At 36.9% G+C, this 60,948-nt stretch overlaps 1 protein-coding gene across 2 annotated transcripts; it reads right to left on the minus strand.

Annotated features, from left to right (window-relative positions):
* Positions 1-4,868: 4,868 nt before the first annotated feature.
* SMIM14 (small integral membrane protein 14) lies at positions 4,869-60,748 on the minus strand. Of its 2 annotated transcripts, XM_057727929.1 has the most exons (5): positions 60,468-60,748; positions 38,552-38,661; positions 19,771-19,819; positions 11,842-11,984; positions 4,869-8,148 (listed from the first exon to the last, which is right to left on the minus strand). In XM_057727929.1, the coding sequence occupies exons 2-5, from the start codon at positions 38,624-38,626 to the stop codon at positions 8,116-8,118; spliced, it is 300 nt and encodes a 99-aa protein (XP_057583912.1). In that variant the 5' UTR covers positions 38,627-38,661; positions 60,468-60,748; the 3' UTR covers positions 4,869-8,115. The 2 variants fall into 2 exon arrangements, 1 of the variants encoding a protein (XP_057583912.1); XR_009052701.1 differs by lacking the exons at positions 4,869-8,148; positions 11,842-11,984; positions 19,771-19,819 and adding an exon at positions 21,082-21,327.
* Between the last annotated feature and the right edge of the window lie 200 nt (positions 60,749-60,948).

A 60,948-nucleotide genomic window follows, 5' to 3' on the forward strand; every position in this document is an offset into this window, starting at 1 on the left:
TCTTGATGCACACAGCTCATCAGCCAGAGTGAGAGTATAAGTCATAAATCAGATCATGTATCCCCCACCCCTTGCCCTAGTGGCTTTTATACTCATATTAAAATCCAAAGTCCTCATTTTGTTTTTTGGGTGTTTTTTTTTTGGCCGCGCCACACAGCTTGTGCAATCCCAGTTCCCTGCTCAGGGACTGAACCCAGGCCCCAGCAATGAAAGCAAGGAATCCTAACCACTGGATTGCCAGGGAATTCCCCAAAGTCCTCATTTTGGATTCCAAGATCCTGCAAGATGTAGACCTAATTTCTGATCTCATGTTGTATTTGTCATTTGGCCTTATTCTGGTCCCTTGAAAATGTCACGTCTGTTTCAGTCTCAGGGTGTTTGTACTTCTTGGTGTTTCTCTTGGAAAACTGCCCAGATCTTTGCATAGCTGCATCATTCAAGTCTCAACTCAAATATCATCTCTTCAGGAAGCTCTTTCACTATGATTGTATTTTAACTTCCCTTTAGCAATTAGCAGTCCCTGAAATAGTCTCGTTAGCTTTTGTATTTGTCTGCTCCCTGTAAATAGAATATAAGCTTCTTGAGGACAGGGACTAAAAACAAATGACCTTACCACCATGAGAATTCATTTTTTCTGAAGACCACAAAGTCTAGTTATGTGAAGGATGAATTATCTACCCTAGTAACATAATTTTGACCCAATTCCTTGCAAAGTAATAATCCCACCTTTATTCCTTATGATGAAAGTGGTGTTTTTGTTTCCATGGCCTTTTTAAAACAAAAAAACACAGAATCTTCACATTTACTGAACAGGCTCTGTTAGGGCCATCCATGAAGGATGACATCTCCCTTCATCACCCCCATGAAAAAAAGACATTGACAAAATAAAAAAGCATTATTTTTAGGCATCAGGAAAAAACTGTTAAATATCACTATAAAATACAATTCTACTGCAGTAGAATTCAGGGTTTAGGTGAATTCTCTGCCCATACATAGAAATCAATTAGTATGAAGGAAATGATTAATTTTCACTTTTGTTTTTCATCTCTAGAACTAAACACAAGGTTTAACATTCTTTATGGTCAGTGGTTCTCACCTAGCTGCCATTAGAATCACCTGTAGATGCTTAGGCAAAACTTCATACTAATTAGAATCTCTGAGGTGTGGGAACAAGGCATCAGTGCTTTTAACACTCTGCTGGTGAACGCGGTGTGCAGCCAAAGTTGAGAACTATCGTTCCGTTTGCTCTTTAGCTTTTCGCGCAATGGATTTTTTCACTTATTAGTCAAAATTTATTTGCTTTCCAGTTTACCATCCAAGGATTTTAAACTACTGATTGGAAACTGTGATATTCTATTTAATTTTTTTTCTATTTAATATTTTAATATTTAATGTTTAATAATGTTTTTCACATGCCATATTCCTAAAGATGTCATTATTTAGTCCTAGTAGGGTGAATTCCTTCCAATGGAAATTCAATGGAAGTGTCTGAAACCCAAAGTTTCCATACAAAGCTTTTAAAAAGGAAGAGGGGTGTGTGTGTGTGTGTGTGTGTGTGTGTGTGTGTGTGTGTGTGTTGGGATGGTGAAAGCCCTTACATAACAATATTGAAGGCTTTACAAAGCATTTTTACACACATTTCATTTCTCACTTCAGCCTGGTGTAAAGCACTATCATATCTGATAAATAAACAAGGAAAGTGATGCTCTGAATTAAGTAGGCTGCCCAAGGGCCACATAGCTTGTGTTCCTTAGTCAAGGCATAGGCTGCTTAAAAAGCCATTAGTCTTTCAGTTGCTAAAAACTAACATATATAGTTTCATAAGAAGGCAATTTATTGCAACAGATTGAATGCAGAAGTAGAAATGATAACCCAGCTTTCTTCTATTAAGCCAGTCATTAAAGAGATTTGCAAAATTGTAAAACAGCACCTCTCTTTTCTTTAAATTTTCACTGAAGAAAATGGTTATTTTCATCAACAATATTTTAACATGTATTGGGTGTACTGTTGTTTTAAAATACTTAATAATTTTAAGTGTTCTCAGTTTTAATTTTGGACATAGTATGTACTGAATAGATAGAACCTATATAAACAAAACCTCATTGGGGCCCCCAAACCAGAAAGTTTGAGGATCTGTACAAGCTATCGCTATACACTTTGGCTTCTGGCATATTTTTTCAGTTGTGAGAAAAACTAAAAAATCTGAATAAGTTGTTTACCATGCCTGGCTCACACCAAGCTAGCTTACTTAGCATTTTCCCCCAAGTCTAAACACTATCGACAATACTAAATATTTTTATGGTACATGAGATTGCTACAATGAAAATAGAAGTTTGAGAACAATGAAAATATGTGATAAAGAAGATAAATGTTAGGTGTCTTTCTTCAACAGAAACACCCTCTGAATATCACTGATGCTTTCAGAGACTGGCATCAGAAACTATTAATATAAGAGGGCACAAGTTATTCAACCTTCACTGTTGCCAATTTATGTCTATCTATGTGACTCCAAGTTCTCAAAATATTGTGACATAATGAATAAATTCCTTACATGTTGTGGAGGGAGAAAATTATTAAGCCCCAGTCATTCTTTAATGGAGAAACTGTAATTTTCAATATTACTTTATTTAGCCCAGAGATTTCTTTAAGCCCTCTATTTTCTGATTTAGTTCTGGTTAACAGAATCACGTTTGAAGCTTGACACTTCCAACTCTCAACAGGCATTTTGTTAGTGAAATTCTGGGAAGGTAAGAGGATGTTGACAAAGCTGCAATGTGAGATAAAAAAGAGTAAAATCTAGTCTTTAAGAAAAGGTTGTTAGATACAAATGAAGTCTAAGAACATTTACAAGGACATAAATCTTAATCCATTTGTTAGGGTGGCTCTGGTGTCAGGTTTACATCTGTTCTGTATGGTTTTTTTTTTTTTTAAGGTTTTTGATGTGGACAATTTTTGAAATCTTTACTGAATTTGTTACAACATTGCTTGTTTTATTTTGGTTGTTTGGCCCTAAAGCATGTGGGATCCTAGCTCTCTGACCAGGGATGGAACCCGCACCCCCTGCACTGGAAGGGGAAGTCTTAACCACCAGGAAAGTCCCTGTTCTGTATGTTTTAACCACAAAATTGTACTTGCTGGATTAATTGTAAGGAATCCCCTTTAAGAGATCCAGACTTCCAAAATTTGTTTACATACTAATTAGTTTACTAATTAGTTTACTAATTTGTTTACATACTAATTAGTTTACTAATTAGTTTACTAATTTGTCAGGGAAAGCTGCATTCAGTCTAGGGTCTGTAATGCCTTTTGTATGTATTAATAAAAGCATCTCTTCCTTTGGCACTGAATTAATGACTATATAATAGATACATTTCTTTAAAAACAACAGGTATTTTCCCACAGTGCTGAGTCGGCTATGTGATATTTATGTTCTTTAATTCTGCTCAGTTTTTCAAAGTGAATAGAAACAATGCAATTTAAATCCTTTAATTATCAAGACACAGCCTGCATGTATAAGCTTATGAGTAGTGTAGGGTGTAGAACCATATATTTAAGAGGTCAGACCTCTGACACTGCAGGGATTGTACATAATTCTTTTCTCATTTCTAAATTTCCTAGAAATAAGCAGAATTTTGTATAAAGGAATGTCTTACTTGATAATGAAAATCACTTTATTCTTAAAACTACACATACTGTTCTGCACCCCTACATACTCCCTGCCTCCAGACATCTCCGTCCAGCCTATCAACAAACATCTCAATTGAGTATCTGATAGTTTAAAGTGGCTTCTACAATCGAGTCCTGAATAACACCCATTTTAAAGCATAAACAGTTAAGCAGTAAATATAAACACTTGTTGAAATGTTTATTGAACAAATGTAATCAATTTGAGGAAAGATCACATTGATAACTCGTTTTTAAAAATCTAAGCACAGGAGATAATCATGGTTGGTGTTTATGGACCATTTGGTGCTGGGGGGGGGAACCAATTCTATAAATTGAGATTGAGTTGAGAAAACTATCAGGTGAAATGGCAGGGATCAAAAAATTTTTATTAGAATTCCATTTTCTGGGAGGAAAACTAGTATTGCAGAGCCATTTAATGAAAACAGTTTTGCTGGGGACTCAGATATCCACTGACATATAGTGACAAACTTTAGACTGAAATCACTAACTATCTCCAGGAAGTTATATATTCCACAAATTTTGCTATTTTAACAATTAAGTATCACACAGACACTGACATAATGATGTCAGAAAAACTCTACCATTTTTATCTGTATGGTTATTAATTATCTTTTAAAAAATATTTATTTTGGTTGCACCGGGTCTTAATTGCAGCACGTGGGATCTTCGTTGAGGCATGTTTAGTTGCGACATGCAGGCTTGTTAGTTGTGGCTTGCAAACTCTTAGTTGTGGCACACATGTGGGATCTAGTTCCCTGACCAGAGATCAAACCCGGGCCCCCCACATTGGGAGGCTGGTGTCTTATCCACTGGATCACCAGGGAAGCCCCTGATCTTTAGTATCTGGATGCATTCTAGGTCATAGAGCAAAAGTAAACTTTCACTTTTGTATGTTTTCAGTACAGTTACAAGTCTAGTTCCTTTTGGGTAACATGTCTGATCAAATAATTAACACTACTGGATATTATACCCTCAAAGCAAATGTCCATCGAACATTTTTATAGGAAGAAATAAAAAAAAATAACAAAAGAAATGTAATTGCAACCTAATTTCCTAGAGATACTTAGAATCCTTACTTCTGAATACTGGCCCCATACTGCTATTACATAAATATTCTTCTTGTAACTCAGAGTTTGCTCTTAGGAATATTTAGTTAGGGGTAAAAAAATCTTACAAAGAAACTGTTTAATAAAGGATGTTATTAACATTTTAGTAAGCAAAAGATGCTCGCTTCTCTTCCCACAAAAGCCAAACAGAAAACACTGAGTGTTACTAACGTTTTCTATTTATTCATTAATAAAAAGTGCATAGTACAAGCCCTTTATCCCAATCCAAGTACTCAGTAAAAGATTACAATAAACCCTGGATGGCACAGACATGATTTGTTTGGCATGATTTAAACATTTAAAAACAGCAATTAACATTTGGTACATAACATGACCACTTTTGCTTTTAAGAAAGTAATCATCAGACATGGTAACAAATACATATTACTTTTCATTTAGAAATATTATAATGTTAATAAGACTAAACCTACTACTGCAATAACAAAATTTAACCCATTAATTTAAACTCTCTCTCCATTTCTCCTTCAAGTTGCTGTTTTGTGTCTTAAATTGAGCTGGTCAAATTTTAGCACATATTCATTTAGAGTGACAGACTTTGATTCAGGGTGAGAAACTTCTGAGGTTCCTTTGAAAATGTAAGATATAGATAATTCTACAAACACTATAACATCGCATACCACAAAGACACTAAAAGTAACCATGGAAGAGCTGTATTCAATAGTTACTTCTGAAACTTTCTCCAAGTAGTTTAAAATATGACTTACTGACCATGGACTAGTGCTTGGGATAGATACATGATAAAATCTTTTATTATACACAGTTCCAATGTTAACTTTTTCCATGTGGAAAGCAAAAAAAAATTACTTTGCATAAAAGACATTAAATAACTCTAAAACAAAATAAACTCTTAATGGCATTTGTGGAATGTTTAAGAGCCAAAAGTGATTCAAATGGGAAGCTTTTTCTTTTTTCCAGATTATTTAAAAATGATTGCAGCCACAGTTCAGGTGAATGTTTGCAAGCCAAGTAATGAGTAAGCGTGTGCTCAATAAAAAGGCCACATGTAGAAGCTTTAGGAATTAAAGAATAATATAAATTACTAGTTAGGTTAATAGAAATACTTTATGTGCTACTGCATACTGTCTTTGTCAGGAGTGCAGAGAAATTTTACAAGCAAAAAAACAAGACTAAATACTTCACTAAGAACTTTTGTTACTAATTAAACAGACGGTCCATACAGGAAAAGGTTAGTATTCTAATGTAATGTCAATTAACTATATGTGACAGAAATGAAGAACGAGGAATAAGAACCCAGATTTACAGGTCTCTAGCTAACAACAGACATCCTGTTTCCACGTCATAGCCTCTTCTTCAACCAAAGTCAATTCTTAATGATTTGTGAGCCACAGATTCAGTGAACATATCAGTATCTCATCCAGAGACCAGCTTTCTACCAGCTTAGAGAGCAGACTATTAGGATATATGTGCTAGCCTTCAAAGTTCAGGGGTAAGGGCAGAAAAAGAATGCTTATAGGGATTTAACTCCATCTTAGGCCATTCCTGCCTCTTTCTGCTTTAAATGTTTTGAGAGCTGTAGCTGGGAAGGATTCCATTAGGCCACACTGAGAGAAAAACCCTTAAATCTATGGTGTTCATTTATCCAGGATATGACTTACCTATGTTATGATACCCCTCAATTAACACAAGTAATTAAAAGTAGGTTATATTATTTCAAGAAGTTGAGCACAAAGCTAAGATGTATAGGAGGAATGCAAGCAGTCAATATCAGATCATATAATGAAATGGAGCCCTTACAGTGTTTATGGCCTAGAATATAATCATAATAAAGGGGAAGAAATACCTACGAGTGTCACATAATTGCATCAGAGACTCTATTAAACAGTACAATGATATAGAGAAGTTTATTCAATTCATACAAGTAATTTCTCAGATCTATACCGTGAAAAGCTAAACTGACCTAGGGGGAAAATCTTACATTGATAGCAAAATATCTTCTAGCCCCCATAAATCATCTGCAAATACTTGCTAGGAAAAAATTCCATAACCACACAGGTCATGCAGACTTTTTTTTATGCCATTTGTATTCATTTTCTATCAAACTGAAAAAAAAAAAAAACCAACAATGCAATCCTTTACATTTTTATACATTTCAAAATTTTACTGATATTAATGCTCCTCCCCACCCCAATCCATCCTATTACCAAACAAGAATGAAACAGGAGTTGTGGAAAAGATCCTGATTGTTTCTCATTTTCCTCCTTTTCCCTTGGAGTAAATCAAGAATTCATTAAATATTTTTTAAAGTTAGAAAGATAAGACTCAAAATTTTTTCTTCAAAAATAGAGTAAGTAAATAGCATTCAAATGTCCCAAACAGGCCCCCAATACAGCTTTAAGACAGTTTCACTTAGGGAAGTTTTACAACAGAAAAGCAGCTTCCTGAGAGGCACCCATTTTAAAAATAAATTATAGCTTAAATTATTAATGTATAGAGTATACAAAGGCAGAAAGAATTAAATTTTTTCCTCCTTTCATGAACTGTGTAAGGCTAGTGTACAGTGGCTTACAAATTTCATAGAATGGACTGCAAATCATCTACCGTACTTAAATCATGTTCAAGTTTTCTTAATATTAGACTTGTTTTTTTTTTTTATTATTTTTTTGGGGGTACACCAAGTTCAATCATCTTATTAGACTTGTTTTATGGGAATGAAAACTTAGTAAACAATTACTTCTTTTCTGCTTTCCTCCTTTTTTCTTAGCCACATAAACCAGTTGTAGTGGATGATACAGATTTCAGCTGTAACTTGTAAAATATTCCAAAGGCTGTCACAGTCCCAAGAACTATAGAAAACTGCCACCCACAAATAAACTACCAAGGTAAGTGTAAATACAGTGTGGTTCTAATTTTCTTTCATACAATCTCAGATAACCCCAAATAACTTTATAAATACCTTATAAAATGTTTTTAAACCCATCAAAACTATTTAAAATATTTAAATGTAGAGATCTCAAATTTCCTTCAGTCAGGCCAGGAATTATCACAAAAATTATGATCACAATTACAAACAGAATGAATGGAATGTTTAAGTTTAGGATAACCAAAAAAAGTCCCATGTAACTTTTTAATTTATCATTTACTCAAATATAAGAAAGGTGATAACACAGGAAGCAAAAATAAGCTTGCAAGTGAAGTTTTTAGAAGCTCATGAAAACAATACCATCCCATATTGCAGAGGCAAAAGAAAAAACACTTCTAATGGGGTTAAGAGTACTCTGGTCATCTTCGTTCATTTGGTCGTGCAAGGTGTTAACTATTTTCACTTCCCATGTCCACAAAGTTAGTCCACAGGTGGGGCTGGTGGATCCTGTCCCTGGCATTAGAGAGAGAGATTATGAAATTGACTTCTTAAATCCCCCAGTACAACCAATCTAACACATACAGTAAGAATTGAGCAGCAAATGCCCCTCACCTTCCCATCTCAAATCATACTTATTTAGGCTTCTCATATGTTTTTTGCACAAGGGGGCACTAGATTAACACTGTGATTCACCCAGTGTTTGTCTCTTTCTTCCCTGTAGTATGGAAGAAAGGAAAATTTCCTAACAGTGATATTGACATAGGTGAAAGTGCTCTCCCTGAAAGCTCCAGAGGTGATATTTAAACCAGTCAAGGTAGTCTCATCCCTCTTGCTAAGGTGACTGAGTACAGCTCAATCACAGTGAACTACAGAACCGTCAACCAGTGAGGAAGTATGCGGCACCAGTTGCTACTGGCAACCGCACTACAAGGACCAGAAAGGGATCCACTTTGGAATAAAGCTAATGGTCTGAGGAAAGAAACTGGGTCTTTGATGACACTGTTAAACCTTCTAAACACTGACCCTACCTCTGGATTTTTTACCAATAAAGCCAATTACTTAAACCAGGCTGAACTGATTTTTGTTACTTGTAATAGAAAGCATCTGAACTGTAAAACAAAGAGCAGAGCTTTCAGGAATCTTCAGGAAGATTCAATTTATTTACTCTGACATGCTATATGAGGATAATCAATTTTGCCACTTGGAATTAGTCAATGGGTTTTCTTGCTTATTCCTAGAGCTGTGGGACTAGTATTCCTAGAACTGCTGGTCTACAATGAACTAAGGTTCAGGGGACTGTAATCTTGCATTTCTGTCACTTTTAAATGGCTTCTAATTAAGTTGGGTTTCTTTAGTTCCAAATGTTGAGGCTGTTCCTCTTTGATATGAAAGTAATTAAAACTGTACACAGAAAGTAAGAAAAAAGGCTAAGGGGAAAGCACATTATCAAGACAATATACAAGCTGTTTTATGGATACCCTTCTCTCCAAGAAAACCCCAAAACAAATTTAAGGCATTTTATACAGTGCTAATGACGTCTTCTTTCTTAACTACAGTCAGCATGCTACATACATAAATGTTCTAATTCTAGAAAAACCCAAAGCACTGACCAATTAACATTGCACACTTGCCTTCTCCTATATAAGCAATTGGTCTATAACCGAACTTCTTTTTAGGGACTTACTTAGCCTGTGTGCTCTGGAGCCTGCACTGCAAGGAAGACACAAGCACAGCCAAAACAAAAAAACAAAAACAAACCCCCCCCCCCAAACCAAACTTGTTTTTAATAATAACAACACAGGATTGGAGGAAAGAAGCAATTATTTTAGGTTGGAGAAGGGAATTAGTGGGATAATTTGGTGTTCAACAAGTGAATCCATCATGGACATATTTTTAAAGAGATAATATCCAAATCAAACGGGAAAGAAAAAAATATAAACAATGGTTCTGAAAATGATTAAAGGAATCCTTTAATGGAAGCTCTATTAAAGACAGTATCAAAAACTCCCAGATGGGTCACATTATCATATTTTTCATTTAGGCTCCAAAAATAGCTGTAATCATGACTATCAAGATTTATATAAATATGAATGATTCCTACCTCTCCTTTTGCCAGCTCAGTTGACCTACTGTGATGCAGAACTGGAAGAATGAATTTGAGAGAAATAGGATGGGAAAACAGGTTTAGCCAGATAGGCTCAGTGTTTCAAGTTGTATTTGACAGCTAGGACAGAAGGGGAGAAAATGAAGAATGTGTGTGTAGGCAGAACTAGAACAAGAAATTTTACGATTTGTATGGAAATGCAAAAGACCCCAACTAGCCAAAGCGATCTTGAGAAGAAAACACAGGGTTGGTGGAATCAGGCTTCCTGACTTCAGGCTATACTACAAGGCTACAGTGATCAAGACAGCATGGTACTGGCACAGAAACAGAAATATAGATCAATGGAACAGGATAGAAAGCCCAGAGATAAACTACGGTCAACTAATCTATGACAAAGGAGGCAAGCATATACCATGGAGAAAAGGCAGCCTCTTCAATAAGCAGTGCTGGGAAAACTGGACAGCTACATGGAAAAGAATGAGATTAGAACACCCCCGAACACCATACACAAAAATAAACTTAAAATGGATTAAAGACCTAAATGTAAGGCCAGACACTATAAAACTCCTAGAGGAAAACATAGGAAGAACACTCTTCGACAGAAATCACAGCAATATCTTTTTTGATCCACCCCTAGAGTAATGGAAATAAAAACAAAAATAAGTAAGTGGGACCTCATGAAACTTCAAAGCTTCTGCACAGCAAAGGAAACTATAAGTGAGACGAAAAGACAACTCTCAGAATGGGAGAAAATATTTGCAAACGAATCAACAGACAAAGGATTAATCTCCAAAATATATAAACAGTTCATGCAGCTCAATATCAAAAAAACAAACAACCCAATCACAAAACGGGCAGAAGACCTAAACAGGCATTTCTCCAAAGAAGACATACGGATGGCCAAGAGGCACATGAAAAGCTGCTCAACATCACTAATTATAAGAGAAATGCAAATCAAAACTACAGTGAGATATCACCTCACACTGGTGAGAATGGGCATCATCAGAAAAATCAACAAACAGTAAATGCTGGAGAGGGTGTGGAGAAAAGGGAACCCTCTAGCACCGCCGATGGGAATGTAAATTGATACAGCCAGTATGGAGAACAGAATGGAGGTTCCTCGAAAAACTAAAAATAGAGTCACCATATGATCCAGCAATCCCACTCCTGGGCATATACCCAGAGAACACCATAATTCAAAAAGACACATGCACTCCAATGTTCATTGCAGCACTATTTACAATAGGCAGGACATGGAAGCAACCGAAATGTCCATCAACAGATGAATGGATAAAGAAGATGTGGTACATATATACAATGGAATATTACTCAGCTGTAAAAAGCAATGAAACTGGGACATTTGTAGAGACATGGATGGACCTAGAGACTGTCATACAGAGTGAAGTGAGTCAGAGAAAAACAAGTATCGTATATTAACACATATACGTGGACTATAGAAAAATGGTACAGATCAACCAGTTTGCAGGGTGGAAATAGAGACACAGATGTAGAGAACAAAAATATGGACACCAAGTGGGGAAAGCCAGGAGGGTTGGTGGGGAATGAACTGGGAGATTGGGATACCAAAGAGTACACTGTAAATATATGCAGTTTATTGTATGTTAACTATATCTCAATAAAAGCTCTTAAAAAAAAAAGAATGTGTGTAGGGACATTTGAACTGTAGCTAATAAGAGAATTTAGGGAGCTGGAAGCATGAGAGGCAAGGGATCAACAGTGAGGGGGAAAGAACTGGGTATTGGAGGACTGAGATTTGAGAAATACTGCTGTGGATTACTACAAACTGGATCATTTTTCACAAACTGGATCATTTTTTATGTTTCTCATGTGAGTAAAGATTGGAATTTATTTTAACATGATTTGGGGGCTACTGGTCTGTACTTCTCTCTATTTGTAACTCCACAAAGACTAAGCCGTTTGGGGTTTCAGGATTTACTAGGACTACATAGGAAGAACTTACTCCGTGAGCTAAATCTTCCTTTTGCTAATTCAGATATTTAATTCAAAACGAACTCCTCCCCTTTCCTAGGCCACACCCATTGTCCCATCCCACCCCCCCATTTCTAATCCACAACACTTACATTATGAGGACTGGTTGGTTTTCCAGTTAGGTTGGATCCTCTTAGATTAGGAGGTCTCAATAAAAACAAGATCACTGCAATAATCATCCAGGCCATCAAGATCATGGTAATACTGATGCCATTATCACTAGAGGGTCCTGGTACTAAAGACAAACAGAAAATGTATTTGCAACAAAAACTGCAGAATAATTATAATATTGTCAGATACATGTAAAAACAAATTCTAATATTTAAATAACTTCAAAATTATATTAATATAAAAATTTTATTAGTAATTTTAAGATTATTAAATATTATAGCTTCAATTTCCCTTTCCTCCTGTGAGAAAATCTAAATAGTAAATGGTATAAAACAGTCATAAGCCAGAGCCTATTAAATAAAGATTTTTAATAGTATAGTAGTTCTTAATATTTTGGGGCAATAGAATCCTTTGAGAATGTGATAAAAAGCACTCTTTCCACTATAAGAATCCATGTATACACATTCAACATTTCTGCATATAACTGCAGAAGATTCATGGACCCCCAAAGCCACCAATCCACAGATATACTGAGATCTGCAGAACCCAGGTTAAAACCACCTGATATACAGTGAAGACACTCTAGCGGGGAGTGGATTATGTGTTTTAATTGCAGAAGTAGCATGAAAAAATAATACAGCTTAAGAAAAGGGGGACATCCAGGTATAATATATGAATTAATATCCCTTTATGACATTCTCAAACAAATAGATATTAATTTGGCCTTCTTGTCTGCAAAAAGAATTTGGATTCAGATCTAGATATTATAAAATCTATGCATTTATCAAGAGAAAAAAGTCAGGTATCTGCATAGGTATCAGTCTTTCCAGCTCCTCAAAGGAGCCATATCTTAAATATTTATTTGAGAATAACAAGTACGTAGCACAGTGCCTGGTTCATGGTACAAACTTAGCAAATTTCTAATAAATGAAATGTACATTAGAAAACTCAAAGTGTGAAAAATGAAAATTCTAGAAGATTAGATTTAAATATCCTGTCTGGTTTTGGTCTCACTGCCTCAAGAAAAAGTAAAAGAAATCCAGATAAGATTCTGAAACTAAGCAGATGCATAATGCATTACACTGAGGTCCATGGGTCCAGGGCCCAGGTGGCATTGCTGAGGCCAACGAGGACAAAGTCAAGCAAAGAACTGAGCTATTCCAAGAGTAGACTGGACAGGAACCTAGTCCCTGTTCCAACCCAATCACTTCCCCAGAAACAAGTAACATCGTACTTGGGGGTCACCAATTTGCAATGCTTATCACACAGTGAATCAGTATTTTCCCCCCTCTATATCCATATCCATTTCTTTCCTGGTTCCCTCCTATTATACATGCCTCCCTTCATAACTAAAACCCGATTTCTCCACTTAGGCTTTGGATCCCATCATTCTTGGAGAAATCTATCCATTATCCTCTCTCTTGTGTATTCAACACCCTCTTCTCCATTGCAGCCATCCCATAATCACTTAAACACGAACACGTTTCTCTCATATTTAAAAAAAAAATGTCCCTCTCTCAACCTCCTTCTCTGTCCACTTATCAAAGCTAACCTCTTGCAAGTGGTCTATATTTTCATCTACACTTCACTACCTCCCATTCACTTCTCAGGTTGGCATCCACCCCCATCAATATTCAAACAACTCTTCAAAAGGTCACCAGTGACAGCTCCAGGCTACTAAGCCTAATGGGTAATTCTAGTCCTCATTTTCCAAGACCATGCTCTCCTTAAAACACTTTCTTCCTTCGTCTTCTGTGCCATTACCACTGCCAGATTTTCTTCTTAACATTTAGCCACTCCTTTACATGCTCATTTTCCTCTTCCTGGCTTTTACATTTTGTAATTCCTCATGGTCAGTTTTAGGTTCCTTTCTCTACACACTATCATCCTCACCTGTGGCTTCACTTACCTTCTGTATACAGACCACACTTAAGTTTATATTCAACTCCCCTGAATTTCAAACCCAGTATCCAACTATCTATCTACATCAGTAGTTCTCTATTTTTTTAAAATCTTCACATCAACAGTGCCTAAACTGTGGTGAACATTAGAGTCACTGCTTCTGAAAAATGTACCTGAATCCCACCTTGTACTTAACATACTCAATATCCCAAACTAAACCATGAACCTCTCCCCTGCGCCATCCTCATGCCCTTCCAAATTAGGTTTCCATCCATCCAGCTGCCTAGGCCAGAAATCTACAAAAACACCTTTTGTTCTCTCAATGACCCTCTAACCCATCATGAAGTTTCTGTAAAGTGATATTTACTTCCTAAATATCACTCAAATCTCTCCGCTTTTAGCTCCACACCCACACTTGCTCAAGCTACCATCATTTCTTATCTGGTCTCTCGCAATGGCCCCTTTACTGACCTCCCCATACCTCTTGCCTCCTCTAATTCTGTCCTTTAAGCTGCCCCAAGAGTGATTTTTTTTTTAAAAAAGAAAATATTATCTATTATTTTTATTACTAAATAACAGCTAAAAGTTGAGTGGTTGCTTTGAACCTGGCATTATCTCTCTTAATCCCTTTTAACAGTCTTTTTCCTCCCTTTGGTCTCACCTGGAGGCTTGTGGGATCTTGATTCCTGACAAAGGATTGAACCCCGGCCACTGCAGTGAAAGTGCTGAGTCCTAACCATTGGACAACCAGGGATTTCCTTAACAATCTTATCTTATGGTAGGTACTATCATATCTTCATTTTATAATGAGGAAACTGGGAAAAAGTGGGGGTCAAGTCCCAATGTCATATAGTTGGCATGTGGCAAAGCTGGAATTTAAATACAGTGGTCTCATTCCAAAGACTGTGCTCTTAACCTCTTTGCTATGTCATAATCTCTGACAGACCCTGAAAATTATTACTCCTCTGGGTAGTAAAATTGGAAAATACCGATTTTAAAAGGATTTTTGACAAACTTATAACTAGCTGTTAGGTAAAACTAATTACTTAAAGGTAGTCAAAGAAAGATAACTGTGCCTTCTATACATGATCACTTCTTATAGTGCCCTCTCAGAAGTAGAAAGGTAGATTAAGTGTATAGAACAGAAGTGTAAGCCCAATGCCAATTCTTAGGTTATTCAATTTGGAAAATGGGTCCCTTGCTTTTGGATACTCTTCACAAGTAAGATGATGAAGCTTTGGAAAGTTAAACCTCAGATCACAAATTTACTAATGCCTATTTCTAGACAAAGCAACCTTAACAAAATGCCCCCTCTGTTTTAAGACTCTTATAGTGGCAATATGACTCCCAGTTCCTCATAACTGTCTCCTAGGTTGGTTCCTATTGCAGCCTTTCCTTCCTGCATACTGCTGCCAAAAAAGTCTGCTTAAAACACCATTCTTAACACATCTCGGCTGACTAACCCAGGGACTCACTCTCCACTGGCTTCCACTTCAACTCTGAACGCTTCAGCCTGGCCCTACTCATCAACATCACCTCTTACCATTTCTCAGAAAAGGCATCCTCTGCTCTAGTCAACCCATACCTTCTTCCTTCTTTAGCCAGTGGTTCCCTGGCCTACCTGCCCATCAGAATAGCCTGTGTCGATAACAACACCACAGTTTCTTAAGGCCCCGCCTCACATCATCTAATTCAGGAGCAGCTCAGGGGTGGGGTCAGGAACCAACAATATTTTTAAAGCTTTCCAAATGAATCTGATGCAATAGTTCAATGCTTGTTTGGCTGACAGCACTTGCCAACTGTGCAAACTCAGTCCTTCTGATATTACAACTAATCTCATTTAACTATATCCTACAACCCTCTCTCGTCTGTAAAAAAAAAAATCTCCATTTTTCTGTCCACTCTTTCTTCTCTAGACTAGTGTAGCATTTCCAGTTTGAAGGAATGGTTTCCTCCTTCTCCTAATTAGGTCATTAACTTTTTAAGAACTGAGACCATCTCATAGCTGTTTGACTCCACCTCTTAGATATATGATCTCTGTGCCTCGATTTCTTTATTTGTGAAATGGAAATAGTACCATCACCTCAGAGAGTAGCTGTGAAGACAGCAACGGTCAGTACATGAAAAGCAGCACAGTGCCTGGTACACAGTAGGTATGTGATAAACAGCAGCCATTATCAACCTGTGCTCTAGTTAATCAGTATTAGGAGTGCAGAAAATTCCTGGTGTGAATAGCAGGCTGGATAAGACGGTGAAGTGAGAATGAAAAAGGGTCAGACACAAATGGTAACAGGATGAAAGAAGCACTTGGTGACTGCCTGGACTGGTTACGGTAGGAGGAGGAAGAAAAAGTTAAGGGTGCCTCTAAATTTCTGCAGGGCAGTAGTATGCAGAAGAATTCTCCACTTAAAAGGCCAAATAGATACAGTTTTCCTGACCTCCTAGGTTTAAAAAGAGCATTTCTCTCTTATTCTCCAAAAACTTAAGGGCCAGCTCAGAATAAAGGACAATAACTGAACCAATTATAGCCAAACCTCTTGATCACAATGTTTTTCTGTTTACAGCAGTAGCACAGACTTTAGACTGGCTCTAGAATGTATTTTCACACGGACATACTGTGCAAGGTTATTAACAAAAAACTGGAAACAGACCAAAACATCTGCCAAGAGTGTCTGATTAAGAAATTATGGTACATCTGTAAAATAATACTATGAAGCTATAAAACACTGTTGAGGGAAGTCTCCATGAGATATACTGTTTTTTGATAGAAGAAGAAAAAAGCAGGTAAAAAACAGTGTGCAGTTAAAAGGGGGGGCAAATAATATATATTTTGCCTGTACATGCATAAAGAGATTCTGGAAAGATACATAGAAGGCCAATGAAACCTAGAGATAGGACCTGGGTAGATGGGAGAATATGAGTAGGAAGATACCTTTTCACTATGCACTAATTAACTTCTTGATTTTTGAACCACATATAAAAAAATTAAATTGAATTAAGCAAAAATAGTAACCCTAAAATGTTTTGGGATTGGAGATACTGAGTATCTGAACTGAGTAGACTTCCTGAAATATCCAGGAATAGGGATGAATGGGGTCACTACAGGTTTTCTGTGATTATACACAGTCCCCTATAACAAGATCTACCTCTTTGTGAAGTCTCGGAACATGTATGCTACTCAAACTCCTGACACTGCATGCAGCCAATACAAACAAACATCAGAAGCAGCGATTTTAAAGTCAACACAGAGAAGTGAAAGGGCCTTTAAATGATTTGGTCACTATGGTTTTTACTGTGATAACTGTTTGGCACTAAATATTCTAAATATTAATCTAGTGCTAAGTAATCTAAATATTAAGAAGCACAATCACAGATATAAAATCTGTTCTCCCCTCACTGCCTAGGAATTATTTGCCTTAAGAGGGTAAATACTTTTCACTCTATGGTCTAGAAAAATGTCGAATCATAAAAATGTAAAAGGACTTTGTACATCAAAATACAAAAGTGTTCCATTTTGCTCAACAGTTAAGTCTTTGGTTACAAGAAAAAGTTAATATTACAAATACGATGTCAAATGGAATATTCACAATGAAGCTATCAACTTAGCTGGACACCAGGAAGATGAAAGAGAGGGAGGCTCTAAGAGCTGGCAGATCCTGAGGGGTTGTTCCTATAAACTTATATAGGTTTCCAGTGGGAAAAGCAAAAACAGAACAGCAGTGAAAGTGCACAATGCCCTAGTAGGCTTTAACCCTGCAATTTTCGAGCTGTATACAGTAATTACAATATCCTCAGAACATCTACTCATCTTTTGATTTACTGCAAAATAAAATTAGCAATAGAGCTGGTTTTCATACAACTCTTCATCTGAACCTCCATAAAAACTCTAAACAACAGGGTTCACAGAGCTTCTCAGCTGGTGAACACATGGAGGAGCTGGGAGGGTGGTGCACCCAGAGAAGACAGGGAAGCTCTGTACCCCTTTCCCTCACACCCTGCCCTATGCACCTCTTCCATCTGGCTGTTCCCGAGTTGCATCTTTTATAATAAACTGGTAATAGTAATTAAACTGTTTTCCTGTAAGCCACCCTCACAAATTATTGAAACAGAAGAGGGGGTTGTGGCAACCCCCGATTAATATATATTTTATGAAAACAGCATAAGCTCATTGTGAAAATTTAGAATACACAGAAAAGTAATTATATCACTCAGAGGAAGCAACTGCTTAAACCATTTAAAGACATGGCTGTTAGAAAGGATTTCCACCAAATGCTACAAGACCTGGGGTGGGGGGGTGGGGAGACGACTGGCTAAGATAACTAAATTAATTTTCAAGCTCTAGAGTTTTGCCTTTATATTTGAATTAAAGAAGTGAAATTTCACTCATAGAAATAAGAGTATATTTGGCTTACAGGTGGGGCTGGCTCAAGGGTCACAAACACCACAAATATAATAAACACTTGTTTTCCCATAAGGAGTTCAATAAGATTATTTTCAACTAGAAGAACAGGTTTTAGCTTTACTGCTGAGGCAAAAATTTAAGCTGCTTATCAAAGGGCACACTGCAGATTAGTGAACACTACTGAAGAGGCAACAAAGAGAAATCTGGAGTGGGGGAACCACCACCCATCATTCCCAAAACCTAACACAACCTCTGCCCATTATTTTCTTGCCCAGAGGCATCTTAATTATTACCCTGTTGCACCAAAGGACTACATTCTGACAAAGTTTCTACTTTGGGCCAGGCACTGTACTAGCTCCTATTTCTCTAAGTTGTTACATTTACAGAATTTGATGGGATGCCCAGTTCACAAAGCAATGACAGTAATTAATAATGTAATAACAAGCTCCTTTATAATGATACCTTACTGTGTTTTGTTTTAGTTTCACATATATAATAAAGTGACACTCAGCTTCAGAGATGTGAAGTGTAAGCAAACAGCCTATTAATAAATGCAATTTGGCAGTATGTTAAAAGCCTTAAAATGTGCATAAAGATGGTTGTTCAAGTATTATTTATAACAGCAAAAGTATATTCTCAACCTAAGATTCCAACAAAAGGGAATTATCTGAACACTGGTGCATCCCCATAATGAATTACTATTTAGTCAGTAAATATTTTTAAGGTAAAAACATGCTGATATATTCACAATACAGTAGTGAAAAACAGTACATACAAAGTGATCCCATTTTTGTAAGTATATATGAAATCAATTGTGCCAGGCTTCACCATCCTGTGAATGTCATACTTCCATTCTTATAGTTAAATTATTATGGTACAAGGCTGGATTTCCCCTCAAAGTATCCCTCAAGTTATTTCTGTCCTAAAAATAAGGTGCCTCATGTTATGGGCACCAAGTCTGTCAGCTACATTCACCACGTGGGATCCATCTTCCTGCACTGGTTCTCACTTTACTATCCCCACCGCCCATAAAGCCACGGAGAAACCTCCCTACTGCCCCTACCCTCTTGAGAATGCTAATGTCAGAGCCAAAGGAACGATTTCAATGGTTCCCAAAGCTCCCAAACCTTGGGGAAAAAAATGGCCTCCCCTTCCTTCACTCACAAATTCTCAAAGTTGACAATGGATGCAAATAGATGCTAAGACAAGAGTGAGGGGTTTGTGCTGGCAGCCTCGGTGTTCAGTTCAATGAGCCAGAAGTGCCCTGTTCCACATGTATTTGCCCAAAAAAAGGCCTGGAAGCGTTTACACCAAGTTGTTAACAATGGTCACCTTTTATTATTCTGGAAGGTTTTTCTTTCTTTTTTTTCTTATCTGTGATTTTATAATTTTATTCAATGAACAGGTTTTGTTTTTGTGACAGGACCAAAAAACATACAATTTTTTAAGTTAAAAAATAAAATATTTAAGTAGGAAATACATTACTTAGACCCATTTCCTTAAAGGGCAAACTGTAAGAATAATTCATGGCAAATATATTCAGTCATATTCTGGTCTCTAATTCTGCCCCCAATGCCAAGCCTCCTCCTGTCCCATCATTACTTACATTCCTGAAGACATTCTGTGTCTGTGCAGTAGGACTGGGACTGCCTCAACTACAATGAATGAGAAGAAAGGAAAGTTAGCCACTGGATTTAACCAAAAATGGATACTATTTATTAGAAAGATCATGTTTTGTTTTTTAATGAATGGCTCTATAGTATATATCATACCTTCAAAATCAGATTAAAACACAGAATATATTGAGGGGCTGTTCAGTTTGGGGGGATTTTTTTCTCAACATAATATTCAAATATTCTGTGATCTAGTGCAATTCACCTACTTAAATTAGGAATTTTAAAAAGTCACCTGTGACAGAAACTCCTTCTGCCATACGTTATTAGACTTCTCAAAGGAAAAGCACTTAACTGTAGAGGAGAGCTACTAGAAAAGGAGTAAACTTCATCAATAAGATTTTTTTCTCACTGAAAATTAGAAGCCTCTGCTGACAGAAAAAGTAGGCTCTCTGTAGAAAATGCACCTTTGAAAGGAAGGAATATTTTTTTCCTTTTTTGCTTATATGTGCATAAACAGTGGTTGGATAGATAAGAAACTAAGAAAAATGATACCACAGGGATTGGGGGTGGGAAGGAGGAATGGAGTAGGCTTCTTACGAGATAAGATCTGAAGTTTTCAATGTCTATCTTTAAATAGAATTTAATTTTGGAGCCATATGATTATGAATTTTAAAAAGATAAGTGAGAAAAACCCATCTACCAATAAACATACATCATCCTTTTATGAACATTCACCCTACGCTGAGGGCTTTTAGGATGTTTAGAAGCGATAATCTCATAAATCTTGAAAGAGATAATACAGAGTAAACTGAATGAGCATGTAACTTTTCAATTCAGCCTCATTACTTTATAAGGACACCTCTCTCCATTAAAGCTGTTAACACGTAACTTGCAATTGTTTGGGGAAGCAACTATAGAGCAGTCGTGCTTAGCTGGTTAAGCATGGGCTCTGCAAAAAGGCAGATCTCAATTGAAAGTCAGGCTCTGCAACTTTCTAGAGTTTCAAGACCTTGGGCGAATTCTTTAACACCTCTAAACTTTAGTTTCCTCCTCTGGTAAAACAGGGATAATATTACCTATATCTGAGTACAAGTGAGAATTAAAATACATAACGCTTATGAAATGTAGTAACAACCTAAGAAAGAAGAAACATTAGCTATTATTACTACTGTGCCAAAGAAATTATGACCTCATCTAAAACAATTATTGGAATTAACAAAAGAACAAATCATCTTGTAAATTGCTAAGATGATCAGACTTGCTTTGCTGTATACCACTAAAAATGGTTTTCTTTCCTTTTTTTAATTTGGCTGCGCCAGGTCTTAGTTGCAGCCCTCGGGATCTTTGCTGTTGCCACGTGCAGGATCTTCGTTGCAGCATGTAGGATCTTTTTAGTTGTGGCATGTGGGGTCTTTTAGTTGTGGCATGTGGGGTCTTTAGTTGCAGTATGTGGATCTAGTTCCCTGACCAGGGATTGAACCTGGGCCCCGTGTACTGGGAGTGCGAGTCTTAGCCACTGGATCACCAGGGAAGTCCCCAAAGTAGTTCTATTTGAATTAGAATGGGAAAACAGATCTTAATTAATGTAAAAATACGCTGGGTATCTTAAACCTTCTTAAATATGAAAAGAATCAATCCAAAAACTATTTAAAAATTATATATTCTATGGCTATTATCAAAAAGACAATAAATAACAAGTGTTGCTAAGGATGTGGGGAAAGGGAACCCTCCTGCACTGTTGGTGGGAATACAAATTGGTTGCAGCCACTATGGAAAACACTATGAAGGGTCCTCTAAAGATTAAAAATAGAGTTACTACATGATCCAGCAATTCCACCTCTGGGTATTAACCCAAAGAAAACGAAAACACTAACTCGAAAAGATACATGCAACCCCATGTTTTCTGCAGCATTATTTACAATAATCAAGACATGGAAATAACCTAAGTGTCCACTAACAGATGAATGGATAAAGAAACACACACACACAGGAGTATTAGCCATAAAAAAGAATGAAATCTCGCCATTTGCAACAACATGGATGGACTCCAAGGGCATTATGCTAAGTGAAATAAGTCAGACAGAAAAAGATAAATACTGTATGATCCACTTATATGTAGAATCTAAAAACAAAAATCTCATAGATCTAGAAAAGAGACTGGTGGTAGCCTGAGACAGAGAGAAGGTGAGCCAAATGGGTAAAGGGGGTCAAAAGGTACAAATCTCCAGTTAAAAAATAAGTTATGGAAATATAATGTACAGCATGGTGACTATAGCTAATAATACTGTAAAAAAAATTATACATTCTAAAGAAATTAAAAAAAAAAAAAGACTTCTAGACCCTTGGGTCAAAAATCAGACCTAAGGAGCCTCCTACTTTGCGTATACTTTAAGTTTTATTAATTTTTCTCAATAAGTAATACATATACACAGTACAAAATTCAAAAGGACAAAAGGATACTCTATGAAAGGTAAATCTCAGCCTCCACAGAACCCAGGTATTTTTGTGAATCTCTCCAGAGATGTCCTTACATTTTTAAAAGCATATATATCTTTTCCCATTACTCCTCCACCTTTAAGTAGCATTGTAGAGAACATAAAACAAAAAGATTTATTAGGTAAAAAGGGTCCTTGGATTGAACAAGTACTATCTAATGACTTAAGATATCAAATAAGGAGTAAGAATAACTTTCCTAGATTTAATATTTAGCAAACACATAGCATATCCCAAAATCTACAGCTGTGACTGAAATGACCAATGAATTATCAGTCCACTGTACATTATGTAACTCAAATGCCAGCCTTGGCTTTTGTCCATAGTTCTACTTGAACAGCTGCCCTTGTCTTGAAGTCTGACTCGCTGGCTATCTGTAGCTCAATGATATCTACAAATAACATGATTTCCATGTGAAAAGCCCTCAAATCTTTATATATCCATTTTCTCACAAATCTACTTCCATGGAGGGCCACATTACCACCCCTAGGCTTCTTCTTCATGCCTCCATCAGTCTTGTCCTCCTTTTTCAATGTGGGTCTACCAGATAAGATGCTCACTGTGTTCTTTTTTTGACCTCCCTGTGGCTCTGCAGGTCTGTTACTCACCTCACACCCTTGCAGAGGGTTTGTAGTCTATAGCAAGGGTCACCAAACTAAAGCCTGCAGGCTGGAGGCCTATTTTTATAAATAGTTTTACTGAAACATAGCCACACCCATTTGTTTACATACTTTCTATGGCTGCTTTCACTACAACAGCTAAGTTAAGCAGTTGCCATAGAGCCTCCAAGCCTAAAATATTTACTACTTTTAAATCACTAAACACAGTTGATAATAACACCAGTTAAAGACACCTAGGAAATACCCATGAAATAAGAGAAAAAACAAGTATTTTTGTATAGCTACATAAAAAACGTTCATTTAGAAATGTGAGATGCTCATTATGTCTAGTTATAATGCAACAATCATTTATTCACTTATTCATTCAAAATGTTTACTAAATGTCTACTATGTGCCAAGTACAGTTCCAGGTACTGAGGATATGGTGTGAAAAGAACAAAGTTTCTACTCTTACGGATCATACAGTCTTGTGGGGGAAATCAGACAATTAAATAAATATATTATAAAAATGTCAGAGAGTCACACAGAGAATGTAAATAGGATGGCACACAGTGGCAGTCCAGTAGCCACTTTAGGCAGACAGAAGCAGTAACGCTTAAGGGACTATGTACATGATGGTAACAGTAAAGATTACGGAGATGAGCGCTCAGGAATCCCAGGCAGAGTAAACAACTAGGAAAGGCCCCTACATGAAGTGGTGCCTGTGAGTGCGTGCTGAGGATCCACAAGGCCACTGTCGCTGGGCCGCACAAGCAATATTACCCAGCTGCTGTGTTTAGTCAACCTCAACACCAAGTGCTCCCTATATATGCACAAATCAGCACAGTTTGCTGTTAATGGCATGAGTCTGACTGCCTCCAACTCTAAGACATATAACAGATACCTATATGTTTTACTAATGTGGAATAGGAGTACCCGCTTATTATTATCATGTTAGAAATACATTTAGGGCTTTCCTAGTGGCAGTGGTTAAGAATCTGCCTGCCAATGCAGGGGACACGGGTTCAAGCCCTGGTCCAGGAATATCCCACGTGCTGTGGACCAACTAAGCCTGGGCGCCATAACTACTGAGTCTCTGCTCTAGAACCCATGCTCCGCAACAAGAGAAGCCTCGACAATGAGCAGCCCGCGCACCACAACAAAGAGTAGCCCCCGCTCACCACAACTAGAGAAAGCCCACGCACAGCAAAGAAGACCCAACAAAGCCAAAAATAAATAAATAAATAAATTTATAAAAAAGAAATACATTTAAATACAAATATATTTTAATGATAAATTTATAAATTATGCTATTTTAAATTATAACAATTTGTTATTTATATAATAATAAAAATAACATTACAGAATACTTAGAAATTAAAGTGGATTAATTCCCTGCCATAGTACAATTATCATTACTATGTTTTCTAGTATTAAAATGTGCACACTTTCCCATAATTACAATCATTATAATAACAAATATTTACTGGGCACCTGTATGTGGTAGGGACTATACTAAGGACTAACTAATCCTCACATTCACTGGCAGGAGGCAGGTGCTATCATTTCTACTTTATGGATTAAGAAACCTGTTTGAGAGAGGTTGGTTAATATACCCAGTACTAACTGCAGAGTTTAAATTTTTAATCTGAATTCCATTCTACTTTACAATGTACAAAATTTTGTATCGTAATTTTAGTTAACATCATTAACATGAAACACTGTGTAACCAACCACAATTCTGAATAGTTACAAAATACTTCAGTGAGTTGATATACAACTATGTACAACTGAACTGAAGCAAATTCAGAGTAAAGTAAAAATGACCATACAAATAGCCTTAAAGATCAACACAGCCAGTGTTTTCCTTCAGCACTAAAAGAGATCTCTTTTCCTTGAGGTGTCACCACAAGGAGTAGGCTTCCCTTTGGGACTATGATAAAAAATGGTAATGTACAATTTGTCCTGCTATGAAAGTTTCTAGAAAATTAATTCACTCACATACAATTGGTAAATACAGAAATGATGTCAGTTTTATTTGGCAGCTGTGTTGGTTCATAAATGATTTTTTCTAGGTCAGGGGAACCACCAGAGTGTGTGAAGTCAAATTATGACTTTGAGCAGGTCAAATTACAACTCATGCCATACAGACAGAAGCCCTTTCAGCTTTAAGAAAATTTTTAAAAAGTGCCTTCACACACACACACACACACATACACACACACACACACACACACACACACGACCAAGAATGAGAATAAATTATTCACTGGGAACCTGATTGACTAAAGCACTTCATCTCTAGACCAAGCTACAGTGAATCTTTGGGACATTCCACCAAGAGCTGGAGTTGGATCCTGCTCTCCTGGCTGATCTTCTATGGGTTCCTCGCTACACTCTACACGTTTACAAGCAGATGATGCTGCAGGCTCTGAATAATGAGGTGCCAAAGTATCAGGACCACATTTCTAGTCCAGGACTTAGTGTTTTTCCCAAACCAGTGTGTTGTAATATATATTCAGTATGTCAGATTCAAACACTTATAATGGGTAAATTACAGTCTTTAAAGAATTTTAAAAAATTAGTAAAACAAGAAAATCTTTTGACGGAACTCTTTAAACAGAGAGACCTAATTTACAGTGCATCTCAGTTTTCTCTTGACTTATTTGAAGAATACAGTGTGACTACTGATGCTGATTTTGACTACTCCAAAAGGAAACCATTTGTGAAAACAAACACAACTAAAAGAAAACCAATAAACAAGGCCCTACTATATAGCACAGATTCAAAATCCTGTAATAAACTGTAATGGAAACGAATATGAAAAAGAACACATATATATATACACATATATATAACTGAATCACTTTGCTCTACAGCAGAAATTAACACATCATAAATTAACTATACTTCAATAAAAAAAAAAAAGAAAACCAAGGATAATATATGAAGGAAACAGGCATGGCAGTATGTATAGGGTGGAGTTATAAACATCAAATATTTTCTGTATTACAGTGGAGTGGGGGGAACCACATGTGGACTATCTATAGCCAAGAGTTGCTACCCAGGTAAATTTTCATGCTAATACTGATTCCCAGGATACCAGGGAAGAACTAAAAGTAGATTTAGATTTAGATTTTCCCACCTAACCGGGATGGTCATGTAAAGTTCCTTAGATGAGTTAGCTTCAAAATCGAAGTATGATTAGAATAAATGTTTTTCTTCATTGGGGAAAAAGGCAGAAAACAGAATTTAAAGAGTCTTAGCACAGAGATTTCATGTTAGGGAAAATGTAGAACCTAAAATAGTCTCTTGGGATACCCAGGAAGCCTAATATAGAACCTTGGCTGTCAGAGCCTGACGGAAAAAATGTAGATCAAAGAGAAGATTCTAATGACAAAAAGCAGATAAATGGAACTTCTATGAGGAATCTTACCTTGCAGAAATCCTTTGAAGGAAATTATAAAAAACAGAAAGTCTTTCTTTGGAGTCATCAAGAGGTACCTGCTATGGATGTTCGTGTTCCCCTCACCCTCCAAATTTGTATGCTGAAGCCCTAAGCCTCAACGTGGTGGAATTTGGGGGTGGGGGCCTTTGGGAGATGATTATGTTTAGATGAGGTCATGAGAGTGGAGCCACCATGATGGAATTAGTGCCCTTACAAGAGAGTGCGACCAGAGCCCTCATTCTCTCTGTGCCATGTGAGGATACAGCAAGATGGCTATCTGAAAACCAAGAAGAGAGCCAAATCACCAGACACCAAATCTGGCAGCACCTTGATCTTGGACGTTCCCGTGCCTCCAGAACTGTGAGAAGTAATTATTTGTTGTTTAAGCCACCCATTCTGTGGTGTTTTGCTAGAGTAGGCTGAGCGAACTAAGACAGTACCTAAACAAGAACTTATTTGCTATTTTTCTATGTCTGCTCAAGAACCTCATGTATATTAGAGGTGATCTTTCCCACGCACAGGATCTACCTGTGGGCTGGTAAACAGTGTGGTATAGAACAGTGGTTCAAAAGAGAAGCTTTCGTCAGAGGTATCTGGTTTCAAATTCTGTGTTTGTCACTTTCTCAGGCAGAGTTTCAAACTATAAAAGAGATAAATACAATCTGTTATCAATGTTTATGTCATTGTATTAAATGACATAATTAAAAATTAAATAAAATTAAATATAAAATGTCTATAAAAACTCAGGTCATAGCCCACAGAATGCTTTCAGATTACAGCAGTGTGCAGGAAAGGGCTGCCCGTTTGTACAAATAAGCCTGCTCATATTTATCACTGCTATTTTTCCAAAAAATGAAATGCCAAAATCAACAACAAAGTACCTTCAAATCAACGGTTAAACAGTTGGTCACTGTCCTCTGACTAGACCTCACTCAGCTCAAGGTAATAAGGTTGGCTTGAAATAACCCTAGACTGCCAAAACCCAGCTCCACCTAATTTTTAATACTGCACAGCATTCCATTTAATTGCATCATTTCCAAATTTGCATATGAAAAACAATGTTGTGGTGAATGTTCCTATAAATACATTCTTACACACTTGGTTAATCTCTTCAGAATATGGAGTAGAGTTGCTATAATGAAGTTATGTACACTTTAAGATTTGCTATACATTGCCAAATTATAGGGGGGAATTTTAAAGAAATGACAAAATACAAAGAAAGTACATTTCAATTCAAGAACTCCTGCATAATCACACCACTGAGGAAGCCCAGTGTTTCAACTGGGAGACAGCTAGAACCTAATTATATCTGACCACATTTAGTTCTTTTTTTTAAATTTATTTTTTTGAAGTATAATTGATTTACAATGTTGTGTTAATTTCTACTGTACAGCAAAGTGATTCAGTTATACATATATATGTTCTTTTACATATTCTTTTCCATTATGGTTTATCACAGGATATTGAATAGTTCCCTGTGCTATACAGTAGGACCTTATTGTTTATCCATTCTATATATAATAGTTTGCATCTGCTAATCCCAAACTCCCAATCCTTCCCTTCCCCTCCCTGCCTCCCCCTTGGCAACCACGTCTGTCTCCCTGTCTGTCTGTTTCTGTTTCGTAGATAAGTTCATTTGTGTCATATTTCAGATTCCACTTATAAGTGGTATCATACAGTATCTTTCTCTTTCTGACTTACTTCACTTAGTATGATAAACTCTCGGTCCAACCACGTTGCTGCAAATGGCAATATTTCATTCTTTTTATGGCTGGATAGTATTCCATTGTATAATCTTCTTTATCCATTTATCTGTTGATGGACATTTAGGTTGTTTCCATGTCTTGGCTATTGTAAATCGTGCTGCAATGAACACTGGGGTACATGTATCTTTTCAAATTATAGTTTTGTCTGGATATATGCCCAGGAGTGGGATTGCTGGGTCATATGGCAACTCTATTTTTAGTTTTTTGAGAAACCTCCACACTGTTTTCTACAGTGGCTGTACCAATTTACACTCCCACCAACAGCGTAGGAGGGTTCCCTTTTCTCCACCCCCTCTCCAGCTTTTGTTATTTGAAGGCTTTTTATTTTTCTTATTGTTTATTTATTTGGCCATGGCGTGCAGCTTGTGGAATCTTGGTTCACCAACCAGGGATCCAACCCTGGCCCTCGGTAAAAGCACAGCGTCTGAACCACTGGACCATCGGGGAATTTCCTGAAGGCTTCTTAATGATGGCCATTATGTCTGGTGTGAGGTGGTACCTCACTGTAGTTGTGACTTGCATTTCTCTAGTAATTAGCAATGCTGAGCATCTTTTCATGTGCCTTTTGGCCATCTGTGTGTCTTCTTTGTAGAAATGTCTATTTAGGTCTTCTGCCCATTTTTCGACTCGGTCGTTTGATGGCATTTAGTTCTTAATGACTAAGTAGCATCTCTACATGTTTTCCTATAACATTAACAAAAATATTCAATAACTTGGAAGGACCACAATAATCCATGTACATTTAAGCCTAAAGACTTCAAATAATCAAGTTAAAGGCGAGTCTGAGTATTTTAAAAATAGTTTTTGAATGTCTAACACTAACAGGTTGCCCAAGTGACATGCCTATACTTTTCCAAAATTTTAGTTTAATTAATTTATTGAACCAAAAATTATCACAGAATTTATGGCCACTGACAACAACATAACTTATATTCTATACCCTTATGGTACAGTCTATTTTGATTATATATAAAGATATAGATATAGATACATGATTGTCCACAAACTCAATGCAACCTCTGGCCAAGAGAGCATTAATTGTCATGAGGTGGGATACGTGAGTAGTGGGCAAGAGGAAGGGGGACTCTGACATTTTGCTTCGTATTTCTACATTATTTCAAGTACCCATAGTTTAGATATTCACATATTACAAGTTATCATTAAAAAGAAAGGCAAAATTCCAATACCATGACACTTGAAAATGAGGCTGACTTTGATTTGCTGTTATGGACTGAATGTTTGAGTCTTCCCAAAATTCATATTTTGAAATCCTAATCCCCAAGGTGATAGTATTAGGAGATGGAGCCTTTCAGAGGTCACTAGGTCATGAGGGTGGAGCCCACAAGAGTGGGATTTATGTTCTTATAAAAGAGACCCCAGAATGCTTTCTTGCCCTCTCTCTACCGTGTAGGGATGCAAGATCTGCAACCTGGATGACAGGCTCTCACCAGAACCCAACATGCTAGCACCCCGATCTTGGATGTCCAGCCTCCAGAACTGTAAGAAATAAATTTGTTTGTGTATAAGCCACCCAGTCTACTGTTACAGAAACCTGAACTAAGAAATCTGCTAATATGAAAAGATATATGAAGTGGAGAAAAAGCAAGTTGCATAAATGTAAATATATTATGATCCTTTCAAAGTGAAACAAATTTCTAGAAAGATATACATGGCAGACTGTATTTTCTAAAAACAGTCACTGCAGTATTTCTAATCACACATTCTCTTCCAGAATCTTGCCACTCCCTGTCAAGAGGTGGAATCTCTTAACTCAAAAATGGTTTAAAATTAACTTCAAGACCTGAATGGAAGACCTAAAATCATAAAAATCCTACAAGAAAACATAGGTAGTAAGCTCCCTGACATCAGTCTTGGTGATAAGTTTTTGGATCTGACTCCAAAAGCATAGGCAACAAAAGCTAAAGCAAATAAGTGAGACTACATTAAACTAAAAAGCTTCTGCATAGCAAAGGAAACCATCATCAAAATAAAAAGACAACTTATTGACTGGGAGGAGATATCTGCACATCATATATCAGATAAGGGGTTAATATCCAAAATATTTAATAACATATATAATTCAACAGCCAAAAAAACAAACAATCTGATTAGGCAGAGGATCTCACTAGACATTTTTCCAAAGAAGACATACAGATGGCCAACAGGTACATGAAGAGATGCTCAACATCACTAATCATCAGGGAAATGCAAATCAAAACCACATGAGGTATCACCTCCCATATATCCATCATATACATACAAATACAATCGAATTATTATTCAGCCTCATAAAGGTACAAAATCTTGCCTTTTGCGACAACATGGATTGACCTTGAGGGAACTGTGCTAAGTGAAATAAGTCAGAGAGAGACAAATACCACATGATCTCACTTATATGAGGAATTCAAAACAACAAAAACAACAGAAGATCAAGGTCAAAGATACAGAGAGCAGACTGGTGGTTGCCAGAGAGAGACAGGGGGAGTGGGACCCAAGGAGGTTGGGAGGTGAGTGAAATGGGTGAAGGGGTCAAAATGCACAAACTAATTTAAGTTATGGGGATGTAATGTAAAGCATAGTGACTATAGTTAATAATACCATATTGCATATCTCAAAGTTGCTAAGATAGTAGATCTTAATACTTCTCATCACAAGAAAAAAAATTATAACTGTGTATGGTGACAAATGTTAACAAAACTTACTGTTATGATCACTTCCAAATATATACCAGTCATACACCTGAAGCTAATGTTATTTGTCAATTATACCTCAATTTAAAAAAAAGAGGTGAAGTCTAATTTCCCCTCCTCCTGAAGCTGAGCAGGCTCATGACTGCTACAACCAAAAAGTACAGCAGAAGTGTTATATGTGACTTCCTGGGCTAGGTTATAAAAAGTATCCAGCTGCTGCATGGTTCTTTCCCTCCCCCATCCTCTCTTGGGATGGATGCTTGCCCTTGAAAGGCCAAGCCATTCTGCTGCGAGGAAGCCAAGCAGCCACATGAAAAGGCCGTATGTAGATGTTCTGGGTGACAGTACTAGGTAGGGTTTCAGCCACCAGCCAGCATCAAATGCCAGACAGTGAGTGAGCAAGGCTCCAGATGCTGTTCCCGCTCCCAGTCTTCCAGCTAAGAACCCAGGCATTATGCAGCAGACGAGCCATCTCCACTGTGCTCTGTATGAACTCCAGACACACAGTTTGTTAACTTAATTAAAAAGGTTTTTTTTTATGCTACTAAGTTTTAGGGTAATTTGTTATACAGCCATAATAATGGGAATATAAAAGAAACTGAATAGCTTAAAACCAGTAAAGTAGCAAGGAGAGGCTGGAGAGCATAGGGAGATTTTTACTTTTCCCTTTCTATACTTCGTACTGCTTGAATTTTGTGCCATGAGGACATGCACTAGAACATAACCTTTCTTCTGTGAAGGAAGCCAGAAGAGGGAGTTCTCACACAGCACAACTTGATGTCAATTACAAGAAGAATTGTCAATTACAGGCCCCTACAAGAAAAGATGTACATTCCATCTCCTACAAGAAACTGACTACTCCAGCAACTCAGCCAAAGAGAAACCCTCATCACCCTGGGCTCCCACTTCTCTCCAGTGGGCTTTTGTTCAAAACAACTCCTCCCAACTCCCTCTTTTTTCTCTATAAAATAATGTTCCTCTCCTTTGTTCCTTGGACTTGCTATGGTTTTCGCTGTGGCTTGCCTGTCCTGAATTGCAATTCTCTGCTATTCCCAAATAAACCCATTTTTGCTGGTAAAATGACTGACTTTTATTTTCAAGGTCAACACTTAGTAATTAGTAAAATCAATTGTACCATTAATCACAGAGGGACTATCTAGTCTTCCAGTGCCTAGATGATATTGATAAAAAGTATTAAGATTTGAAAGAAGTCCACTAAAATTTCCTTTACTCACTAAAGTAAAAACCAAAAGTTAACCATATGATTAAAAAGGCTTTATAGCAACATGGAAAATGATAAATATTATTAAATTTAAAATATTATTAAATTATATGGTATATAAGATATATATACACCATAGTACAGTATCTAAATGTTTATTTGTGAGAAAGATCTGGGAAGGCATATACCAAATTCATCTAGAGAAGTAGGAATACACCAGATATAGAGACATGAATGAGGAATTTGGTCTTACTTTTAATGTATTGACTTTTTTTTTAAGAATATTAATGTATTATTTATATCAATAATTAAATATTTTACAAAAATATAAATTAATAGGAAAAGATACTAGCAGCACATATATTTGCTGGGTAGAGAAGCTTCTCAAGAAACTTTTCAGGCATACATCTTTCAAGAAAAGGCCAATAACAGGTCTTACTTACTATGACTTATTTAAGTACAGGAGACTGTAGTCACAACTTACAAGGCCTTCAGGCTTGTAAAGGGAATCTGACCAATGACCTCCCAGATCACATGCTTATAGTACTTTAATATGGAAACAAATTTAAGTAAGATGTAGACGTTTCAGTTACACTGTTTAGATTAGAGCTGAAATACAGAGCTTAACAAACAAACAAAAGGGGGATTATCTGCATTCCAAATCTTAGGTTACAACTGAGAAGAGGAAAAACACAAAGCATAATCTAAATTCACATTTCTAAATCATCTGTCTTCTCTGTTCTGGAACTCCTATCATTAATAGAAGAAACTGTATACCTAGAGACAGCCAGTCAAGGAGAACAGGAGAAGGAGGTGGCGAGAAAGCAGAAGAGGAAAAAAACAGAATAATTGTGCAAATGGCTTCAATGGGAATTGAAAAAGCCTCTCTCAAGGCAATCTTTGTGGTTGTAAGGAAATATAAGTGATTAAAAAACCCCCCAAAACAACTAGATTTATCAGTTACAAGGAAATACCTCCTTAAAACAAAACAAAACTAACCTCAGAGGAGACACACACAAAAAAACTATACAACTTAAAAGAATAATTTATAATTAGATTATGATTTTGTCGGCATCCTTCTACATATCCAGTAGTACCCTACTACTACATCAGTAAAAACCCTTATTTATCAGTAGGCATATTCCCATGTTAAATCAAGTAATGAAACACAGAATTGTATGTAACATGGTAAAGATACCCGATTTTAATTGAAAAGGAGTCACTGTATATTCTTATCTACCTCTTTAAGTCTTATTAGCAGGTATTCAATGAGCAAAGCATTCAAGTTCTAAGTAGAGTATTAGACTAGGATAGAAAAATGCCTGTAATGTCAAACAATGCCTCCATTTTTTAATGTTTCTTAACATTCCTGAGGCAAACAGAACCTGGTAAACAAAACCTGGCAAGACATGTACCTGGCAAAATAAAACTGCATTAAGAACAGTCTAATACTTGTGTAACCCAAGGGTGTAATTAAATCACAGAAAGGAGACATGCCAATAGAGCAAGTAAAGCTTTGCCATGAGCACCCCAAAATGGGCATCCTTTGTACTGCAGTCTTACCAACCTTGAACTGAAACACCGTTTATAATGTATCATTTAAAACACTCCTACAAGAACACAGAGCTTCAGTCATTTGCTTTAAAAGTCATTTTTGCAGATACATGATAAAAATGCATGAAAATCAGATTTATATTCTTTGTACTGGTACAGCTTAGCAGTTAAACAATCAAAACTTACACAGAACTGATGAGGCAATAGTAGAGTCTGAATTGCTGTTTATGTCCATTTAGCCTTAGGAGACATACAAGTTTTTTCTATTTTTATATATATATTTAACACGAGGAACAAGTCTACCAATTTAGAAATCATCAAAAGTAAGATGAGAAGACAGTCTTATTAAAATTACTAAAAAGCTAAACACGGTAGGGACTTCCCTGGTGGTCCAGTGGGTAAGACTCCGTGCTCCCAACACAGGAGGCCTGGGTTCGATCCCTGGTCTAGGAACTAGATCCCGAATGCATGCCACAACTAAGAAGTCTGCATGCTGCAACTAAAGATCCAGCATGCCACAACAAAGATCCCACGAGCCAGCAGAGACCCAGAGCAGCATAAATAAATAAATAAATAAATAAAAGCTAAACATGGTAGAATATATTTTCTTTGCAAATCATGTAACAGTAAAAAATTTTGAAGATTCTCCTCCTATTTGATTGATAGTTTAGTTGGATATAGAATGATGGATTGGTTAATGCCTTCTGGTTTTGCTGTTGAAAAGTCTGAAAGTCATTTAGACACTTTATCCTTTGTATGTGACCTGTATTCTTCAGAAATGGCAACAGGGCCAGAAATGGCAGAAAAAAGTGAACAAAGTAGAACCAGAGGGGTGAAGGGGAACAAAGGGCCATATACATTGTGGTTTTTTTTTTTTTTCTTCACTCTGAGTGTCATGGGGAGCTACTGCAGAATTTTGAGGAAAGGAGGAACATTATCTGACTTATGGGAAATAGATCATTTCACCTAGTATAGTGAGACTAAAGTTGAAGAGGATGGAGATGGCAAGAGGGCAGAAGCAAGGAGACCAACAAGGAGGCTAATTTCACTAATCTAGGCAAGAGATGATGGTAGGTTAAACCAGGGTGTTGCATTGGAGATGTGAGAAATGGCTGGATTCTGGAGAGTAAAAGATGACCCAAAAGTTGTTGCCTAAGCAACCAGAATAATGGAGTGAACAGAAAAGACAGGGAATTCCCTGGCAGTCCAGTGGTTAGGACTCAGTGCTTTCACTGCTGCGGCCCAGGTTCAATCCCCAAAGCCTAAGATCCCACAAGCCTCTTGGATTAGCCAAAAGAAAAAAAAAGAGAAGACAGAAGTATCAGGTTGGGAGCAAGAAAACTTCAGTTACACACACATCAAGTGTAAAATGTCTACTATTTGTCCAAATGGAGATGCTGCATCAACAGTTGAATATATAAAAGTCTGGAATTTAGGAGCAGCAGCTTTTTGGCTGGGCTAGTTTTGGAGGATGAGCTTGTTTTGGCATTTATATTCCCTTTGATCCTATTCATTTTCCATGCCAGGCTGGCCAACATGAGCCACATAATATTTTTTTATTATGTCTTTTTCTGCTTAAATCAGCTGGAACTTCTGTTACTTACAATCAAGAACTTTAACTGGTATCAGGAAAATAAGTAAGTTTTAAATTGTGAACAAACAGAACTTTATTAAAATGGAAAGGAACTAATGGTAAAATCATAACTGCTCCTAAGCTGAGTATATCCCTGGGCAAAGCCCATCTATTTTCACAGAATAGGCAATACAAAATGGCAACCCAACACACAACTCATACATAGTGAGCTGACCATAAATAATCATTAAAATCCTCAAGTTTCCCCAGCTTTTTACTTGCTATTAACACTTTAAATTCTCTAACCTACAAGAATTTAATATACTCTAACCTGGAAGAAAACCCAATTTTATTACATGAGGTCAAAATTAACAAAAATTCTAAATTAAAACTTGAAATTAATGAGATGTTTCTCTATTACAAAGACGAACTGTCTATTTTTAAAAAAATGAGAATAAATCTCTGCTCTGTCATCATACTATAACACAGTATTATCATAACTATGAGTTTCCCGAGCATGCAGACATCTAAATTCTGGTGGTTATGACTAATACAGATAAACCCCTTTTATTTTTTAAAAAATATTTATTTATTTGGCTGCACGGGGTCTTAGCTGCAGCATGCGGAATCTAGTTCCCTGACCAGGGATGGAACCCAGGCTCCCTGCATTGGGAGCACAGTGTCTTAACCAGGGAACACCAGGGAAGTCCCAAACTGCTTTTAAAATAAGAGTTCCACAGGGTAATAAGGTAACAGGTACTGAGGGGAAAAAAAGGTCCTGTGAAGTATAAGTAGAAAATAACAGATGCATGAGAGGTAGAAAAGCCTAGTATATTACAAAAGAATGTGATGGGGCTACCTAGGTGGCGCAGTGGTTGGGAATCCGCCTGCCAATGCAGAGGACATGAGTTCAATCCCTGCTCCAGGAAGATCCCACATGCCGCGGAGCAGCTAAGCCCGTGAGCCAAAAAAAAAAAAAAAATGTGATGACGTTTAAGTGAAAATATTGATAGTTTTTGTTAGATAACCTTTTTCTGATTGTAAGATTATCACAGAAAATGCAGGAAACTATAAAAGAGAAGTCTCACCGCATATTCTACAATCCAGAGATAACCACTTTTAACATTTTGGTGTATTCTCTTCTAGTCTTTCTTCCTATGCACACATATATACGAGGTAGGTGGGTGTGTGTATACACAAAAACAAGATCATACTAAACGCCATTTGTATAACCTTTTTTTTTCATTTCATATAACACACATTTCCCTTGTGTTTTTAAATATTTTTCAAAGACAATTATTTTAAATAAGATTTTCTCATATGAATTTCCATGATCTAACCACTGCCCTACTAGTCAACATTTAGGTTGCTTATAACTTTTTATTACTATAAATAATGCTACAATAAATACTATTATTCATAAATCTTTGAATTTCTGAATTTACAGACCCTATTTCTAAAGATACATCTTGGGAAAAATGTTTAGAAAGCACTTAAACATTAACAAAGTAGATATGACCCCAAAATGCTTTTTAATAAGAGGAAATATACATGAAATTAAAAATTAAAAAGCACAATTCAATTGAAACAAACCTCTATCAAACCTAGCCAGGAAATTTCCTTAAAGAATCAAATTAGTTTCTCCTCCCTCTGGAATCTTCAATACTGCTATCAGCATGTTATACACAAGCAGATCATCCATCAGTAATTTATATTGTGTGAAAATATCCATCATACACTAAAAAATGTGGACTTTGAAAGGATTTATAAAAATCTAAAATCTATTTTCGAATAATTACAAAGTATTTCAAACCAAGATTGCTATAAATAATGTCCCATCAAGCATGAATTAATGTGCCCATTAAAAAAGAAAAAAAAAAGCTAAACATGGCTTCTCTGACAATCTGCTAAAGTAAAGAGAATAGAAATGTACAGGGAATCCTAAAAAGTAGGGCTTAGTTTTTGCCATCTTTTAAAAAGCAGCAGAGCAGAATAAAGCATGTTAAAAATAAAAAATACAATACTAAGAGATAAAAAGAGGTAGTAACCTTTATGAAAAACTGATCTCTTGGGAAATTTTACCACAATTAAATTACAAGTCTATTTTTTGTTCCCAATATCAGAGTACTTTGAAAAAGAATTTACCTTATGTTTGATTGAACTAAGACATTAAAAACTATCAGCTCCAACTTCATAAACAGGAGGAAATATTTTTTAAACACCTCTCCTCAGATTAATCTGTTTTTACGTGAAGATATCAGAGATATGACATTGCCATTATATTTCTATACTCACAAGAGTCTGATTTAATTTATAAGTTCTTAGTTTATTTCTATCCTTCTAAGACACTCTTAAGGAGCGTAAGTCCTAGTATATGCTAACTCTCAAAGGAACATCATTCACAATCAATGCACTTCTGATCACTGAGTGAGCAGAAAACTTGCTTATTAACTACCCACAATTCAAGTATTTCAGCAAATGTTTGTACCTGCCTTTAGTCACTGCTGGCCTATAATAATATACCCCTGTACGAGAGTATTCTAAAACAAAATGTTGTTATAACGTGTAACTTAATGATAATATACAGTTGACCCTTGAACAATGAGAGGGTTAGGGATGCCAATCCATCATACAGTTGAAAACACGCATGTAACATATAGTCATCCCTCTTCATGTGCAATTCCTCCAAATATGCAGTTCTGCATCCTCGGATTCAACCAACTGCAGATCGCACAGTACTGTAGTATTTACTATTGAAGAAAATCTGCATGTAAGTGGACCCTCAGAGTTCAAACCTGTGTTGTACAAGGGTCAATTGTACTTTTTGTTAATAATCGTCAAATTTTTCCTCTTGTACATAAAAAGTATAAAGTATAATATGTAAATAGCCCTGTATTTAACTTACAGACCAGGAAAGTCTTTAAAAACCTACAACTGAAATCTCACTACATCCAATTCAATAAAACTATCCAAAGCCTGTTGTTTAGAACCTGCCTCTGTCAAATGATTGGATTTGGAAATAATCTATATAGAGATTTTTACTGGCATGCCATTTGTTGGAGTAGGATTTGAACTATATCACAAGAGAAAGTGTGACTTCATAGCAGTTTATCAGGTGAACAAGCTCTGTATAGCCAAAAACTGTATACAGAACAGTCTCTACACAAATGTATGTTTCCCACCCACTATGGTGAATTTCGCCAACGTAAATCTACCATAAATAAAGACAGCAACCTGTTTTTATCTCTAATAAAAGAACGGCTGGCAAGCATTTTAACCATTATGACTTAAATCACTGTGGAATTTCAATTATGAAGTAATTTTTAGTGCCCATCAGATGAAAATCTTCCAAAAACCAACATTCTTCCAAAAACAAGACAGAGGGGTACAGTTCAGTTCTGAATAGGACTGTCCTGTTCATCTCACCAGATTGATCAGTCTTCGCATCGCATGTTCATGAGAGCAAATACATTCACAAGGATCAAATCCGCCTTCTGCCATGATTATCCAGCTTGATTTAACTTGACTGTTTAAATCTAAGAGGAAGGAAAAAATATTGTTAAGACTACTATTCAGAGTTACTATTTCTCTTGAGTTATGAAGAATTCATGTATGTATACATTCATAATAGTTCTCTTTAAGTATAGTTCATATTTATTAATGACATATATATGAATGTATTACTAATCTTATATGAATTATGAATCTATACAAATGATTGGCTACCACTTTACCATCAGACTGATTTCTTATACATGCAAATGTCTTCAGAGACTCTCTATACTGGCCCCACCTGTGAAGCTGATGATACTAGAACCCTACTCTGCTTAATCACTTAATCCTTTGTTAGCCCCAGTACTGCTTTGGACTGAATGTTTGTGTCCCCCACTAAAATTTATACGTTGAAGCCTTAATCACCAAGGTGATGGTATTTGGAGGTAGGGCCTTTGGAATGTAATTAGATCATGAGACTGGAGCCTTTATAAGTGAGATTAGTGCCATTAGACAAGAGATATGAATTTAGAAAATGATAAAGGTGGACTATTCAGAGATGGTAGAATAGCTTTTTTTTTTTTAATTAATGTATGATGCATACATAAAGGACTGGGAGAAAATACATCAAACAATGAGTGGTTAGCGCTGGGGAAGAGAATATAATTTGGGGGACAGACATTAATTTTGTCAATTTTTAAACATTCCTTATAATGACTATGTACTTATACATTAAAACTTTTAAAATATAGAAAAAATTTAATTTAAAAAGTCACAAGTGTATAACTATAAGAAGGCCACTGGGATACATGTAGTAGAACATAAATCCAAGAAACTATAAAGGAAAGGATCAATGATTTTGACAGCCAAAAATGATAGCAGTTTCTACAAGCCAAAAATATACTGTAAAATAAAAAGACAGAGAACTTTAAAAACAAACAAACAAAAAACACCTTCAACACATATCAGGGTTAATTTCCTTAATTTACAGATAACTCTGAAAAATCAATATAATACGGCAATCTAACAGGGAAAAAAAGGAGTAAACAGCATGTTCACAGGAAAATAGAGCCAATATGCAAATACAAAATGGAAGAGGTGCAAATCTGAACATCACTTTTATCAGAAAGTTGGAAAACTTACGTAGATAACTTAGATATCCATATCTAAATAAGCATGCAAAACTTTTGTACAAGGATGTTCACAGCAACGCTTTTTATAAGAGAAAAAAATGGTAATTCAAAGTGTTTATGTAGCTCTAATAAATAACAGTATGAATACATGAAATTCTATACAGCTGTTGAAAAGAATGAGTCAGATTCCTATGTGATGATTTGGGGAAACCTCCAAGATACAGAGGTGCAATCAAGTTGCAGAACAGTCACGCAAAACCTACTTCCCATCTGACATATTCTTGCCTGAGCTGAGGGGAGTGGGATTGGACCAGGAAGTGGAGTTGCAGGCGACCTAGGCTGGAGAGTCTTACTCTCCAGGAGGTGGGAAATACCAAACACAAACTCTGACTACTTCACAGTTTTGTCTAAGACCATTTTGTGTCCATACATTTTTTAAAAAATTAGCCTTCATGTTAGAGAACTGACTCTACATATCCAATACAGAAAACCCTAAAAATAATCTACCCTTCTATGTATATAAAGTTCACCCTTGAAGGTCTATTTCTCAATTGTTTTTTCAAATTGTCCATAAGGAAAAAAGGGCTCAGACTGTGCTGGGTGTGGACACATTCAAGTGTCCATTTATTAATACTGGTCCTTCCTTCCTCCCTCTCAGTGCCTTGCCAGGCCAATAAAATGTTGGTTGAAATTAAAAGATATAGTCCTAAGTTTTTTTTTTAATAAAATTTAAATACTAAAATGCCCAATGTCTATGCAGTTCTATAGCCCCTGAAGACAGAAATTCCAAGAAAGTATTAGCAAACTGCCTTTTATAAAGGGAGACTTGTTTTTATCACCCATAAAAATGGTGAAACAGCTATTTTTTAGTCTCTTTTTAATCCATTTGATTTACAAAATTAGCTTCCACCACTACTGCCCCCCCCCCCCCCCCCCACAAAGACACAGGTTGGGGCCAGGAACCTAGTTTAGTCATCACTCTGTCTCTAAACACCTCCCTCACTGCTTAAGCTATAGCAATGAAAGAATATTTTTGAATTCTGGAAAATGTTTATTTGCTCTGTATCTATATATGCCAGGAACATGTAAATCAACTAGAATTTAAAAGTATCTGTTGGTCTTAATTAGCCTCCTGTAAAATGAGAAAATGCATTTATAAACAGGACATCCCTCAATAGTGCTATGCTTCTGTGGAACTTCCTACATGTAAACTTGAGCTGTTTTAAAGTACTATTCAGTTTTCAGTTAATAATTTCCACTTTAAAATTACTTTTTCTTTTTTTCAAGAGAATGGAAACAGTTCTCTTTTGGCTAGGACGTGAGAACAAGTGTCAAGGCACACCAGCAGCTAAGTACTAGAGCAAAAAACTTAACCCAATCCCACCTCACATTTAAATCCCTTGGCGTCAATAAAAGTTCTTAAAAAAAAAAAAAGGTAAGGGAAACACTGCTCACTGCTTCTCCAGGGTAAGATTTTTTGCCACAATAAAGTCTCTTTTAATCTGGAAAAAAAAAATATCCCTTGGTGTCCAAAGACATTAAGAAGCTGCTCTATCCTGGGCAAGACAAAACTGGGTTACTGAATCAGAATTTTCGTAAATCAGCCTAGAAGAGGACTTTGATAGAAAGTCATTTAAAACAATGCTTTTGCTCTTCATGTTTCAGAGGAGTTAGTCACCTCCTCAATATGTATCCCTAATGTGAGAACAATGCTAACTAATATCAAAGTCATGGGTTTGACCATTGAAGACAACCAGCTTTACTTCAATTGGTCACAAAAGGCCTAAATCATGAACATAAGAACAGTGCACCGAAAAAGTTCACAATAATCCAAGAGAGGAGAGAGGGAAGTAAATACTGGCATAGAAGAAATAAAACTGGCTATGAGTTGATAATTATTGAAGTTGAATGATAGGCACCAGAGAATTTTTATACATTTCTACTTTTTTCTATTTTAAGATTTTCCATGGACTTCCCTGGTGGCACAGTGGTTGGGAGTCCACCTGCCAATGCAGGGGACACGGGTTTGATCCCTGGTTCAAGAACATCCCACATGCCACGTAGCAGCTAAGCCAGTGTGCCACAACTATTGAGACTGTGCTCTATAGCCCACGAGCCACAACTACTGAGCCCATATACTACAACTACTCAAGCCTGAGCGCCCAGAGCCCGTCTCTGCAACACAAAAAAGAAGCCACTGCAATGAGACACTCTGCGTACCGCAAGGAAGAGTAGCCCCCGCTCACCACAACTAGAAAAAGCCCACATGCAGCAACAAAGACCCAACGCAGCCAATAAATAAATTAAAAAAAAAAAAGACTTCCCATAATAAGTATTTAACTCATATATCAGTATTTTCCCATTATAATGAGTATTTGTGATAGCAATCTGACTCTGGGTATAAATTTAGCCAACAGTTTACAGATGACTTTTTATGCAGCATAAAGGACAAAACATATCTAAAGCTCTTAAAGCATCCACTCCTAAACAACTCTTAGCACAGGAAAGCAGTAAAATAATCCACTCTGTATGTTGGGAGGGCAAACGTAATTCCCCATATCCCTCAGATCCGGGTCATTTCCTCCTTCAGCTACAGCTAACAAACCGTTCCTGGTAGAGTTCAGCTGTACTAAGTTGAGTCATCCTACTTCTGTATGTGGTGAAGGAATTTTCCAGTGCTGTTAACCAATTTATTATCTGTTGTTAGAACCTTAAACACTCCAGCTCATGCTGGGTGGGATTAGTTTACCTTACTGCATCTCTGGGGAGTCAAATTTAACTGCCTGTTTATAACTTTGGAAAAGGCGAAAAAGTAAATATTGTAGTTCTACTACTGTGTGTTTTCTAGAATTATGCCATGGAACTGCATGCTTATATACAGGATTGATTCCTCGGGAAATAAACTTCCTAAAAGTGGTTCTTGATTAGGCCAACTATTAGTAGCAAATATTTGTAAAACAACATTATTGGTGTTATATATTTAGTATCAGTGGTATCCCTAGAAGCACATAGCGTAAAATGACAAATGTCAACCTTCCCATTCCTCTCTCCCCAATTCTCCTCCCTTTCCCCAGAGGTACTATAGTTAACAGCCAGGTGTGAATACTTTCTGGTCTTTTTATATGTATTTATACTCATCATTTTGGTAGGTTTTATGAGATCATATTATACATGTTCTGCAACCTGCTTTTTTTGTAACATAAAAAGTCTTGGAGACCTTTCAATATATAAAGCTCTACTTCATTTTTTTTTTTTTTTTTTATCAATTGTGTTCGGTCTTCGTTGCTGCGCATGGGTTCTCTCCAGCGGCAAGCGGGGGCCACTACTCACTGAGGTGCTCCAGCTTCCCACCACGTTGGCCTCTCGCGTTGCAGAGCAGGGGCTCCAGGCTCACGGGCCTCAGCAGTTGCAGCACATGGGCTCAGCAGCCATGGCGCATGGGCTCCAGGGCGCAGGCTCAGCAGTTGTGACTCACGGGGCCCAGCCGCTCTGCAGCATGTGGGATCCTCTCGGACCAGGGATCAAACCCGCGACACTTGCACTGGCAGGCGGACCCCCCCAACCACTGCACCACCAGGGAAGTCCCCTCTACTTCATTCTTTTTAATGGTGACTTAATACTCCAAAACGCGAACACATAATTTTAGCATTCCTTTAGTAGAGATAACTTAGGGCCTTTCCAACATTTTTGTCAATGTGATGTTGCAACAAACATCTTTATGCCCATATTTTTGTAGGCCTAAGTACGAAAAAATGAAATCTCTAGGTTTAACGACATTCACAAAAAGCCTTTACCAATTTTAATTCTATCAATAGCACATAGTATATATTACTAATTGCTTAGCACAGTAATTACATACAATGTTATTATCATCACTAACAGTACATTAATATATGGATAAACTAAAAAAAAATTTTTTCTTTGCCAGAATGTCAGGCACCCAAAATATGTCTCATTGCTTTTATTTCCTATCTAATGAGGCTGCACATCTTTTCCAGTTTATTGGCATTTATGTTTCTTCTTTTTCAAACTCTTTTTGTCTAGTTGATTTTAGGAGCTCTCTATATTATTGAGTATTAATCCACTATATCAGAGTAAGATTGAGAACTTGTTATACATTATTTGCTTCCTTTTCTTCTAAGAGGCTCCAAAGCCAGATTTATAAGGGTCTATTTTGACCAATTTTTCTATTTAAATATTTATCTATCAGACTATTAGCTAAAGAGTTAACAGAACTGCAAACCACAGAAAAATAGATATAAAATCCCAAGAAAGCAACTGGAAACAACATCCAATGACGATGTGAAATACTATTTGGAGAGTATTTTCATCTTCTTTAATGCATTAACTAACACCCTAACTTCTTTCAGAGACAAGCTGGAAGAACTGAAGGGTAACCATAAACTCTGGATTTTTTTTTTTTTTTTGACAATTTTACTTCAGCTCTTTTATTTTAGAGCTATTTGTTGTTGCCATAGGTGTTAAAGGCTAATATGAAGTAAAAAAAAGTCTTTCGAGCCATTAAAGATTTAGGGGGTAAGGCATTTATATATATGTATGCATATGTGAGAGTTCATCTTGGTTCCTCTTAGAGAAGATATTTGATTTGGGATATATCTTTGTAAGAAGCTATTATCTCCTAAGTTTCTTTTTTAAAAGAAATTATGCTTTTTTAAAAGAAGGTATTTTACAAATACCTAGGGGTAACAAAAATTCCCAAAGTATAAAATGTCAACACAGGTTTCAAAATTATAAAAGTAATTTTCAAATGGGTTAGCTATTTTTGTAACACACTGCAAAATAGTAAATATTTTAAAAGTACTTTTAACATGAAATGCTTGGGAGAATCAGTCATAAATTTTCAAAGCAAATAATCCAATCATATGCTAGATTAACCCACCATAGTTCTTACAATAATTTGGAATGTAACTACCATTACATGACTTTTACCTAAAATGGCCTTGCTTACTTCTTGCTTTACTAACAGCTAGCATATTTCCTCATCATATATGTAGGTAAATGTAACAGGAGGAAAAAATTTTAAAAGAATACAACAGGACTAAGAATGAAATGGTCATGAGATCTGAATAAAAGACAAAACCCTGAAGATGATTAAAAATGAAGGGCCAGTAGCAAAATGGTAAATAAATCTCAAGTCTATAAGAGACAAAAGAGTTAAAATAGCCAAGAACGTCTCTAAAAAATATTTAAAATAGGTAAAGCCCAAGGGAAAAGATTATAATTCCCAAAACAGGTGCTACAGCTAATTAACAAACATTTTAAAAGGTCACACTAAGTAATCAAATAAAATGCAAATTAAAATGTAAACTTCTGGGACTTCCCTGGTGGTCCAATGCTTAAGACTCCACCTTCCCAATGCAGGGGGCATATACGGCAACTAAGCTCATAAGCCACAACTACTGAGCCCATGCGCTCGAGAGCCCAAGTGCGGGCAACAAAGAGCCTGTGCCCTGCAATGAAGACCCAGCACAGCCAAAAATGAATAAATTAAAAAAATTAATTAACCTCTAAAAAAAGAAAAAAGTAAACTTTCACCTAAAAAAAAAAAAGCCCACCAAAAAAATATCATGGAAATTTAGTCATACATTGCTAGTCCCACAGTTAATGACTACACCCCTTTAGGAATTTAATTTGGCAATATGTATTAAGAACTATAAAAATGTTCTTATCAGTGACGTATGTTATCTGTGGTTTGTTTTAAAATACTCCCAAAGAGGGAGGGGAAAGTAGAAGGAGGGAAAGGGACAAATCTTCCTTATAGAATTCCAGGTAATATTAATAGACTTATCACCCTGTAGGAGGTAAAAAGCTTAACCCTCCCTCACCCTTGAGTGTGGACTAGACTTAGTGATTCAATTCTAAAATATAGAACTCAGAAGAAGAAGGTAACTTTACAGTAGAGAAACCTAGCAAACACTATCTTAACTAAAAGATCAAGGTAAACATCATTACTGATGTCATGTTGATAGCATGTACCCTTTGATATGATGTGATGAGAAAGGCACTTCACGTCTGTGGTATTCTTCCCCCAAACCATAATACCAAATCTAATCATGAGAAAAACCCAAATTGAGGGGAATTCTACAAAACAGCTAACCAATACTCCTCAAAACTCTGTCAACAACATTAAAAAAACAAAACAAGGGACTACCCTGGTGGCGCAGTGGTTATGACTCCGTGCTCACAATGCAGGGTGCTGGAGTTCAATCCTTGGTCAGGGAACTAGATCCCACATGCATGCCACAACTAAGAGTTTGCATGCCACAACTAAGGAACCCACGTGCCACAACTAAGACCCAGTGCAGCCACATAAATAAATAAATATTTTGGGGGCTTCCCTGGTGGTGCAGTGGTTAAGATTCCACCTGCCAATGCAGGGCACACAGGTTCAATCCCTGGTGCAGGAGGATTCCACATGCCTCGGCAACTATGCCCGTGTGCCACAACTACTGAGCCTGCACTCTAGAGCCTGTGAGCCACAACTACTGAGGCCATGCACTGCAACTGCTAAAGCCCACACCCTTAGAGACTGTGCTCCGCAACAAGAGAAGCCAACACAATGAGAAACCCTTGCACCGCAACGAAGAGTAGCCCCCCGCTCACCACAACTAGAGAAAGTCCGTGCACAGCAACAAAGACCCAATGCAGCCAAAAATAAAATCTCAAAAAAATAAATATTTTTAAACAAAAAAAACCCCCACAACAACAACAACAACAAAAAAGGAAAGCCTCCAAACAGAAGTGACAAAGCAGACTAACGCTACTTCCAGGTGATCCTAGGAAAGTCCTTACAGATGATCAAAAGAAATAGCTTAGGACTTCCCTGGCAGTCCAGTGGTTAAGACTCTGGGCTTCCAATGCAGGGGGCACCAGTTCGAGGAACTAAGATCCCACATGCAGCGCAGCATGGCCAAAAAAACAAAAAAACAAAACAAAACAAAAAAATATTATCACTGACATTTTACTTATCTTAAATTAGTAATACTGGGTAATATACTATTTTGGGGTTTCTGTTGTTCTCGTTTTAGCCATGCCACATGGATGCAGGATAGTAGTTCCCTGACCAGAGATCAAACCTGCGCCCCCTGCAGCAGAAGCCCAGAGTCTTAACCACTGGACCGCCAGGGAAATCTTTGGGCAATTCCACAAATACTCATTGTTCTCCAGAAACTTTTTGGGACCATCCTTGCTGAAATTCTTCCAAGAAGTTTATAAATTAATTTTGATTTGAGGCAGAGTACTGTGTATTAGGCCTTTCTGTCCTTTCACGCAAGCTTTCAAAACAACAAAATATCAGCTTATCCTCTACATATCTCATATCCAATACTCCCTAAAAAAAAAAAAAAAAAAAAAACTGAAAAAGAAAATAAGAAAAAAAAAGAGCAATCAGTTCTAAGAACACAGAAATACTGCAACTTGATTTTTCCTTTATTTTTCTCAAGGTTGAATTATAAAAATCTGTACCCTTATTTGACCTCCCTACTCTTGCCAATCTCTTGTTTCCTCTCATCTTCAATAAAGGTTAGTTCCCTGCTCCTGCTTCCAAGAGCAATATTACTAAGAAATTTGTAACCCGCATAAGAAATGAGTCAGAAACCCAGTATGCTCAACGTGAAATTCTTGCGGTTAAGGAAAAAAAGGTATGTAGAATTATTATGTGCCCAGAATTTAAACCTAGGGAAGAAGTATTCTACATTAAAATGATTATACTCGTTCTGTTAAGGTTATCAGATATTTTTCCTTCTTGTTTTTCTAATTTTTTACACTATATTTTACTTTTTAAATCAAATCACATATTTACATATGGGTACATAAATCTGTACATATATGTAAACATTTCCATATACATGTAAACAAATTATCTAAAAATAAATACTAAAGGTTGATGCCAAATGTCCTTGCATTAATAACTTACAGATAAATTTTCTTCTATGGATGCTTGCAAATGGTTTAAAACCATAAGAATTTAGTATTTTACAATAATTATATAACTGGTTACTTCTGCAAAGGGGGTCTATGTGCTTAGAGGACAGAATTAAAGTATACTTTTCACTGTATACTGCTTTGTGTCTTCTGAACTATTCAAAAAATATTAACTTTGAAAAAGAATAACCTTACCGTAAGCTTTTTATTCTTCCCATACCAGAACCATTAGCTCTAGGGACAAATAATTACATCTCATTTTTTCTCTTGAACTGAACATGTTAAATTATCTTAACCCTCCATCTGACCTTCCATCATCACTGAATACCTTATATAAAAAAAGGTATTCTGAACTCTGTAAGTAAATGTGTTACAAAATAAACCAAATCCCATTATCAGTGAGAAATGACCAAGTATGTAAACAGACCATATAATGGATACTTCAGCTGTTGCCCTAAACCTGAGGTAATCATTCTTTGTAAAATCAGTTTTCAATGTTTTACCTTTCCCTTCCTCTCTCATTCTCTGGTGGAAGCTTTCACAATTAAGAGAATCAAAATATTGAAACAACAGAGTGTACATCACAAACTACTAATGTTGGTATAATATTTTGGTAATGTTTGGTAAATTGAGCTTAAAATAAATGCAAATGGGAATTCATTTTAAAATTCATTTAAAAAATACACATAAAACAAGGGAAATAAAGGAAAGCAAACGAGGACAAGACTAGTTTTCTTTCAGGTTTTTTCCCAAGGTACCTTCAGAATTAAAGACATCTGGATACATACTATAACTGGGAAGCAGCAAAAAGGGGTGGAGGGAGGAGAGCGATAAGAGATAATAGTACAACCCAGTAAACAGGAAATCAATTTTTTTCTAGAATTTTCTGAACGTACCAACCATAAAATGTATCTATATATTTATATATCAAAATTTGAATTACAAATAAATGAGGAGGGGGACAACATTTTAATAAACGGTCTCTCGGAAAACCTGCTAGCAATTAAGAAGGAAATCAAACATCAGTGATTCTAAAAGACAATTCAGGTGGATATTTATTTGACCTCTACTGAAAGAATTTCCTAAAGATACAAACAATGAAAAATATCAACAAACTTACAACATAAAAATTTGTGCATAAAAAAAAAATCTCGAATACAATGAAAACAGCCAAAGAATTAGGGAGAAAACCACATTTCATTAACATGACAAGCAAAACACCTTAATAACATGGAGCACATGCACGCAGGTTCTTAACGTGGGGACTGCATTTCAGATCACAAACTATAATAACTTCTATGGCAACACAAATCTATAAGTTAGAAATTGTTCATGCCCTTTGAATAATTCCACTGCTAAGGTTCTATCATTAAAAATAAATCTGAGGGACTTCCCCGGCAGTCAGTGGTTAAGACTCTGCGCTTCCACTGCAGGGAGTGAGGGTTCCATTCCCGGTCAGGGAACTAAGATCCCCCATGCCTCGCAGCTCGGCCAAAAAAACAAAAAACTGAAATACAAAGATATTTATGTACTAATATGACTATCATAGCTTTATCATAGTGAAAAACTGGAACAATCTAAAGGTGTGGCTAAAAGGAAATATTTAAATTATGGTACATACTGTGAAGTATTATGCAGCCAAATGTTTCACTTTCTTTCACAATAACATGGAGAAATAAGCACAACACAATATTAAAGAATATTAAATAGGATATAAAAATAAGCAAAGCACATGCACATATTTAAAAAACATAAGAAAACACACTCAAAAAAGTTGAAAGAAAACATATCAAAACTAACACTGGGTACCTCTGGGTGACAGGATTTTACTTTTCATTTTGTATATTTTATCTTTCAATATCATATAATGATTATATATTAACTCATAAATCAGGGAAAATGTTGGATGCAGCACAACTAAGGAAAACTCAGATTTTTCAATAAATAAACAGTAAAAAGTAAATAAAACTTTAAGAGTTGGCAGGGATATGGTCACAGTTTCAGAAATTTAAGAGAGCGCAATCAAATGCCACGTACAGACCTTGTCTGAATACAGATTCAAACTAACCTAGCAAAAGCACAGTTACGAAACAACCAGGAACTTTGAACACTAACTGGATTAAATGTCATTTAGGAATTATCAATTTTTTTTAACACAGCTACAATGTCAACTGTCACATCTAAAAAGAGTCCTTATCTCTCTGAAAGGTCTCACTATGTATTTCCAGTTAAAGAGATTTTATGCCTGGAATCTAGTTGAAAACAATCCTGCAAAGGAGGAGGTATGGACGAAATAAAATAGCCAGGAGTTGAATAACTGTAGAAGCCAGCTGATGGGTACATATGGATGCATGATACTATTCTATCTTTCAGTACCCCAAATTTCAAACATACCTAAGTTTTTTAGAAATTTTTATAGACAAACAAAACAAAAACTCTTCTGCTTCCTCCCCACACAAACATAGGGCTCTTCTTGAGAAACTAGGGATAACCAAGGCCAACTCAAGGTCAGAGGAGGAAAACGATTTTTCTACTGTAATTTTAAGAAGGTGATTTAGGATAAAATCACTTTTTCAAACAGCCAAATCTTCACAGTGATCAAGTACAGTATCGAAATTCTTCCCATTTAAAAATTAAAAATAAAACCCCAGAGCAAGGGCAAAATACAAATTAACAATTTAGAATGCATGCAGTTTGTTTTTAAGACAGAAAACAGAAATGCTGGTCAGTGAAATGAGAAACTCGGAAGAAGCACTCTATGCAATTCTGTCCAAAAAGCATCAATGCTATTGATTAAAGCTCCAAAGTTATAAAACCAAGAAAGTGAAACATATGTGCCAGAAACTGCTGGAACTGCCCCCCAGACATTCAGGGAGACTACACTTAAGTTTGCTCTCTATTTTTAACCTTATTCCCAATTATATCATAGGGGTAACTACTCACCTCTAAAAATATATTTTTTCTACAAAATAGCTCTCTGATTTCAAGTTTTTACCCAGCAGCCAATTAGAAAACTGATCAACCAAATGAGCAGACCTATCCTAAAACTCTGGCTACCTTTCATATTAAACAGGGAGAACAAAATATTTGCCTATCAATTTCAGTAATACTATCATTATGATACTATATACTAAAATGCTGTAATTAGTTGTTGGGATTACTTTCATCAGATGACAACATCTCAATGTATTAAGGTGTTCAAATTCACTCATATACAATACTTTTTTGTAACATATGCATTTGTTTTATTCTTTTATCAGAAACAGATCTCAAACATAACCATATTCAATAATAGTTTACATTTGCCTGTAGCTTTCTAACTACTTTCATATCTCAACAGCAGCCCTTCTGACAAAGTTAAAGTAGGAAAATTATCTGTTTTATAATGAGAAAAACAGTTTCAGATAAGCTAGCAATTTGACCACCATCACACATCCATCCAGTATGAGACAGACCTTGGACTGGAAGTCACAATGTAAATGCCTGACCAAGACTCATTCCACATTCGTCAGATATGACCAATCATGCAAATTATACTTGTTTCACTCTTACAAAGACAACTTTAGAGCTGTACAGAAATTACATAACCATCAACTAACATCCTAATACTTCTTCCTAGTAACACACTTTTCTGTTAAACTACATTTGCATCTCTGATTCTCTGATGGGAAGCGGGCAAGGAAAGGATGCAGACTTAAGTTCAAACTAGTCAATCATTATTTGTTAAAAACTGCTAAAGCTATGCCTGGGAGGTTAAAGTCACCTTAAAAACTTAAATGTGGAAATAAACCTCATTATGTACTCTTAAATACCACAATTCTCTGTGCTTAGGAGTTAAGACTTCCTGAATTCTATCATGACAAATTTTTAAAATTCATATTAATAGCCAAGCAATTACAGTTACCAGTTCCTTATAATACTCCCTATATTGATCCAATAGGGTGACCCTATATTGTTTGTACACAAAGAATGGTGCCTGCCATTCCAGTTCTGTAAGGATCAAATCATTAGCTACAACAGTTGCTGACCTGTAAGTACACACTGAAAGAATTTAGGATGAAGCATTCTGTGCTTTGGATTTATAGGCCCCTAGACAGTCAAAATGCATATCTAAGGAAGAATTCCAATGACCCCCAGATTCCTACATCTTCCCATGCACAGAAAAGCATCAAAATTGAGATATCTGATCCTTGCGACCCGCAGTAAGCTTTCACTTGATTGCATATCTCTCTATGGATATAGATATATATAGAGCGAGATATATATACACACACCAGCTCCTCCTTTATCTCTTTGGAACGGTTCCTCAGAGCTGACAGGCTGTCTCCCGTGCTATGATCCTCAGTAAGACACAATAAACTCAACTCTCAGCTCTTATGTTGCGCATTTTTTTTCAAGTCGACAGGCCCATCTAAAATGAGCTATTTACAAAAGAAAAATACAATAAAAACCATCTCTGAAAATCTCATCATAAAACATTTTTACAGGATAACAAAAGGTTAAAGATACTCTTTCAGAGGATATACTATTCAAAAGAAAGAGACTAGAGTAGGCTAGAAAGAACGACAACAAAATATTCATTTTTCATAGAGTAGAATGGGAATGTATAGAAGAAACAAGGTCATATGAGGAGGCCTGTGTAAGATATCAATGTATAGATAAGGCACAGATTAGAGGATGCTAAGTCTTCATTTATTTATATTCAACAAACCACAACTTCACAGGCGGTACTCTTAAAACTTTGGCGATGCAGCAGTTCTCATCCACTCATTTAAAGAGGAAAGAACTGAGGCGTGGAGAGTGTCAGTGACTTATCCAGTCATGCAGTAGAGGTGGGCTGCAAACCCATGTCTTCTCTCACTTCTCCTTTCCTGAAAAGGATATGTCTGAAACGGCCCCAGGGGACTAGGTAACTAGCAGAAGAGTTCAGAGGAGGATACAATAGAAATAAAAGGCAGGCCCCACCTCCAAGAGCTTGCAATCAAGTTGTTAATTATAATTCATATAATAAAAATAACATAATCACATACCAGTATATAATTAACAGCCAAAATACATGTCACAGACAAATGACTTCTGTGATAATCTCTCTGGAGAAAGCTCAAAAGGAAAACCACTTAACTAACTTAACTTCTATCCCATTTTTATTAAAAGCTTAATTCTTCAAGATTATCAAGAATCTCCTTATCTCCTTAATTCCTCCATATCTCTGCAGAACAGGACTGTTAAAGGTCTACCCCAGGGCTGCCAACACTTTTGCGGATATTCCCCATTACTATGACCCTATTTTCCTACATCTTAGACATTAGCTTGTCTTTCCTCTGTGATCCTTTTTTTCCTTACTTGTTCTTTGATTGTATTCCAGGAATCACCTTAGCCAACACCTGCCAAAAACAGCAAGGGATAGCAGAAAAAATGTATCTTAGATAAATGACTTAAGTTACCACACTACTGAGAAATGGATAAATTAGCCTCTGTGACTTCAGTGTCTCTATCTATGAAACTATTCATTTTAAAGGGCTGTTCCAAGGATCAAGTGAGAATTTGTAAGAGTGCTTTATAAACTGTAAAATGTTTTGAGCCAATTCAACTCTAAGCCTTTAGATTTGAAATATATCTTCAACCCTCAGCCCAAATTCTCTGTATACTGCTTTGGGGTGTTTGTATTCCCCTGGGGCTCAGCTATTGCTCTTCTGCATAAAAGCAAAAGGGAAGAAAGAAGTCTTCTGTTCTGAATCTTTGTCCCTCACCTACAAATTTCCTGTCCTTTCCTAGCTGCTCTTTACTTTTAAACAAACTCAAAGATTCTCTGAAGGTCCAGGGCTAAAATTTATTGTAAATGGTCAAAGGAAAACTTTCCAATTGAATCCTTTTTAATTATATTCAATATCTTAACCCAAAGTTTCATATTCTGAAAATGTTTTCTGAAATTTCTACTTGAGTACTACTTATATACTGAATAAAAATTTTAAACTCAGGAATAAAGGTTGTGTTTCACAAGTGAGAAACAGAACAACTCAACGGATGATATAAAAATTCCGTATTCTGTGACCCCCAAATCATAGCGGATATAAATTACTTACAAATGTTAAGAAACCAGTTTTCAATAGCTGTATTACAAAATACTAGTATGTTCTGAAATTCTGAGGTACATCACAAGCAATGTTACAAATCTGTGAATGATTTACACCATTCAAATAAACTACAGCAGAATCAAGACTTTTTCTCACGATCACCCATTCACTTCCTTGCCTATATGATTTTTTTTTTCAGCAGAATGGAGTTATGGCTACTGCTCTCCCAACTCAGGTAACTCACAGCTTCTCTCACCCATGCTATACTTTAGATGACATATCTGCACATAGATGCACATCAATGTCATTCACGATGACAGGAAAAATGGTTAGAACCACTGTGATAAAAAAAAGCAACATTAAAATATGAAATAAGCACCTCAGAAAAAAAAAGTCTTCCAAATTTCAAGCAAGTCAGTTTCTTTTACATTACCTTTGCCAAAAGTACCAAGCAACAAAATATAGACTATGTGAAAAAATTAGCCTGTTTCTTTAAAAAAGTATAAGCTAAAACAAGATAGCAACCAGAACACTGTCCTCTAAGTCCTCATTTACCAAGAAGATGGGTACTGTATCCCTAACTTGACTTGAAGCATCTTTATTAGCTGTTAAAATTTGAAAGTGCTGCACCTGTAATACTTGCCAATGAGTGCAGTCAAGCAAAAACCAGCTTTATTCTGTATTTTTACAAAGTTGAGGCTCACATCTGTGCTTTGACCTAAATTTTAAAAAGGAAATGAAAATTCAACACAAAAATAAGCAGCAAGAAGGTAACTTTCTTCAAAACAAAAGCAATGAAGTTTAAAATGTTACAAAATATAAGCCTTACTATACATCTAAAAATCGGTTTTAGTTCAGAAAAATACACACTTTTCCAAGGAGTTGAATTTTTTTTTTTATTTTGAAAGCAATCATATCTATAATTTTAAAAGTCAAATACAGGAAGTTTAAAAAAAAAACAACCCACAAAAGTAAAAGGTACTCTCCTCTCCTCAGGGGCAACCTCTATTAAAAACTCTCATGTAAATTTTCTGGGATTGCAAGTATATATATGTATGCTGTATATAGTTGCTGAACTATAATTAAAATCACATTTCAAATAATTAAAATGCTGTAATTATGACTTTTTAAATAATTAGAGTGGTTGGTTGACTATTTAAAGCCATGGTTCACCACAGTATTATTTATAATGATGAAAAGTGGAAACTACATTCATGTTCAACATTAAATGAAAACTTCAAGTAAACCAGGTTTATTCAAAATTTCTTATAAAATGCAGCCAGTTAAAATCAAGTTTAGAAATTTTCTAAGGCCACAGCAAAAAGCTCACTATGTTAACCACCACTTCCCCCCCCACCCCGAAAAGGATACAAGCTTATGTATTACATCTCATTTGTACCAAAGATGAATTTAAAGAGTAAGACTGGAAGGAAATACACATACAGAGATGACTTGTGAATGAGAAGATTATAGCTTTTGTTGTTGGCTTTATATATTACTATCCTTTGCAGCTTTTCAATAACAAGCATGTCTCATGTTTAAAAAAAAAAAAAGGGAGGGACCACTAGAAATGCATATCCAATTCAGGTTTAAATAGAACAATTCATGAATGTAGTTTTATTAGCATATTCTGACAGCTAAAAGAAGTAGGTTTACTTGTTTTAACTTCCATGATACTGCAAGACAAAAAGACTGGTCAACACTGTTGTAATATAAAGTATATGAACTTTGGGTCAAAGAAAATTGGGTTTGAATCCCAACAGCCCTAGTGGCTTTTTCCTTGGGCAATTTACACCTAACCAGAGCCTGTTTCCTTCAGTGTAAATTAGGCATAACGATATATCTGACTTGGAGGGCTGATGTGTAAGCTAAATATAAAGCATATAAAGGAACTAAAGAGACTGGCATATATACTCCATGAATAGTAAATGCCATTGTTACTGATAGACAGGAAACTGTTTTTTTTTACTTTTAGACTCAAATAATTTTCAGCCCTCTTTCAAAATGGCTTTGAAGTGCCCAAACTGTTCTTTACCTAACTGTAGGTTCTACTGACATACGCCCAGCTCCCAGCTATTTCAGATGGTTAGCACTTCTTGTGTGGGCCAAAATATGAATATGCACATAAACACACACCAAAAGAATATCTTTATTTATAAGCCTGGAGTAGTACTTGTCTAAGAAGTTTTACAATCTTAAAAAAATCCTAATATAAACCACAATGTAACAGTCGGAAGCCTTTAATTTTCTGCAGAATCTTTACAATTCATATACCAAAATATCACTATTAATTATCAATTTAGACAATTGAGTGTCTTCCATTGAAGTTTTTGTTCTGTCTTATTAAATTATATGGAAAAAGATTATTACAAATACTGTACTTCTTTTCAGCAATGTACTGCTTTTTACAGATACAGGTAAAGTTGCGATTTTTCTTCATTTACTTATTTCAGCAACGAGCCTACTGATTGCTTAATTGCTTCTCCCTGACTTCGTGGGCCTCCCAATCAAAGAGGCCAGAGAACCACAGACAATTTAATATGGAAGGTGAAGTGATGGGAGAGCCACACAGGGCTCTTTACAGAAACCCGAGGTGGGTTAGGATAGAGCTCTGCTAAAGGTCAGGTGTGACCTGAGCTTCAACACATAAACACAGGCTTCACGACTAGGAAGAGAGTAAAGACAATTGGTATTTCTCTGGATTAAGTGCCCCCCACACCAAATTAAGTGCATCAATCAAATTCAACTTTTTCTTTTTTTTACTCATTTGGAAAGAGATCTTGCAGTGATAAATCTATTCAGTTCATGATGATCCAACGGCAGTCCAAATACTAAAACACCTAAATCAATGAAGAAAATGTAGGAAGAATTCAAACGACTATTCAAGCAGGCAGGTACAAAGTGATAGATGGATTTTTGGCGTGTGGAATGCAAGGTAATGCATAGGAAGGAGAAAATACTCCAAATTTACTTTAAACCTGGTAGGCTCTCAAAACTCAATACAACAAAGCAAGAAGACATAGGAGTCTTTGCAGAATGTTTCTTGAGATCATCTATCAGCTGTGCAACTTCAGCCAAAAAGACCAACAAAACAATGGACTTCATTAAGGACGGGACTTTGGAAATGGGACAAAAAACATTTTGCCCTTAACAAAAACATGGCCTATCAAAACCAAAGTACTGTGTACAGTTCTAAACACTGTAGTTCAGAGTCAGCAGGGTACGGTGATGAAGAAAACAGACATGGGTTGAAATCCAACTTTCTGCTACTTACTATGCCTCAGTTCTTTCATGTGTAAAGTGGGAGCAGGAATGCCTACATCTAAGTTGCTCTATGGTGAAATGAAAAACATGTTAACAGTTTTTAGCATAGTACCTGACACACAGTGTTCCCAAAAATGACAGCTATCATTACTATTAAAGCAAGAAGAAATTTCCCAGAAAAAAGCCATTAAAATATTAACACATTCTCAACTTTGACAAACACTCAAATCACCTAAAGGGCTTATTGAAAATGCAGATACCTAGGATCAATTCCTGCCAGGAATTAATTCTATGGGTCTAAAGTATCAACAGAATGTGGCTGCTCTCTGGTCCCAACATCAAGAGCTATTGAAACTGGAGAATCAAGGTACAGCCCTACAAAAAGAAGTTGAAAATTAGGGTTTTCCCATAGAAAGAACTGGTTTAAAATAATGCGTTCAAGAGTAATACAGATATGTTCAAGTTTATTCATTCAACCAACATTCATTGATCACCCACTGGCAGTGAAAAAGACAGATAAGGTCCCCAATTTCCCAGAGTTTAATTTCTAGTACAGGAGACAGAATATAAAAAATAAGGAAATTCCAGATAGTGATGTTATAATTAAAGTAAGAGAGAATGGTGAGATAATTGTGGGGGCAATCTCCTTGAAGAGACAACAGCTGAACTGAGACATGAATGACATGACAGAATCAGCCACGGGAAGATGTGGGAGAAGACTGAAGCCACAGGGTATAGCAAGTGCAAATGCCCTGAGGCAAGAACAAGCCTGGCAAGTTCCTGGGACAACGCTAATGCAACTGGAATGCAGGCAGAAACCAACATGGCCAGGCTCCTGGGTACTTATCTAGGTACTCGGATACAAGATGAGATAAGAGAGGGCAGTGCCAAAACTTGTAGTGCCTGGCAAACCCTGGTAAAGAATTTGAATTTTATTCTGAATGTGACGAGAGGCTTTCAACAAAGGAGTGATGCAATCTGATTTACACTTTAAAGGATCCCTTAGGCTGTGGTAAAAGGAAAGCTAAAGTGGAAACAGGGAGACCAGAAGGCAGCTGCAGTAGGCCAGGTGTGAGATGGTGATAGCTGGCAAAGGTGGTGGCAGTAGGAATGGGAAGAAGTGGACAAATCTAGAACATATATTGAACACTATAATTCAAAGCAAATTTAGGAAAGTTTATGACTAACAGACCCAAATAGGTTATTAGCATGTTTAGGATGCTTTGTAGTATGTACTTATCCTTTTAAGTTGAGGTGAAGGGGAAACTTCCTTCTCTTTTAGCACCACTGATAAAGCACTGGACTAAACGGGCACACGTCCAAGACTCAATGTTAATAAAGCATATTAAGTGTGTAAAGTAAAGTAAAATCTTTTAGGACCTTACTGTGGTAGGCCTGGACAGCTGGTCAGTATTTGGAGTACACAGTAGCTATGGAATAGAACTAAACCTTTACCTGATCAAATCACTAAATGAGCAAAAACTTTTTCAACTTCCATATTGTCAACTCAGGCTATTCTGTGCCTGCTCTCCCAAGAGTTAAATAAACAAAGCCTTGTCACACAGTGCATATTAACTTCATAAATCTTACAATATCATCATAAGAGATGAGAGGAAATCTTTTAAAACCACAATTTTAATCATTACAGTGTGGCAAACACACAGTGAATATTCTCTAAAAGTTAAGGTCTAAAAGGCCCCACCTGCAAAAATTCAAATTTTTTCCCTCAAAAATGAAGTACTACTATGTGAAAAAGCAGGTTACAAAGAAGCATATGCCGTATGATACAATTTCTGTATAAAAAATACCTAAATGCAAAAAAGAAGTCTGGAAGGATGTAAACCACTGCTGACATTCTGGTGATGTCTAGGATGGCAAGAATACGGATGACTTTTCTTCCTTATCTGCTTTAATCAGCATTTTCTCCAATTATCACAAATTACTTCATATAAACAAAAACACTGTTATACGTTAGCATAAAAGGTAAAAAAAGAAGAACTTCAAGAAAACATAATTTCATTTGTTTAAATCAGCAGGATTCCAACTGTGGTATTAAGAAAAAAGATCTCGACTGCATACAATGAAGGAAGAAATTTGTTAGGAAGCGGTCCATGTTATACCACACAAGGGCATACCCTTCAAGGGAGCAGTCTAAATTCCTAAGACCTCTTCCTGCATTTGGTGACAATCAATTTAGCACACAGCTGTTCTTTCTTGTCCTTTGCTAAAGAAACACCTCAATTAATGAGTTCTCTGGGGGAAAAAAAATTTTTTTTTAAACTAAGGGAGAACAAAAGGGAGGTTTGGTCTTCTGGTCTTGTTCGTGCGGTGGAAAGGCGGGGAGAGTGGCAGGGCTCGAAGTAGACTATGCTAGAGCAATCTGAGTGGCCGGTCATCCAAAGCGGAAGGGAACACAAGCCTTCTGCAAGCCCCCCAGACTGGGCAGCGAGAACGCCTCCTAAGGGTCTCAAGACTACTCCCCAAAGGTCTCACGCCATCCAAGTTATTCCACGTACAGCTGCCAATGGTTTCTGACAATACCACAAACACTGGAAGGTTTCTTTAAACACAGGTATTAGGTGAAGGAAGCTCATCCGACTTTCTCTATGCAAAGCCAAGACATTCTCTTAAGGCCACATCTTCGGTTTTGCAAACTGGGACAACTGAAAACCTCCTCTTGGTTCTCTACGGCCAACAAACATAATCTTGGCTAAAATGCCACACAGACACAGCCACTTTGGAAAACCGGCTTTAAATGGTGACATGGGACTTCAGGTACTCGGGTAACCAGTTTATCGCACTTTCTCTGTTCCAATAAAGGGTGCTACCTCTTTACTGTCAGCTCTGGTTCCACTTACTGAACAAACAGAAAAAGGGAATCCTTTAAATTAACAACACAATAAGGGCTAAAAGCTCCCGCTTTCTGGACGACAGCTTTCTAGTCTCATCAATCACAACAAAGGACGCATCCTAGTGACTTCAAACCCGGCAAGGGCTGAGGAACAGAGATAAGTAGTATATATAGCGTGGATTTCAAGGTTTGCGGGGTTCTCCTTCCAGCTACGACTCTCTCTCTTCTTCTTACTCCATTATACGCCTCCACCCGAGTTGACGGCTCGCCCCTAAAAATAAAACCACCCGTGGCTACCGTCCACTTCCCTGCCAACTCCCGACTCTGGTTTCCTGCAGAGAAAGCCAAATTCCAGGCTCTCCGCCTGGCTCCTCGCCGGGGGACGCGGGCTCGGCGGCAGCGGGCTTCTCCCGGTGCAGAGTCGCCAGCCCGGCCGGGGACCCGCCGAGCCCGAGAAGCGGCCCCGCTCTGCCGCAGCCGCCGCCGTCCGCCAGAGCCTGAGAAGCCCCCAGGAAAAACCGGGGTGAGGGGAGGGTGGACCGGCAAACCGGCAAACGGCGGTGGGAGAGGGGGCAGACACTCACCCGCCCAGACAACAAGCGGTGGGGCGGGGAGGATAGGGGCCGGGACCAAGCCTCGGCAGAAAGACCGCCTGGTGCTTCCGGAACGCTGCGGCTGCTCGGGACGCCACTGCCGCCGCCGCCGCCGCTCCTGGCCGCCGGCTTCCTCCCCTCCTCTGTTTTGATTCGACTGACCACGTCACCCTTAGCCACGAGACCCGGATCTGCCGGCTCCCGCGGGCGGCGGCGCAACAGATTGCAGCCGCTGGAGACCCCAGCAGCCGGCCTGCCGCGCATGCGCACGCTCCGCGCCTGCCCAGTGGGCCCGGGGAGCGGGGCGGGCCCGAGCGTCACGCGGTTCGCGGGGGCGCGGAGCGCGGGGGTTGCAGTTCCGGTTGGGAGGGGTGGGGCCTATCTCTGTGAAGTGGAGGGGGCGAGGCCTCGCGTCTCCAACCGCGGAGCCTCTGTTTCGTCTGCGGTGGACAACGTCCTCAGCTGAGTGTCT

Source organism: Hippopotamus amphibius, chromosome 3 (genome assembly GCF_030028045.1).
Source record: "Hippopotamus amphibius kiboko isolate mHipAmp2 chromosome 3, mHipAmp2.hap2, whole genome shotgun sequence".
In the NCBI taxonomy this organism is placed as follows: domain Eukaryota; kingdom Metazoa; phylum Chordata; class Mammalia; order Artiodactyla; family Hippopotamidae; genus Hippopotamus; species Hippopotamus amphibius.

Coding starts and splice junctions, on each gene's coding strand:
- SMIM14 (XM_057727929.1), bottom strand. CDS start 38,626: ATGGCAGAAGGCGGATTTGATCCTTGTGAATGTATTTGCTCTCATGAA. Junction 11,985..19,770: donor CACAGAATGTCTTCAGGAAT/GTAAGTAATGAT, acceptor GTTTGTCTTTAG/TACCAGGACCCTCTAGTGAT. Junction 8,149..11,841: donor AACCAACCAGTCCTCATAAT/GTAAGTGTTGTG, acceptor CTCTAATGCCAG/GGACAGGATCCACCAGCCCC.